The sequence below is a fragment of the Rutilus rutilus genome, assembly GCF_951802725.1.
Source record: "Rutilus rutilus genome assembly, chromosome: 8".
Classification (NCBI taxonomy): domain Eukaryota; kingdom Metazoa; phylum Chordata; class Actinopteri; order Cypriniformes; family Leuciscidae; genus Rutilus; species Rutilus rutilus.
In genome coordinates this window covers 9616131-9688219 of record NC_140222.1, presented here as the reverse complement: position 1 = coordinate 9688219, position 72089 = coordinate 9616131, and the positions used below count along the sequence as shown (strand labels likewise).

At 37.1% G+C, this 72089-nt stretch overlaps 5 protein-coding genes and 1 long non-coding RNA gene across 15 annotated transcripts; 3 read left to right on the top strand and 3 right to left on the bottom strand.

Annotated features, from left to right (window-relative positions):
* Positions 1 to 9685: 9685 nt before the first annotated feature.
* Positions 9686 to 14337, top strand: LOC311294945. The gene is made up of 3 exons (XR_014628149.1): positions 9686 to 9789; positions 13271 to 13320; positions 13747 to 14337. It is a non-coding gene; the product is annotated as an uncharacterized lncRNA (long non-coding RNA).
* Positions 14338 to 28810: 14473 nt separating this feature from the next.
* On the bottom strand, positions 28811 to 31444 carry LOC311294835 (uncharacterized protein). Its single transcript, XM_084415869.1, has 4 exons — positions 30924 to 31444; positions 30388 to 30481; positions 30104 to 30201; positions 28811 to 29965 (listed from the first exon to the last, which is right to left on the bottom strand). The coding sequence occupies exons 1-4, from the start codon at positions 31111 to 31113 to the stop codon at positions 29724 to 29726; spliced, it is 624 nt and encodes a 207-aa protein (XP_084271995.1). The 5' UTR covers positions 31114 to 31444; the 3' UTR covers positions 28811 to 29723.
* Positions 31235 to 41062, top strand: LOC311294836 (uncharacterized protein). Of its 8 annotated transcripts, none has more exons than XM_084415873.1 (7): positions 31235 to 31541; positions 32584 to 32675; positions 35527 to 35937; positions 36391 to 36429; positions 36842 to 36962; positions 37112 to 37152; positions 39891 to 41062. In XM_084415873.1, exons 2-6 carry the CDS (start codon positions 32630 to 32632, stop codon positions 37113 to 37115), a joined length of 621 nt encoding a protein of 206 aa, XP_084271999.1. In that variant the 5' UTR covers positions 31235 to 31541; positions 32584 to 32629; the 3' UTR covers positions 37116 to 37152; positions 39891 to 41062. The 8 variants fall into 8 exon arrangements, with proteins under 8 accessions (XP_084271999.1, XP_084272000.1, XP_084271997.1 ...); XM_084415874.1 differs by having other exon boundaries at positions 31298 to 31526; XM_084415871.1 differs by having other exon boundaries at positions 31416 to 31526; positions 37109 to 37152; positions 39891 to 41061.
* Positions 41063 to 48631: 7569 nt separating this feature from the next.
* LOC311295590 (uncharacterized protein) lies at positions 48632 to 54136 on the top strand (the record flags this gene model as incomplete). Its single annotated transcript, XM_084417055.1, has 6 exons — positions 48632 to 48965; positions 51513 to 52369; positions 53271 to 53364; positions 53632 to 53719; positions 53849 to 54019; positions 54131 to 54136. The coding sequence occupies exons 2-6, from the start codon at positions 52336 to 52338 to the stop codon at positions 54134 to 54136; spliced, it is 393 nt and encodes a 130-aa protein (XP_084273181.1). The 5' UTR covers positions 48632 to 48965; positions 51513 to 52335.
* A 516-nt stretch (positions 54137 to 54652) lies between these two features.
* Positions 54653 to 56849, bottom strand: LOC311296231 (putative nuclease HARBI1). The gene is made up of 2 exons (XM_084417906.1): positions 56406 to 56849; positions 54653 to 55844 (listed from the first exon to the last, which is right to left on the bottom strand). Exons 1-2 carry the CDS (start codon positions 56604 to 56606, stop codon positions 54813 to 54815), a joined length of 1233 nt encoding a protein of 410 aa, XP_084274032.1. The 5' UTR covers positions 56607 to 56849; the 3' UTR covers positions 54653 to 54812.
* A 760-nt stretch (positions 56850 to 57609) lies between these two features.
* Positions 57610 to 65108, bottom strand: LOC311295294 (calcium-responsive transcription factor-like). 3 transcript variants are annotated; one of them, XM_084416602.1, is made up of 13 exons: positions 65029 to 65108; positions 64731 to 64779; positions 64489 to 64621; positions 64243 to 64393; positions 64039 to 64148; positions 62651 to 63576; positions 61638 to 61733; positions 60737 to 60818; positions 60579 to 60641; positions 60141 to 60278; positions 59492 to 59640; positions 58365 to 58482; positions 57610 to 58249 (listed from the first exon to the last, which is right to left on the bottom strand). In XM_084416602.1, exons 2-7 carry the CDS (start codon positions 64756 to 64758, stop codon positions 61699 to 61701), a joined length of 1383 nt encoding a protein of 460 aa, XP_084272728.1. In that variant the 5' UTR covers positions 64759 to 64779; positions 65029 to 65108; the 3' UTR covers positions 57610 to 58249; positions 58365 to 58482; positions 59492 to 59640; positions 60141 to 60278; positions 60579 to 60641; positions 60737 to 60818; positions 61638 to 61698. The 3 variants fall into 3 exon arrangements, with proteins under 3 accessions (XP_084272728.1, XP_084272727.1, XP_084272729.1); XM_084416601.1 differs by having other exon boundaries at positions 60737 to 61733; XM_084416603.1 differs by having other exon boundaries at positions 60777 to 61733.
* Between the last annotated feature and the right edge of the window lie 6981 nt (positions 65109 to 72089).

The window sequence follows — 72089 nt, the reverse complement described above, 5'->3', positions numbered from 1 at the left end:
AATGAACTACATCTCTCGTCTCGCACTATGTACGTCACAAGATCCGTTGCTCGTATGTGTATTCTGGCCATAGACAGTAAAAGAAATGGACACAGCGACCCCATTGGAACTCAATTGAGACAAGTGAAGCCCATTTTTAGCGATTTCTTAGCACTTCCTTTCCTGACGCGCAGACTCAAACCAAGCAAAGCTTTACAGGGACCACGTGAGCAACCCGTCTGTCTTCTAGTAGCTGTGCCAAGAGAAATCTGAATCATTCCCTTCCGAATCTTGCAGAGACGGAGAGTGTGAGTAGGAGCTGTACATGAGCTAGGAGCATGAGCAACTTTTGCTAGGTATTCTGATTAATTATATTGTAATTTTGCCTCCACGTCCCCCCGATTGCCCGCGAGCTTCTCCTCCCGTCCATACGGTAATCTCTCTACTGTGCGACAGAGAGTCGCGTGGTTATGACGCAATCGTTAGCCTACTTTTACAAAAACTGCTTCTACGGGGCCATAACATAAGCTACAAGGTAATGGAGCATTTTATACATTGTCGTGTTTCTTTAGAAATAAATAATGGACACATGGAGTCTTTAAACGCCTCAGATGTAAAGTTATTCGCTGTCAAAGTGACGCCAAAATGAATGGGAGTCAATGGGATGCTAACTGCAGGTGAAGTTCTGCTACAAGATGGCGGCACGCGGCCGACTTCAACTTCCGGTCGACTTCCTTCCCCCCTGATTCTGGCTCAAAACACTCAGGCATGACGGCGTAACGTTACGATTAATGTAAGACTATAGAAAAAATGACAGACGTTAGCTTCAGTAAAGTTAGCTTCATTCATTGAGAGAAAAGGTAGACGTCGCATGTGCGCCTTCTGGGTTTGTAGTCTTTGTAATTACGTATTTTCACAGTTTTATACCTCAGCAGTTTTACACCAAGCTGCAACTTTCTTCACTTTAAAATGTATCTTTTAAATTGACAAACATCATATAAATCAGGGCACAATTCAAACGAGATCAAAATATTTGTTGTCTCTCGCAATTGACTACCATACAATATTTTTCCGAAATAAGGTCCCATGGTGGTCGACCGGAAGGAGAGGGACTTAGGCTCTCTGAGTCACGATTTAACACAATGTGAATACGCATTAATACTAATTCCTGGCATCAGACTCTCAAGGAGCGCTTACCCTATGTCAAGTGAAAGTAAGAAATATGATATATTTCTAATTATTGTGAACAGCATGATTTTATTTATTTTTTGTAAGATAAAATCAGAGATTGATTTTTGTAAATATGGATGATGCTCAAAGACTGAGCTGGCTGTTCACATGTGAAACATAAATTAGCCAATTATCTTGAGAAAGCCTGGGAGAAGAGGAAAAAAGCTCTTTATTGAGATGATCTGTAGATGATGATTTGTTTGTATGCTGTGTATATGTGTATGTCAGAGTTTCCGCTAGAAAAAAATGGTGCCGTCAAAGTGACCGGCAGAGGTTTCGTTTTCCGGACATTTTGATAATATGCCGGTCAAATATCGCCTCTTAATTAGTCAAGTTGAGGAAAACTGGAGGCAGGCTATGTAACTTAAACAAGTAATAAAAACTCAGTGAGTGTTTTAGCTCAATTTTCGGACGTCATGGGATCACAACACTAAGAGATAGTAAATCTTTTTTGTGCGTTCCCGAGATTAGACCTTCCTTAACATAATGCCGAAAACCCGAAGTCTCAAGGTGGTCTGGTTGAGGAGTAGATAGAAGTGCAAGATTGGTGCGCACAGACAGAACAGAAATCATGAGTTAACAATCGCAATTTTGTCTGGTGGAAAATTGCGCTAAAAATGACATAATCAGGCCGAATGCAACATGTTTATTAGCCTAACTTTCAAATACGAAAAAAAAAACCATTAACGTCCGATTGGCGTCAATCAACGCCAATTGCTTTTACTATGGTTTCACATTCATAGTTTAACAAACCATTTTCTACTATGGTTTTGTACGTTTCTTCATTCGGATCTATTTGCAATCCATTCCATTCTAAAAAACAACGCAGTTTATATGGTTCGTCCTTCTTTCATTATTCATTAAGATAATAATTAATAAATGCACGCATAATTATCAGTGAACTTGATAAATGTTGCAGATATGTTTTGCTATGCATGCACAAACAAATGCCTTTCAACTTAGTGTGCAAAATTGAGAATAAAATGAATGTGCAGCAATTTGTACAAATAGAGAGTCTAGGTCTACTATAACCAAAGTGTTGTAGCCATTAAATAAGCTCATTTAGTTTAATATTTGTTAAAATATTATAATGTTATTTTTTAATTTATGTTGATTATGAAAAGTGAACCGCATGAGTAAGATAGGATGCGCAATATATCGAGAGACATGGAGTGGGTCAGACATGATTTTGACCACTTAATTAAGTTTGGTTTTGTAGAAAGACTTTTTTGAAGTGAATTTCGTTTTGTATAAATTGTATCTTAATTTTAATATTTTTTTTATCAACTAATATAAGCAGCAAATATAGCAGACAATAGGCCTAATCATGCAGGCGCCCGTGCGGTCACTTGCATTGCTCGTGAACTGGAGCGCATCTCATCCTAATTTAACGAAACTCAGCGTATACCTCACAGACATGAAATATATTTTAAGAAAGCTTGAAATGTATTTTTAACAATTTTAAACGAAAAGAAATAGGCTACTCTCTGATTATGTAATCCATGATGTGCATTTCTCTAGGCGCGTTCACTGTACGGAGAAGGCAATCGTCAACTTCATCTTTCGAAACGGAGATGAAGGGGAACCCGTTTTTATTTTTTATTTTATTTTTTGGCTTATTTTAACTGGCCCATCCAGTTTTCTGGAGGCCCACCTACAATCAAAATCCTGGTGCTGCTAGTGCTTCGCAGCGGTCTGATATCAAGAAATAACAGACCGCATTCCACATTGGAATTCAACCAAGCCTGTTTAATAACTTTCAAACGGTAGAGACTGTTCCTTTATAACATAGCCAAAGGTCGGTGTATTTTTGCTTTATACATTTTAGGCTTATTCTCAAATTTAGATTGTGTTAGGGGGGCGGGATTATAAGGCAATTTTAATCGGACAATTTGACCGGAGAGATTTAATTTTGTCGGACATTTCATTTTTTTTCCGGTCAATGTCCGGGAATTACCGGACAACGGAAACCCTGGTGTATGTATATATTTGTATTTATGTATTTCTCCGGATGATTTGTATATGTGACCGGAAAATGTTTGTGGTGTCTTGTAATCCCATGTGGGATGGGCCAAATGTTTAGCATGCAATTTAACTAACTATATATGGTGTGTTTAAAACACTGGCTTATTTGATGTTTGTTGTCAACCTTTGTTAGATGTACAAGTATTTATCCACGTATTGAATGATTATTGACACCATTGTTTTCGCTTGTCAATTCAGTCTCCCCTGAATTGACCTTTGCTTGGAATTTTTTATTTATTTTTGAGGTGAGTAATCCTGTGTAATTTCTTTCACAGAATCATGTCAAATGCTTTAATGGCGATTTTTACTATGAGTGGTGGCCAAATTCAAAAGAAGTCATTCAACGCTACATGGATGCTTTGTACGATGTAATTCAAGGTAATTTTGGCCTTATGACCTTAATATTAGACAAGGAACAAGAGATTTTTTTAATGTAATTTTTATTGTTAACTTTTATCTATTAAGGGGACATTCTTTAAAAGACCACCTGTCTTTATCAGAAATGTCCTTTTCACTTTTACAGTTACACACCTAGTGAAGGGTCTTTCTTAAGGGCTTAGTATTGAAGAGGGCAAATGCTGTGTTTTTTTTTTTTTTCACTATTCGAACACATTAAATGCAGAACATATTTTATTGGCATAAGATTATTATGCAGTAAAATAACATGGATATTTTCTGACATTTTCACAAAAAAGTACATCATTTACCTAGAAATTAGCCTTTTTCTTTTTTTTTAAACCACATTCTCTTTCCTCAGATGCTGTGATGAGGTGGAGCCCAAATGCTACAGACTCAGACATTGATGCAGCAGTGGAGGAACACCTGAAGAATGCTCCAGGAACAGCTGGGGGTGGTGGATTTAAAAAAATGAGCCATAAACAAAACAAAAACCATAAAGCCATAAACTTCATAGACTCTAAAAACTTTTATATATGGCTGTTTAACAGTAATACAAGACTGTTAGTAACTGAAACTTAGTACTGCCACAGCTCTGACTTCTATTCATCAATGATGGAATATTATAGAAAGACTCTAAAAATAGAATGCGTTGACTGTTCCTGTACTTTTGTTATATTCTGGTTTGATTAATGTCTGCTTAACCTTAACCCTCTGGGGTCTGAGGTGTTTTTGGGGTCCTTGAGATGTTCTGACATGCCCTGACATTTGTGCTTTTTTCAGTTGCTTATAAACATAGTAATGGCAAAAAAAAATTACACACTATTTAGCACAAACAGGGCTACCATAATATGTGAGCAACAAGAATGTACATGTCTGCATTTTTGAGAGAATAATGTTTATGCGTGGTTATTGAAAAAACTAAAAACTAAAGTTTCTGAAATAAGACCACAAAACACACACTAAATATGTGCCAATAAGACTTTTGTCTAATGGATGTCATCGCCTAGTGTTTTTTTCTTCAAAATTATGTGAAAATCACCCTGCCTAATCCTTCACATAACACAATACATTGATTTGAATTTTGCAAAGCACTTTCTGTTTGGAAAGGCAATATTCGAGTGGGCGTCGACGATCATGCATATTTAGTGGTTCACACCTGAGGACCGCATACTTAATGAGCCATTCATTCAGGTGAGTCACTGAGCCACAAGAATGCAAGAGCAACAGTTGGAAGCATCTCAATTCTTTTTTATTTTTCCACATATTGTGCTTGCAAATTGGCCTATAATAGCCAAGGAAAACATGTAATTGTGCAGTTAATTCTCATACTGTATTTTCAGTTTTGGAATATTTATCCTCTCCCCAAATTTGTCACTAATAAAACACAATAAAAATTATTTAAAGAAAAGGCTTATATTTACCTTTTAATAGTTTGTTTACATCTACCTTGTAAATATTTAAATAAACAACAATTCAAGTGTAATCTTTCTTTGTACAAACTAAAGTATACATTTTATCATACATATTTCAAAGTTAAGGATTTGATTGATTATTTGATTATTTTTGACAAAAAAATTGGCAAATAAAAGCTTATTTGAGGTGGCAGATATTTTACAGTAAAAATGTATAATCTATCCAAAACTAATCAACGAAATGTTGTCTTTCATATGTCTGTAACATAGGTCTTTCATTTTTATTATAAGGAATATAAATGCTAATTTGCAGTTTAATACGTTCGTTGCTTATACAAATATATATATATATATATATATATATATATATATATATATATATATATATATATATATATGTGCATACACACACACATATATATATGTGTATATATTTATACACAAAAATAAATTTTATTTATATTTTTTATATACATTTTTTTTTCCACAAATTGTGCTTGCAAATTGTATAATATCCAAGGTAAACATGTCTAGTAATTGTGCAGTAAATTCTCATACTGTATTTTCAGTTTTGGAATATTTATCTTCTCCCCAAATTTGTTACTAATAAAACACAATAAAAAATATTTAAAGAAAAAAAAATTATATTTACCTTTTAATAGTTTGTTTACATCTACCTTTTGAAGGACATTTTCCATTATTATTATTATTCCTCACAGCGCTGCGAGACGGTGTAAACAAGTAATGATCTGAATAAACTTGTGTTTTCTCGAGCTGATATGGGGCTCGATAAAACACAGCCCCCCACAGGTTTGCGCCGTGGATTCCCGCGAGTCAGACGCGGATACTGTGTTTGTTTTAGGCTCGCGCAGTCTTCACTCGGACGTGCGCTTCAATCCGTTGTGGAGACTCTCTTTTCGTTCCAGTGAAATTACAAAAAATACACACACACATGTCTCTGCCTGATATACAACCACTGATAAACATAATCTGATTTGACAAAAAAAAAAACTATATGAGTGCGGATTCGAACTCAGAACCTCTGACACGCTAGGCAAATGTTCTACCACTAGACCACTTGAGTTCACGTATTTACTCACGTGAAAACTCGGTGTTTACTCGGCGTGATCAATTCGCTCTTGAACATGCTGCCATTCGTCTGAGTTACAATCTTCCTCTGAGGAAAAGCCAAGGTGAGTTATTCCTCGCTGTCCAGGATCATCTGAAGGGCGTCTTTACCGGAGAAACGTGCCATCCTCTCTAAACGCGATGAACTATCAGTGAATCTGATCTGATGAAACTTCGTGTTTTCAAGGCATTGATCGGGGGGCGGGTGCGAAGCATAGATTACCTAAACTATTTACCATGTCAATAGCGCCGGGGGCGGGGCGGCCTCAGTTCATTATAGAGATAATTAGGCAGAAGGAAAAAACGGTACCTCTCCTTGCTTTCAAACGGATTACATGAGTTGAAAACATTTGTTTTTTTTATTAATTACTTCATTTAAAAGAAGAGATTTCAAGCTTCATAAAGACATATATCACGTGCCTGTGTGAGAAGTATTCGCTGAGTTATGATTCATTTTCGGACGCGTTTCAGAATGGACTACACGGACAGAGAGAAGGCAGAACTCGCTCCGTGATTATTTTTCTTAATTTGGCGAAAAGCACAAAACTTTGTTTTTATTGTGAGTATACAGAAAAATAATACACATTTAACAGAATCGATTGATGTATGAAACTGCTATGGAAAATCAAAGTCAACAGAGTATTTATGAGTTTCTTTTACACTGATAAAAAAAAAGCGAGCTGGTATCGCCGGCGATACTGCTGACCTCAGGGGGTTAATGTGAAACTGTTAAAGGAACACTCCACCGTTTTTTGAAAGAGGGCTTATTCACCTTCTTTCCTACATTTAGATTGGTGGGCAAATGCATTTTTGTCTCAGTGCATGCATTGTTTTAGTTTGACAGGGTCGGCGCTAGCTTAGCTTAGCATAATGAATGGAATCCTTTGTTGCCAGCTAGCATGTCCTGAGTAAAAGTGATATAAAACATTTAAAAAACCCACGTAATTACTTCTTGTGGCCTGCGTATTCACAACAAGTACAAATAGTGATGCAGATTAACACTAGGCGATTTCCTAGGGAGATATTGACTTGGGGCTATATTAGGGGAAAGCACAGGCGAAGCACTGCTACTTGGGCGCAGAGATATCACGCACAAGTAGCAGTGATTCGCCTGTGCTTCCCCCTAATATGGTCCTTAATATATCAGTCAATATCTGCCTAGGAAATCGCCTAGTGTTAATCTGCATCACTATTTGTACTTGTTGTGAATACGTGTGGTGGTTATAAAAGTATATAAGCATTTGTAAATAAATAAGTAAATAGTAGTAAATATGTTATATGTAAGATATATGGATGACAAGAGAATTTATTCCTTAAATGTGTTTATTCCGTTGATTAATGTTCCCTGCTCAATCGTTCTATGATTTGATTGCTTTCACCTTTTGGGAGTGTTCGCCTGCTTGGGGAGGGGGTGGGGCGCGCGCGTGCTCAAACAATACAGACTCTGAGAAGTGAAGCAGCGACAGCTCCGTGTCCTGTGTTAATATATACATATATCTCCCCTCATCAGGTATGAATTACATAAAAGCAATGAGAGTATGTTTTTTTTGACATGTAAGAGTTTAAGAAATGTTAACTACATTGTTTAAAGTGTTTAAGTTTACTGTTATTACGGACATGTAAAAGTTCGCTTCAAGTCACGTCTGTATGCTGCGTCACGCGTGCTAGTTACACATTTTCATGCTAGTGATGGAGACCATGCGGTCTCAGAGAAAATACGGAATATTAGAGTAAAGTCCACAAATAACACGTGTTTTGGTGAAATAATACAATGAGTAAGTTGTAAGTGCCAAATAACTGTGAAAATGAGTGTCTGTACTAAAAAGTGTATCAGAAAGAATAACTCTGGCAAACATGAACATTTTTTTAGGATTTATTCACATGGAAAATGTCATAAATGTTATCAGTGAATATTTCATAGTACATAATGCTTAATCTGTAGACACAGCAGTAAAGGGAAAATACTGTATGTACTGTATGTAATTCTGTTCTATATTTTGTGATTACTATTGAAGTGATGCACTGTCATTGATTGACATAAGAGTGATTGAACTGTTTTACATTGTATAAAAAAACAATACAGACTCTGAGAAGTGAAGCAGCGACAGCTCCGTGTCCTGTGTTAATATATACATATATCTCCCCTCATCAGGCGGTGAGGGTACTACATACGCAGGCCACAAGAAGTAATTACGTGGGTTTTTTAAATGTTTTATATCACTTTTACTCAGGACATGCTAGCTGGCAACAAAGGATTCCATTCATTATGCTAAGCTAAGCTAGCGCCGACCCTGTCAAACTAAAACAATGCATGCACTGAGACAAAAATGCATTTGCCCACCTATCTAAATGTAGGAAAGAAAGTGAATAAGCCCTATTTTAAAAAACGGTGGAGTGTTCCTTTAAGAGAAAATGCCATTACCACAGAATTTACCACATTGTGCTATTTCTAACAACTGGAAGAAATTTCTAATGTAATATTCACAATAAAATGTTGTGCTAAATTATAGCACTATTTTTTGCTTCAGTCCACAAATAATGTGTTGATGTACACGTGATTAAACGGTTTTATATAGACGTTCAGGTCTGACCGGACCGATTTTGGACCTTTGTCATGTTTAGCTGTGAAACGTTTAGATCGCCGGTCACGATTTAACACAATGCGTGTATGATTATTTTATATGCATGCTTATATGCCTACACTTGTGCAGAAACACACCTTATAAACATCCAGAAGAAGACTAATTCTGACGTCCATGGACGCGCAGAAAAGACGTGGAATTCACGGCCAGAAAAGACGTCGGTTCAACTTCCATTTTGGAACTATTTTTCAACTATGACGGGACGTCTCTGTCGGACGTCTTTTCAACGGTCATTAAACGTCCAAATGTTTGGTAGGACGGCATAAATCGGTAAAAATATGTAACACAGAACATTTCCTAAAAATGCATTCAGATACATTTGTACACGTCTACAGTTATCTGGGGTTGCATGTATAGTTGTTATTTTGACTTTTAGCTACGTGCAGTTCAATATCTACCCTAGTTGTGTATCGGTTGTGAGAGGACGTCACCTGGCGACGTCTTTTACACGTGCGTTTATAGTCCATCATGACCCTCTATGAAATCCGTGTTGAAATATGCAAAAAAAAATGCTTAATCCTTGCATGATTAATACTGCAATAACCCAGCACACATTGGTCCGACTGCACGTACGTCGTGTCCCTGCAAAAACAGTCGCAAGTGGACGTCCACTAGGTGACGTCCTTTACACGTGCATTTAGTCCATCATGACCCTCTATGAAATCCTATGAAATATGCTAAAGCAATTATGCATACACCTTGGTCAACACTACAGTAATTAATTTAAGTGCCCCAAGTAGTTTTTAAGAGGTTCTGAAAAGACGTACACTGACGTCAAAACTGCTGCCGAGATGTTGTAACAAATCTCGCGATATTGCAAAATCCCGCGATAGGATGTAGTGTATTATCTCGCGATTTGGGGCGTTTTCTTTTTGAACAACCACCGTACCACCACGAGGCGAGCAGGACTTGAGGGTGCATCGTGTGTTGCAGAATTACAGAAAGTCGACGAATTACAAAAAATCTGCTTTTGGGTAAGTACATTTTGTGTTATTTTATAAATGTGATTGAGTTTTACTTGTTTTACTCGAAGGAACCAAAATAAATGATTCACACATTGTCAACTGAGATGTAGTTTGAGTTTGGATAAAATTAGCTAGTAGGCTAAAAGTTAATCGGGTTAAAGGCAGGGTTCTATACATTTTGCGACTATTTTTCCTGCTGGTGTGACCAAATTGTGTTATATGTCGCGCTGGCGCGACCGCAACGTTGCCCAGCAGCGAATGGTAAACAAAATGAAAGCGGAACGAACGTACGCTACTCGTTTGTGCTTCACGGACAGTTTATTGGTTCGGACCAATAATAGTCCACAAATCATTTAAACTTGTAGGCAAACATAAATACATATATATATATACAGTGCTATGCATAAGTTTAGACACCCATACTAAAGTTGACTAAAAAGAGGAATAAAAAATCATCTTTTGGAAACTGAACTTAATGCCTTAATTTAAAAAATTAGGAAAAATCCAACCTTTAAGGACACCAATTTTCTTTGTGAATGAATAATGCATCGCAAATAAATAAATGTTCTTCCTTAAAATATAGGGTGCATAAGTTTGGACACCCCTATGTTAAATTCCCATAGAGGCAGGCAGATTTTTATTTTTAAAGGCCAGTTACTTCATGGATCCAGGATACTATGCATCCTGATAAAGTTCCCTTGGCCTTTGGAATTAAAATAGCCCCACATCATCACATAGCCTTCACCATACCTAGAGATTGGCATGGTTTTATTTCAGTTAGCCTAATAGCTAGTTTGATTTGCACTGAGAGATGATCTTATGGAAAGTACCCCATGCCAATCTCTAGGTATGGTGAAGGCTATGTGATGATGTGGGGCTATTTTAATTCCAAAGGCCAAGGGAACTTTATCAGGATGCATAATATCCTAAATAGGGGTGGGACGATACAGGTACCTCACGATTCAATTCTGTGGCGATATGTGGTCCACGATATGATAATATCACGATTCGCGATATCTACGATATTCAATATATTGGAAGAAATTTCATCAACGATATATCACGATATATGTGACTGAAAAGAAAAAGAAGGAATAAGGAAATTTTATGCATTTATTAATGCCAACATTTCCAACATTGTGCAAAGAAATATGCATTTGCATAATAACTCACTGCCTCCTGGTCTTAAATGTAAACACTGTACATCTAGACATAAAAGTGCATGAACATTACAAAACAACATGAACATTAACATGTGTAAACCATAATACTGAAACGTCAGTAGCGAACGAGGTGCATTTGCAGATTCGTATGTTGCTGTTATATTTTATCTTTGCAAAGCAGTTCTTGCAGATTGCATAGTCTTTATCCAGTGCCTTTCCGTCGACTGTCTCGCAAAAACCCTTTAGAGTGGAAACTAGCAGGTGGGTCTTTGATTAGTTTTTAGCGCAATTTTCCACCGGACAAAATTGCGATTGTTAACTCATGATTTCTGTTCTGTGCGTCTGTGCGCACCAATCTTGCACTTCTATCTACTCCTCAACCAGACCACCTAGAGACTTCGGGTTTTTGGCATAATGTTAAGGAAGGTCTAATCTCGGGAACGCACAAAAAAAATCCAGGAAAAGATTTACTATCTCTTAGTGTTGTGATCCCATGACGTGAGAAAATTGCGCTAAAACACTCACTGAGTTTTTATTACTTGTTTATTGTTTTCCGCCATTCTTCTCGCTTCTCTTTTTTTCTGCAATTCTCTGTTGTTGTTAGTTAACTTGTGTTCTTCACCGGCCGCTGTTTGCGCCACTTTACCCCTATTTACTCGAACAGCGCCCCCCGCAAACAGAATGGTAGATATTGGGTAGTGACAGTGACACTGACAACGGGTAAATTAATCATTATGTGTTGTAATAAAATATCGATATTGGGCGTTAGTGTATCGATTATTTATTGCGACAGAGAGCACAACAATATATTGCAATATCGATTTTTTTCCCACCCCTAATCCTAAACAAAAAATAAAAATAAATACTTAAAAATAAAAATCTGCCTGCCTCTATGGGAATTTAACATAGGGGTGTCCAAACTTATGCACCCTGTATTTTAAGGAAGAACATTTATTTATTTACGATACATTATTCATTCACAAAGAAAATTGGTGTCCTTAAAGGTTGGATTTTTCCTAATTTTTTAAATTAAGGCATTAAGTTCAATTTCCAAAACATGATTTTTTATTCCTCTTTTTAGTCAACTTTAGCATGGGTGTCTAAACTTATGCATAGCACTGTATATATATATATATATATATATATATATATATATATATATATATATATATATATATACATACATATATATACATATATATATATATACATACATATATATATATATATATATATATATATATATATATATATATATATACCGGTGTGTATATATATATATATATATATATATATATATATACACCAGTCAAAAGTTTGGAAACATTACTATTTTTAATGTTTTTGAAAGAAGTCTCTTATGCTCATCAAGCCTGCAGTTAAAAAAAAAAAAAAAAAAAAAAAAAAAAAAACAGTAATATTATGAAATATTATTACAATTTAAAATAATGGTTCTCTTTTTTTAATATATTTTAAAATGCAATTTATTTTTGTGATGCAAAGCTGAATTTTCATCAGCAAGTACTCCAGTCTTTGGTGTCTTATGATCCTTCAGAAATCATTCTAATATGATGATTTGATACTCAGTTATTATCAATGATGGAAACAGTTGTGCTGTTTAATATATTTTTTTGGAATACTTTTTTCAGGATTCATTGATGAGTAAAACGTTAACAGCATTTATTCATAAAAACAGCATTTATTCAAAATAAAAACATTTCTAACAATATAAATCGTTACCATCACCTTTTATCAATTTAACGCATCCTTGTTGAATTAAAGTACTAACTAAAAAATAGTTATTGTTCCCAAACTTTTGAACGGTAGTGTATATTGTTACAAAAGATTTCTATTCTAAATAAATACAGTTCTTTTTAACTTTTTATTCATCAAATAATCCTGAAAAAAGTATCTCAGGTTATAAAAAAAATATTAAGCAGCACAGCTGTTTCCAACATTGATCATAAATCAGCATATTAGAATGATTTCTGAAGGATCATAAGACACCAAAGACTGGAGTACTTGCTGATGAAAATGCAGCTTTGCATCACAAAAATAAATTACATTTTAAAGTATATTAAAAAAGAGAACCATTATTTTAAATTGTAATAATATTTCATAATATTACTGTTTTTTGTTTTTGTTTTTTAACTGCAGGCTTGATGAGCATAAGAGACTTCTTTCAAAAACATTAAAAATAGTAATGTTTCCAAACTTTTGACTGGTACTGTATATATATATATATATATATATATATATGCTCTTTTTAAAATATATTAACTTACATTATTGGTTGTGACATATTTTGATTGTGGTGTCACATTTAGATTCAGCAGCTGTCCAGAGTTGGTGGATCTGTAAACAAAGTCATGAACAGGTCTGTTTTTACCTTTAATTGTTTGAGTGTATTGCTGCATACTATTTATGGTGAAAAATGTGTATGTGTGAATCATGTAAAATGCCTTAATCGCAAATTTCAATATGAGGGGTTGTGGTCAAAAGAAGCCATTCAAAGCTACACCTTTGTATGATGTAATTTTGGCCTTATGACATTAAAAAAAAATCTTTGTATAATATTAATGTAATTTTTATTAACTTGTATCTATTCAGGGGACATTCTTTAAAAGACCACCTGTCTTTATCAGAAATGTCCTTTTCACATTACACAGTTGCAAACCTAGTTAAGGGTCTCTCTTAAGGGCACCACAGTATTGAAGAGGGCTTTTTTTTTTAAGTTCATGTCATTTACCTCAAAATTAACCTTTTTGTTTGTTTGTTGTTTAACCATATTCTCTTCCCTCAGATGCTGTGAAGATGAGGAGCCCAAATGCTAGACTCAGACATTGATGCAGCAATGGCAGAACACCTGAAGCACACTCCAAGAAGAGTTGGGGGTGGTGGATATAAAAAATGAGCCATAAACAAAACCATAAAGCCATAAACCAATTTCATAGACTCTAAAAACTTTTATTTATGGCTGTTTAACAGTAATGCAAGACTGCTAGTAACTGGAAGTTAATACTGCCAAGGCTCTGACACAGTGATGGAATATTATAGAAAGACTGTAACGTATAATGTGTTGACTGTTCCTGTACTTTTGTTATATTCTAGTTTGATTACATGACTGCTTAACCTTAATGTAAAACTGTTAGAGAAATGCCATTGCCACAGAATTTACCACATTGAACTATTTTTAGTATCTTTCTTTTAATCCTGGCTGTTTAACAACTGGGAGACAATTTCAAGTGTAATATTCACAATAAAATGTTGTGCTACATTACGACATTCTTTTTGTTTGCTTTAGTCCACAAATAATGTGTTGATGTACACGTGTTAAAACCGTTCTATAGACGTCCAGGTCTGACCGGACCGATTTTGGACCTTTTTAGAACCTTTGTCAAGTTCAGATGTGTAAAACCAGTATAGGTGCGATTTATTTTATTTGTAGGCTTATATATACACCTACATTTGGCAGCAACGCACCTTATAAACATCCAGAAGAAGACTAATTCTGACGTCCAAGGACGCGCTGAAGAGACGTGGAATTCACGGCCAGATGACGTCAAAGACGTCGGTTCAACTTTCATTTTGGAACAATTTTTTCAACCATGACGGGACGTGTCGGACGGACGTCTTTTCAACGGTCATTACACGTCCAAATGTTTGCTGGGATGTTGCATTGTTATATTATAATACGATCATATTCTGTGTTGGCGATTAGCTAACTGAGCTGTTAATAGAAAAGCCTGACAATATAACAGCTAAATACCTTTACGTATTGTCTATTCCGCCATGTTAATCACTGACACGCCCCCAACTCGTAAAGATCGGAGCTAAGAGAAAATCCCGAGCTCCCCACTGTTATTTACCACATTGTGGTGGCGTTCAAGTGCGTTCAACTCGTAAATACGATCTATACGAGATGACTTAACGCACCATCAGTTCGGAAAATTCCTTGGCTGAAGCGATTTCGACCAATCAGCGTCTGGTTGCTATGCCACATACTCAATGCATCAACCAATCATGAATGAAACAGTAATTTGACCTATCACTGCACGTGAGAACAATTACATTTTTTTTTTTTTTTCAATTGCTAACACACAATTTTGCAAACTATTTTTTTCCTGGTTTTATTAAAATACTTAACACTATTTACAAAACCACACACCCAAACTGCAAAATACCTAATATATCATGCAAAATGAAGCACTGCAACCAATATGTAGTGTTGTAGTGTGTGCCATCACAAAATGGCACACACACTTCATTCATATCACCAGATTTTTGTCTAACCAATATACTGTTGGGCATAAAATCGCTTTAGTACGCTTTGCCATAATACTAAAATTGTTCAAATTGTAGAAAATTCTTCAGATTGTTCATATACATGTTCAGATACATGTATGATGTTGAAACATTATTTTTATTTTTTTTATTTTTTCACCAAACAAGTCAGTGCAACATATGCACAGCAGATATATTTATATTGGACTGAACAAAAACATGCTCACAAAAAAAAAAAAAAAAACGTACACTGAAAACCATAGTTACTACAAAAAAAAACATGGTTAATTTTCGTAAGGGTGGTCTATTTCTAAATGTAATCTCGTGAATCTCTAATACTGTGTGTGTGTTGTAAAAAAAACTTCGATTAAACACACTCGCAACAGACACACCCCAAAGCGGAGGCGTTATAGCGTTGCCAGCGGCACTGAGCGGACTTCTGCCGCTGGACACGCACCGTCACCCTCAAATCACTCGCGCGTATCTCGCCAGACGCTCAATTCGGCTCATTCACGCGTCCGCGTCGCGCTAAACGCCCCATTCGCGCCTCAGGACCTCCAGATGAGCGTAAACGCGTCTTTACATTGACTTGACATGAAAATCACTTGCGCCAGACGCTCTATTCGCGTTTGGTGTGAACGCCACTCACTCACTCACCACTCACACAAGGTCATGTCGTGATTTGTTTTATGTAAAGCGGACAATGGTTCTACTTTTTATGGGTTCGACACTTTACTGAATGCCAATGTATTTATTACTGACTGACTTGCCTTTTTTTTTTTAGAAAAACTTTTTTTTATGAAAAAAAAAGGATTTTAATATTGAAATTACGTAGGCTGGAATGCATGTCCCGGACCACATTCAATGCTGTCGCGGACCACCAAGGGGCCACGGACCACCAGTTGAAAACCCCTGCTCTAAGACTAATGGTAAAAAAAATTGTCAAAGGAGTTATCACAGGGATTCCGCTAAACGTCTCAGTAGAAGATGTGAAAGCAAATATAAAAAATGCAAATGTGAGTGAAGTAAGACGTCTGAAAATAAACAGGAATGGAAGTACAACTGATAAGGTGCGTTCCATTCGACCGTAAGTGGACTGCGAAGTGGACTTCACAGGGTATTCCGCCATCTTAAGGGAGATTCCAATCCGAAGGGAGCGAACATGTTCAGTTCGAAGGGCACTGTGCATGGCATAGGGAATAAGGGAACATCGATACATCACTTCACAGGAAGTGGAGAGCGATGATCACCCAACTGTCATTGCACGCACCACGTCGTCACCAGTAACGGTCATAACTAATGATGGAGGAGTTTACGTGTGTGTAAATATTCAAACATTTCACCATTGTTATACAAATGACAGTATTTTTAACGGTTATTCTTGTGAATATTACATATACTATCTTTGATAATTATAAGTTACCTCAGTGAATGCAGCCAGCTTAGCTAGTTTGTGAAGTAAAGTGATATTTTAAATGTGATAGTAAATAAAAAATTAAAATATGAATGTAGTCCTATATATTTATGTTATATCATAATCTGCGCGACCCCGTCGTTGACTTTCTTTGATGACGTTTGCAGGGCATTCCAAATGAGCGGTTATTGTCAGTGAAGTCCACTTCAACTGATATACCTTGCTCAGGGAGTAGGGAGCAGTGAACACAGCGTAGGGACCCTGTCGAATGGAACGCACCTTTAGTCTTTCAATCATGATCACTTGTGATGAGGAGAAACTCCCGAATAAGGTCTACATTGGATATATGTGTTACGATGTGAGGCTATACCCCCACCACTTAGATGTTTTAATTGTCAGAGATTTGGACATGTGGCGGCAGTGTGTAAGGGAAAACAGAGATGTGGTAAATGCAGTGGCGATCATGAGTATGGCAAGTGTGAAGAGGGTGCAAAGTTGAAGTGCTGTAATTGTGGAGGGGAACATAGTTCAGCTTACAGAGGATGTGAGGCTGAAGTGCAACGAGTCAAGGTTGTTCAAGGAATCAGTTATGCAGAAGCCGCAAAGACAGTGTCAGGAATTAGGACCATGGCTAAACAAAATGAAATTAAGAACAAAAACATTGATACGTGTCAGAAATGTGATAAATTGAAAGAGGAAACTTTGATAGTGAGTAAAAATTATTTTGTATTATTTATGGCAGAGATAATAAATTGTTCAGCACAAACAAAAAGCAGAAACGAAAGGATCAAAATAATTGTTAAATCAGCAGAGAAGTATCTAGATGTGAAAGGGCTGCTCTGGGAAACAGTTAGAGACATCCTAAATGAAGAGACAAAATCCTCTCAGACATGGGTTGGATCATCTTAATGATGTTGATCATTCTACAGTGGAATGCAAGGAGTTTAATTGCTAATGGTCAAGAATTTAAGAAGTATATTGATAACTTGATAGAGAAACCTCATATAATATGTATACAGGAGACATGGTTAAAACCACAATTGGATTTCATAATAAAGGGATATAATGTAATAAGGAATGACAGAGAATACGGCAGAGGAGGAGGAATAGCAACATTTATACAGAATGGGATGAAATATAAGGTAGTACAAATAAATACAGATTATGAATCAATTATAAATAAAATATGGACTGAAAGAGGTTGTATAGAAATAATTAATTATTATAACCCATGGAAAAAATTGAGTCAGAACATTTTAGAGGATGTAGTAGGACCAATACAAGACAGTGTTATAAGGTGTGGTGATTTTAATTCACAAAATTCATTATGGGGGGGTAATAGTACTGATGCAAATGGCCTACTTATTGAAGAATTCATTGATATTAAGTATTTGGTGTGCATTAATAATGGAGAAGGAACACGATTTAATAGCATAAACAACACAGAAACGGCACTTGACCTGACATTTGTATCCAGTTCAATAGCAGGGGTTATCACATGGAGTGTGATCAAACATACAACAGTAGGGCGTGACCATTACCCGGTAATGACTATAATTGGCACAAAGATATGCTATGAAAAGGAAAAGAGAATTCCTAGATGGAAACTAGAGAAAGTAAACTGGGAAGTTTTTCAAGAAATTTGTGAAAAAAGATGTTTGACATGTCTTACCCACTCCATGTCATATCTTTCTCGGCGACCAGCGCCGTTGCTCGGAGGGCGCCAGCGCCTCTGCTCGCGAGTGGATGATAGCCCTGAAGACGCCTTTAGTGGTAGCATACCTTTAGTTAAGTTATACCTTAAGAGTCTTCGTAGCGCACTAAGAGACAACGCCAGGTATGATGCGTAATGGAGATTCCAAAGCGCTCTTCTTTGGTCAGAACCATGGAGAGCGATCGCGAATAGTTCCGTCTTATGCACCGAAACTTTTTACAATGCAACAAAATATTCAAAGAGCATCAAGCTATTAAAATCTATATTATGTATACTCGCAGATAATATAACAGTATATTAGTCAGTAATTTTTATTAGGTTAAACAGTGATTGGATAACGTTTTTAATTTAAGGCCCACCCACAATTGGTCTGGCCCATCCAAAACTGGAATCCTGGCGCCGTGCCTGAGCCCAGCACTTCTGAAAATGCACTTCCGAATGCGTCTCTGTCCCCAGCACATTTCAAACCAAACTGACGCCCATTCAGCACTAAATAATAGCGCTCCTTGTTAACATTTACACTCAAATGTGTCTTATATATGTGTAAATATTTTTGTATTTATATTTTCCCAATAAAAAAAAAACTTTATCCTAAAAAAAAAAACTTTATTTATGGAGGAGGAGGGGTTGGGGGTCTTATTATATATTATTCTCAGATATTGCTTTGCTAATAAAATGTGTAAATACTAGGATTTTCAGTCTGGCTCATAAATGGCCAACATCCTAGCCTGGTTGACACCAGCATAGATATCATATAAAGGCTAGATGTCTCGTCCGCGCTGCTGGCCAATGGAGCTCGACATCCGCACACGGCGGCCATCTTACGACAGGGTGCTCGCTCACTCATAACATGCTGCATGTACTTTTAAATAACCATAACTTGCTCAATTTTCTACCGATTTTCAAACGGTTTGGTTTGTTATAAACGTCAGATATGTAGCTATTATACTGTATACATATGAATAATTATGTTCAAAATGTTTAAGCATTCAGAATTATAGCCACGTTAATAACGTTTGTAAGAAACCAAACCGTTTGTAAATCCGTCAAGAATTCAGCAAGTTACGAGCATTTTAGTTGGCGTATGTCACTCACCTTCCGTCCACAGCAGCAGGGAGCAGCAGCGCAGTCTCCTGACCTAAGATGGCCGCCAAGTGACGACACAGCTGACTCCGCCTTGAGCCATCTAGCCTTTCTATACATGTCTATGGACACCAGACCCTCTCTCAGTTGTAACTGAGAATGGGTCTGGGGAAGGTTCATTCAGAGCCCATTTCCAAAGGGGCGTCACCAACGGACGTCGCTCAAATGCCTCCGGGCGCAATTGCATAGACCTAAAACCAATCAGAGAGATTGTCATCGTTTAAAGCCCGCCTCAACGTGTGTGATTGGTGCCTCAATTTGGAAAAAATTTAAATATCCTTGAATGGACCCTGAATGTTCATGTTCTACTGCTTCAGTAAACCCTGCTGCTTTTCAATTTACTGCATGTCATTAATCCCTATGCTTTATTTTTTATTAATCCGAAAATATTGTTAGTTTTTATTAATCCCTAATATGGTTTGTTTTTAGGATGAACTGGACACTGTTGTAAATATGTGGAATAACCACCGAATCCGACGTAGCAATGGTCGTGACTTACAACATGGAAAACCCTTCCTCATGTACAACTTACCAGAACTTTATCAATCAAAAGACTACTTGAATCCTGTAGATGCTGAAAAATTGGATGTGATTATCCATGAAAATGTCTGCCTGTGGAAATCAGACATACCCTGTGACCATGACTTCTATGACCTCTGCATTCTTGTTATGGAGGAGAATAATCTACAGCCAAGTGCAGCAGCCACAGAGGCATTAAGACTCTACAAAAACATTCGGCCTCTGGTTAGAGAACTTTTAGGTTTATAGATGTCACAATCTATAAAATATGCCATAATTGTAAAAAAATATTTTTTGTGTGTAAACATGAAATGCCATTTTTTTCTAGGTTGCAGGTTATATTTGTATACCCTTTAGTTTTATAATTTAATGTTTTATTTATTTATTTTTTAATTTTGTCACCTAATGGAAACAGAAACAAAGTACATCAAAGGATGAGTCAAATAACTTTGTTTAATATGACAGCAATAGAAATATCCATTCAACTGTGTAGAAAAATAAATGCATCAGTTGATGCAAATAAAACTATTTAAGTGCAACTCCATGCTTCAACAACAGATTATTTAGATTAAATGTTGGATTTATAGATAAAATAATCATGGAAGAAAAACCTAATGGGAAAACAAAACTGTCCCATATAAATCAGCCCACTAAACTTCTATTAAAAATAATGCAAAATTGTAAAACCAATAGGCAACCATTCTATTCACAATAGTTTTTTAAATGACTCCCATTTTAACTTCATGAACTGGATGTAATGTATAATATGAAAACATTACTTTCAATTTATAATGATAATGTAGTACACTATTGTTTACAAAAATATATTAATCAGTTGATGCAAATAAAACAATTCACGTGCAACAATATTGCTTCAACCATAGATTTAGATTTTGTGTTGGATGTATAAATGGGAAAAAGTGTAAACATGGAATAAAAACCTAACAGGAGAAACTGTCCCATTCAAACTAACTAAATTTATAATAAATTGACAACCACTCTAACCATTCATACCCAGTACTTTTTAAAATTACTCCTATTTCAACTTCATGAACGGCATATAACATGTAAACATTAAAACATTACCTTGAGTTTATAATGATAATTTAACAACTCATGGACATCTTTTTCTTTTATGCAGGCACTTCAACTTTAACATTCATGTCTATGACATATCTATTACCCACACTCCACTGTTTAACACAGAGCAAAACTCTGCCCTAAATTCTGCATAGGTGCTGTAGTCGCTTGCCAGTTCCAGGTGCTGTGTACAGGTGTGGGCAATGGGCCTTCTTGAGAACTCACTCATTTCTTTAAATGTTACTTCAATTGTCTTAGAGAGAAATAAATCGGACCCTGTGCAGTATCTGAGAAAAAGACCAAGCTCCTTCTGGTTAGCGATAGCCTATGTGCGAGATGGCGTCTTTGATTTTAAAATCAGATTTCGTATGAATCACAGAAGAGATGGATTTTATAACTGCTCTGAGAGAGAGAGGTGTCCCAGAGGAGAACCTGGCAAAAATGGAGGAAGATAAGGTATGTCACTTCCTAGATAACATGTGGTTTGTGCTATTGTAACTTCTGTTAATGGTTATTGAAATGGTCGCCTTGATAGCACCTGTTTTGAAAAATAATATAGGCCCCATGCCTTATTAGCGGGACGAATACAACACGTATCCATGTCGGATTTGCGAATCAATTGAGTTTCTTCAAGTTAAGTCATCTTTATGTAAGTTAGTCACGGCTGAAGATTATGTTTTATTTATTTTAATCGGGTTTGTTAAAAGTGTGCTTGAATGAGGTTAGTTCATTTGCACTACCATCTATTTGCTATAACAATGAAAATATTATATTATATTAAGTAATGATGCAATCCTTTAAATCTTAACTTTTGAGTGTAGCAGAATTAAATGGATGTAACATTATTACTATGTCACATGTGACATTGCATTCAATGTGACAGAAAAAAAGACAGTAACACCAGTGACACAATCAAGTTTATCTATAAATGGAAGTCACTGGTGTTACTGGTGTTACCCATAAGAAAGGTGACACCAGTGACAGTAACACCAGTGACAATTTTCATGAAAAATGTATTTTACAAAATGGCTGCTGCAAGGTAACAAACCACATGTTGTCAATCATAGTATACTAACTAAATTAAGTAGTTTAATCCATTTGTATTCTAGTTTTTTTACAATTACCTAACAGTAAAGTAGGTCATACCAGTGACTTCAACTAAAAGCTTCATATGAAATAATGAGATAAATGAGAAGATTTCTGATAACTGAAAAGAGCCAGTGGATCAACCACTTTTCATCATAGATATTCAGGAAATTGGAAGAAGGAAGTCGAGTGATGTCATCAGTGTGATTTTTATTTCAAAATAAGAGATTTTTGTTTAATGGTAACACCAGTGACACAACTCCAGGGGACCACTACTTTCATTATAAATTTTATAATATTTATTCTGCATTTTTTTATATATATCATTTACATAATATATTTGATAGATATTGTTGTGGGACAATTCATCTTCTCTTTGTATTTTATTTTCAACGATTTAACAAACGAATGCCATGCGTTCTTTGGCTGTATTTTGAGTTTCTTTTATGATATTGATACAGCTGCAGGGTGTGTGTGTGTGTGAGATTTCAGAGATAAGGAGATTCCCGTGCTGGGGAGGGGTCAAGGGGGGTCCCTTTTGTTCCTTGTGCTGTGAAGGGTGACAAGAGATAACACTATAAAAATGCTGGCCAACCTCTGCTCTGGTTCTCACTCCGCCTGCAGCTGGACTGTGGATGGACTGGGAACATTCTTGCAAGAATAAATATCTTTTAAGGACAATTTGAATCCTGATGTCTCTTATGCCTGATGCTATTTTGTTAGTTACTTGTTTTTGCCTCAACAATATGTATACATTATTGTATTTTAAATGGTGTAAAAATCTGTTATTGACCCCAAAATAAAGCATTTTCCCTCTGTACATGACTGTGGGGACGGGCACTTCTGTGGTGCTTGGAATTCTAGGCTATATTATTAATATAAATCAAATATTGCCACATTGATGGCTCAAGAAGGTGTAATTGTTCAAATAACATATTGTTTTATTTTAAAATGCAAAGAAATTGTAATCTTAACGTGTTTTTAATTGTAATATTTCTGTAAAGGCTAGGGACAGAAAAATGGACATTTTCATAGAATGACCCGTTTAGTGTACGCTGATGACCGAACGCACGTGGAGCACCAGCACCCGTCATTTTTAAAACAGCTAGAATGTAAACACACAGATTATATCTTATATATTTACTCCATAAACTAACTATACAAACATGGAAAACAGTGATAGATGGGTCTCTAAACCTTTATGCTGAAGAGAAAATCCAACGCAACTTTGAGGGGACCAAGCCAAACATGATTATGTTTATCTGTCCAGCTAGCAACACTGGACATCAACCACACGGCATAAGCTAATAACCTTTTTTCATATACTGTCTTTCTATAACAGTTATATCTAATAAGATATTAAACGGTACTGTTAGACAGATCGCTAACTAATAAACACAGAGAATGCGAGCATTGTTTTGCTCTGGCGTTCTCAGCGCCGCCAAAATAAAGGTCACCGTGCTTGCGTCACTCCCTTACCCCTCTTCCAGTTCCTATGGCCACCTGGCCAGTGCGAACGCAAACAGCGAAACTGAGTTTGGGGGAGAGTAGTTCTTAGAACTGTTTAGAAGTGGACAGTTCCTAGAACTAAGTTCCTATAACTACTATAAGATAGCTACTCATCACTAGAAAGTATACAGTCTGGCAGGTCATTATTAGGGTGGATATTATCAATGAAATATTCAGTAAAATGTATAATATGGAAGTTATGGGTATTTCTACACGTTTCATTTGGGTTCCTGCTCATGTTGGTGTGGAAGGAAATGAGAAGGTGGATATACTGGCTAAACAAACTTTAAGAACAAAGCAAATAGATTTTCAGGTCCCATTAAGTAAAGCAGAAGCAAAAGTACTCATAAGAACATATGTACAATCAGTATGGCAGGTATATTGGGATGATAATGAAACAGGTAGACATTTATACAACATACAAAAACAAGTTGGTGCTGGGAGGAGGGAGAGTAGGAATCGAAGAGAAGGAAGTATCATAACTCGGATGAGAAGAATAGGTCATACTGGACTTAACAGTACACTATATAAAATTGGAAAACACCCAACTGGGGAATGCATACACTGTAGCCAACAAGAAACAGTTGAGCATGTATTAATCCATTGTAGGAATTAGGAAATATAATAATGAGAGATGTCACCTTATTCAAGCATTGAAGAAAGTAAAACATCATGACTTTACTTTATCAGGTTTATTAAGGGAAACAGATAGTAAGTTGTATGATGAAATCATTAAATTTGTGAAAGAAAGTAATTTATATAATAGAATATAGCGGTTTTGTTTTTTGTTTATTTGTTATGTTTTATTTCCAGTTTGTTTATTTGTTTTGCTTGGTTGTTATGTTTATTTATTTTGTATAAAAGCAAATAACTAGATCCATATTCCATTCCAGTTGGTGGCGGTAATGCACCAATAAGCTAGGTTGCCAACCGCCAACTGACTGCCACTGACTGCCACGTAGTGATGGCAAAATGAGGCTTCCTGAACCACTGAGACCTCGCAGCCTATTGCTTCAGCTAAAGGTTCATTACTCGAAGCTTCATTCATCATTGCTCACTAGTGACACCTAGCTACTGTGCAAAGAAATAGCAGACAAACAATTAATTCATTCTGAACCAGTGTCGCGCCCTCCCTCCCTAATTTTATTTAAAAAAAAAAAATATATATATATATATATATATATATAAATTATTTTATAATAATGCTTTTATAAATACAAATATTTATTTGTAATGTAAATATATTTTTTATTTAAATGTATATTTTCTAAAAATATTTTTATAAATAAAAAATATTTATTTATTTATTTTGTACTCACTGTTGATGTTTGTAAGCTTTCATTTGCAATAATAAAAAGACATGATCAGACATTTGTCCATTACTGTGTATAATATAAAATATGTATCTTTCTCTGTCTGAATTTACTTGTCCAGAGTAACACACACAGTTCATTAATTATTCATAAATTGTTTGGATAGGGACAGTATGAACAACAACAGTGACACTGTTGAGTGCAGTGCTTATGTTAGAGGGAGTGTAATAAAGTACATTTATTAATTTAACAGATTATAGATAACAGATTAAAGTAAACTGCAACAGAATAGTCCGGAAGGAAGGAAAATAAAAATAGATTTTTTTATTGAGAAACAGAATTATTTCAAGTGTGTTGGGGTTTAGATGATTCCTCTTCTTGGACAAAATCTCTCTAGCCTTTGAAAAGATCCTTTCACAAGGAACAGAGGATGCAGGGGAACGTAAAAATGCCAGTGGTACAAATGAGGACACTGCTTCTGTTGAGCCCAGACAGGGGAGGATTCCCTCTTTCTTGCTGGCTCCATTACCAGGAAAAAGGAAGAGTCACAAAAAGCAAACAAATCCAAAAGGGCAATCCAAATCAAAAAGCAGTCCAGTCCAGATCCAAAAATCCAGAGCAATCCAAATAATCTTATCTAATTAATATAACAAGACTATAATATAGGCCTACTATAATAATAATATACTATAACTATTCTAACCTGATAATGTAATAATATACAGCCCTCACATAATGACACAATACAAGGATAGTTTTCTAACTCTCTGACTCTCTGACACTATTACAACTGCTTCTACTACTGCTGACAACACCCACAAGGAGGCGCGAGTTTCGAATCGGCTTTAATCCGGAAGCGACACTCAGACCGAACCGATGACGTTGCCACACAAACCGAGGCCTCGTTTGTCATTAGTCACGTGATTTTCACGTTAACAACACAAGCCTCGAATCGCGGCTTCATCTGGCACGCCCACTTTTTCTCGAGACACGCTCCGACGCCTCGATACTATGGAACGCCGTTGGGGACAATACCTATTATATGCAACGCGTGAAATTTGGACGCATTAACACGCACAGTTTGTACGCGTCTTTTTGGTCCGTGTAAACGCGAACGTTTTGTACGTCTAAACGCGAAGTTTTTTGTCATGTTATTTAAAGACACGATTGTTTGTATCGCCTTAACGCAACATTTATGGCCGTGTATTTTTTGTTACGTGTTTCTAGACGAACGTTTTCGTCGTGTAAACATGACATTTTTGAACGTGTAATATTTCTGAGTCTTATTTGATGTGCCTGGGTTGTGATCAACAAGCGCGAAGGCTACATCCATACTGCAAATTGCACCTGCATGGCAGGGTAACGTTAAGTATTTATCATTGGAGACGGATGCACTGTAGACTGATTTCCTTGACTTGATGGTTTTATTTCCCTAGAAAACTGTCACGACTACTAATCACTTATACCCTGCATCCGTCACCTTTCCTACTGCTAAACTAAACGTGTGTCTGTCACTTTCACCAGTTAGCGCGGAGAAGCGTGGAAATCGCGTCAGTGCGTGATGAGGTCAAAAAAAAAAAAAAAAAAAACTCTGTCATGTGATTAAGACACATAGCACACGGTTAGAACAGGCATACATAGTAGCCAACTTAAAAAAAGATCATAGTAGGCATGTTAGTAGTATTTAGTATTTAGTTTGTAGCTATGTCTTACCTGCAGACTCATTTGCTGAGAGCAAGTGGTAATTTCAAGACCCACTCATGAAGGATAGTGGTTTGACATGTAAATTATATGTGATTTAATTTCAGGCTTGGGTCATGCTGCAGTCATGCAGCGGCAATTTTATTCAAAATCAAAATCTGTGTTAGAATGGGATGGACAGAGAAACCAGCAGTCACTTCTGGAGAGTGCAAGTGGAAAGACTTAAGCAGGAAAGAAGTCGAACCAGCCCCATTAAAGAAAATCAGCTTCCACAAACCAAAGAGGACAGGCAGGCTAGACAGGCAGCTTCCAGAAACGGGTCAGGAGTAGATCTAGTGCTACCGCCAGAGCCACAGGCATGTACTAGTTGACAGAGTATAGATAAGATTCCTTTTGCAAAAAGTTCATTTAGTTTATTTTCATTACTCCTCCCAAGTTAGTAAAAATGATATATTATTATACAAACTGAGGGAGTGTTAGATACACAAAAAAATTGTTGTTGAAATGTGACAATACTGTTGTAAATGTTCTATAGTGTTATAATTGTCTAGTTCTCCTTCCCCAGTGTTGACAGATGATGACATCAAAGAGTTGCAGATTATAGCCCCTGGTGCTGCTGTACTGACAAGTCTAGAAAATAGTGATACAGACACAGCATCCGATACTGATACAGAGGAACACTCAAACTTACCCGAGCCCTTGACTGCTTTATTTGATGAAACACTCAGGGAGCTCTCACCACAAGAATTGCAGGTGAAAAGTGAGGACACATTTCACAGGCTGAAGAATAAACTACAACCTCATCAGTGTGAAAGGCTGGAATTTGTCACACGACAACAGTCAAGCTCAAAGGATTGGCAAACTTACAGGGCTGGTCGAATTACAAGTACTAGGTTTTATCGTGTGGCTACAGCTGACAATATCAGCAACACCTACCTAAGTGAGATAATGCAGTACAACCACACACAGCTAAATGTCCCATCTGTTCTCTGGGGTACGTCCATGGAAGAAACTGCAAGACAAGCCTACACGTCCCTTATGGTCGAAAACCATCAAGACTTCAGTGTAAGTTCCTGTGGCCTAGTTGTGCGGCCTTCTGAGCCACACCTCGGATCATCACCAGATGGCATGGTAAGATGTACCTGTTGTGGCAAAGGTTTGGTAGAAATTAAGTGTCCTTACAAATACCGTGATGGTCTTCAGGGAAGCGCAGAGGACAGGCAGTTTTGCCTGGACAAGTCTTTCAAATTGAAGAATTCACACCCATACTACTATCAAACCCAACTACATATGTTTGTAAGTGACGTCAGCTACTGTGACTTCGTGTTGTGGACGAGAAATGAGGTTATAGTGGAACGCATCCTTAAAAACGCAAAGTTTCTGCAGGAGAATTTGTCAAAGGCTCAACATGCCTTCATTTCAACTGTGTTGCCTGAGATCTTAACAAGAAGACATGACCCTTCCTTGTGGGCACAATCAGTCTGCAAAATCTGTGAAAGGCCAGATTTCAGCAACCTGGTTATGTGGAGAATGTCAAAACAACTGACTGTTTTCTTTGTCAATGCCGGAAGCCAAGTGTTGACTAATGAACTACACTTATGTGTTTGTTGTATTTCTTGAATGTATTTAGTTGTTTGTATACAGATGCACTTGTTATTGTTTGTATACAGATGCACTTGTTATTGTTTGTATACAGATGCACTTGTTATTGTTACTTGTTTGTATGCAGATGCACTTGTTATTGTTTGTATACAGATGCACTTGGTATTGTTACTTGTTTGTATACAGATGCACTTGTTATTGTTATTGTTTGTATACAGATGCACTTGTTATTGTTACTTGTTTGTATGCAGATGCACTTGTTATTGTTATTGTTTGTATACAGATGCACTTGTTATTGTTACTTGTTTGTATGCAGATGCACTTGTTATTGTTATTGTTTGTATACAGATGCACTTGTTATTGTTACTTGTTTGTATGCAGATGCACTTGTTATTGTTTGTATACAGATGCACTTGTTACTTGTATGCAGATGCACAATTTAAGACATGTACAATTCCCATGTCATTATCCAGTAGCTTAAATAAACAAGTGACAGTAAATTATTATGTAATATATGATCTTCTTTATTGGAACATGTCCAGAAACAATGTTACATATTTTGACAAAATACAAAAAAGTATAAATTGTAAAATAGCATTACTCATTACATATTTCAAATTAATGACTTATTTTGGAACCACACTTTTACAGAGGTTTGTTAGAGCACCGCACACAATCACTACATCATCCAGCATATCAACCTGAGACACAGGAATAACAGTTTGTAAAATCTTGAAGTTTTTCCACCGACCAATGACTCGTTCAACATGAATCCTAACCCGAGACAGTTGTCTGGATGTGTCTACTTCCAATGCAGACAGTTGCTTTTTGCCTTTAGTAAAATGAGGAATACGAAGAGTGGCACCGCAAGCTGCAAGCTCATCTCGTATTAAAAATCCCCTATCAGCTAAAACCTCGTCCATAGGCTCCAACAGTTTCAGGAAACCCGACTCTTTGGTGATCTGTTTATCAGAAACCCGCCCACCCCACCCTGGAGACAAAAATGAAATTGCCCCAGCAGGTGTGATGGCAATCAAATATTTTAACGTATTGTGGTGTTTGTAATTAGACCAGGTCTGGGCCCTTGCAGTCAAATTGCTAGGTCGAGCTATAAATATTTCTGTGCAGTCTATTATGCAGCGGCATTTTTTGAAGTGACGTTTGAATGTTTTGGGCATATTTTTAAGTATAGCTCCCTTATTTGGCCATTTAATTAATGGCTTGAGGACGACAGACATAACAGAGATCCAGCTCCGATAAATATTTGATATGGTGCTTGTTGTTACATGAAATCTATATGCCAGGTCAGTGTTACTGAGGCCCATCCTTAATTTCATCAAGACCATCAACAATTGGTCCTCTAGAGGAAGGGCTTGGTGACTTATCTCAATACTGCCATCTAATTTTTTTAGGAGTCATTCGAAGATTACAGAGGTCAGTCCAGTGAAAAACAGTAATTGCCCAATGCTCCTTTTAATATTGCTGTACGAAAATTTGGATTTATGTAATTCATTCCTAAGTTCTTCATTCTCATTGCGTAATTTAAAACAGTCCTGCTGCAGGTTGATGTAGTCTTCCTGCAGTTGATGATGTGTAAAGCAAAGATCGTCATGTTCCTGTCTCGACACTGGGCGCTCCCCTTCAGCTTCCTCCTCATCTTGAACAGAAAACAAACAGACATACAGAAGTTCAGTGAAAAATTATGACAACTTTGGAGGGTGTAGCTTGTGGGACCACAGGGCTGGTGTATTAGACTGCATTGGTTTTAGCTTTACGTTTAAGAGATTATTCATACCACTGCAATGATCAATGGTACAGTCTTGCTCCTTCTCAGCCATGGAAGAAGCAGGTGTCATGTCAGGGCGTTCATCTCTCTTCCTTTTCCTCTGATACCTAAAGGAAAACAAAAGGAACAATTAGTGCTGTGTGAAACCATTTAATCATTGGCCTGCACAATATTGCTTTAATTAAATTACATTTAAATTTAATTAATAATGATTTACATGAACAAGGAATTAAAATGCTGTTGCAAGAGAGAAACAGTCAAGCCTTATAGATAGATACTTTTTTTATTCATACCTTTCCATTTTTGTCTTAGGTGTCTGGCTTTGTTTTTTGTACACAAACAAGGAGGGCACAAAGTCAGGACTACTGGAGTCAAGTGATGCCTCTCCTACAAAAAAGAAAAAAAGAATTGCACACATTCATTACAACGCGATCTACTGTTGTCATAGTGAAAGCGCTAATGTAAAGCTAGTCTGCGAAGTCTGTAGCATGACACAGGTCACAATTAATGCCAGATACCAAATTTCACTAACTATTAAATCAGTCTACAGTTTACAGAAAACAGTTATTTACTTACTATGGCTAGAGTTAAGCCATGGTAAGTAACAGTTAAACAAATGTTGTTGTCACAAAGTTGGCGCTAGCCTGCGGCTAACTGCTAGCAGCTGGCTGCGTCTGTAGCATGACACAGCAGGCCCATGACATTTATAAAATAAAATAAATTAACCAGAATAGCTTAACGTTATAGGCTAGTGTACAAAAAAACTGTTCATGCAATCCAGGCTTTCGAGTTTAATCTAATAGAAAGGGGTGATAAAGGATGACTTTACCTGATATGAAGTGAGCACTACAAACACGAGCCTCGTTGATCGTAGCATTGTCCCAGTCTGCCCGTTTAATAGCTTGCAGCCACAGATGTCGTCTATTTTTTTGAAAAGGATGAGATCCTGCAGGAATCCTGAAAAACTTGACTCCACAACTGGTACGATTTGCACAGTCCACGACACAACAAGAAGGCATTTTGACGAGAAATTATCTGGTTAACACCATAGACTGTTAACACACGATGGAACGTTCTGACCCCGACATGCGCACAACGCACTTCGAATTTTCCTGTGACGTAGACCGTGAAGGGGTCTATACAGCAACGTGCCATCGCATCACAAATGCAAATGAAATCCTAAATAGAGCAACGCTATTGGCTGTTGTGCGGTCTGACGCGACAGCCGAACATATTAGTATTTACGCGTACAAACTGTGCGTGTTAATGCGTCCAAATTTCACGCGTTGCATATAATAAGTATTGTCCCCAACGGCGTTCCATACGGTTCAAATGTCACATCACTACTGCCACGTGTACACACCGGTAACCAGACACAACGAAGAGAGAGCAGTGACAGCGGGAGCTTCTGGTTTTGGTCATATACATCTAAGTAAGGTTCGGTGAGGTAAATGTATATTCTTATGCCAGTGAACAAAATGTGTAAATGTTATAATATTGGCGTATTACATATGTGTGTTCAATGGAAAATGTTTTAAAGTCTTTTACGGACTCCTGTGAGTGTATTTGTGAGCTGGATCTGGTTTGATCACACGTGGGACACGTGCAAAGAGGTGTTGTAATAAATGTTAATTCAGTTTTGTTCACCTTATTCAAAGTCCAGTGTGAATGTTTATTTGCATTGTGCATGTTAAAAACAGTGGGTTCTTGAGACATTTAATATCTGGTTAAGAGCTATTGAAGTTTATTGAATGCTGTTTGAACAGTGTAATTCATTTCTCTTTAATTAAAGTGTATGCAGATAACTGTGAAGTTTGATGGTAGACTAATGTACTGTCTTTCATTTGACTATTAGCCCCTACCGTATTTCATTGCCGTTATTTTGTACTATACTCAATTGGAGCATTTCATTCTTCCAATGTGTTTCATTTTGATTTCATTCAATTTGTTTTACCAATTGTCTTTAATACCAAATAAGTACACCAAAGACATCAGAAAGATTTAGTAGTTTTGTTTTATATTTCTTCTAAATATTTGCTCCTTTCGATCGCTGTTCTGTATAGAGGCAGCAGCCAGAATAAAGCCCCAAGAGTAATTTTTGTATCCTGTGCTGTTTCATTCAACCACTGGTTATAGAAATGAAGACTGCATAATATCACGTCTCAGAATTGGGCACTCTGCTCTTAACCAGTCACTACATATGATTGGAAAACATGAATCCGATGTTGTGTCAGGTGTGATCTTTCTGAAACAGTCAAGCATGTTTTAATAAAGTGTAAAGGTTGACTATGAAAGACTGCAACTTATAGAAGCACTTAGATATAAGAGTTTAATCAGTTTTCACTGCAGAATTTGTTAAACAAGGTGCAACTGTTAGTGTTCAATATTCTATTTAAATATCTAAAAGACACAGAGGTAATGGACAGGATTTAAGATGTATATGTCATTTTGTAATGTTTGTTTTATTTTTTTTTTTTTATGTTTTGTAGGTTTTAACGTCAATGCTCCAGACGCCGTCCCAGAAGGTGGTGGAATATGCCATTCCTGCTTACAACGGTGCTCCTTGCCCTCTCCCTTCACTGTAAGTAAACGGTGACGAATGTCTGCCAATCTTTTTTATATATATTTATATTGTTACCTAAGGCTTTGTTTTTAAAATACATTTTAAAAGGGACATTAGTTCCCTTGCAAAATAGTAAAATCAACATGAAAAAGAATCGTGATAAAATTGTGAATCGTGATTTTCCTGAAAAAAATTGTGATATGATATTTTTGCCATATCGCCCACCCCTACTCCTCTCTGAGAAAAGGTTTAAAAAAAAGAACTGCCAAATAACCAATGGATCATTATAGAACCTGTAACTTCAATTGTAAACTTTTTTGATAGTTGAAAGTTCATATTTGCACGGATGAGTTAGGCAAGGATGCTGACATCTCAGGGCATTTGTTTCCCAAAAGCATCTTAAAGGCCTCGTTTACACTGCAGGGGCCTCATTTATAAAACTTTGCGTAGGATTTGCGTCAGAAGTGGCGTACGGATGAAACATAGGACGTGCGTACGCACAGAAATATTCGGATTTATAAAACCGTGCGCACGCACATCCTACGCAGTTTTCCCTTAATAAATCACAATCAATTCTAAATGTAGCGCAGCTTTTGCGGCTTCATGTCACGTCCATAGTTGCCCATAAATAGACCGTGAAACGCCCACAAGTTAATATTCATCGATTGCGAAATCATGGCAAACACCAAGAAACGTAACTTCACTCACACGCAAGCGTGAAGCGCATGATCAGCCACTGTGCGTCATTACGCATTGTGATGGCATCATGGCATTTTATTACCATCCATTTGATTGCATCTGACAAGCTACAGATTTGTTATGAGGATGAATTGCATAACATGCTAATATTATTGCAGAACATATTTATATCTTTTTGCAAATATGTGTTAAATTGCATTTCCGTTGTAATCTTCGTTTGATTTTGTTTGTTTTACACTGCAGATCGATCAAACGGGTGTTTGTGTAGGCTGTTAATTGTAAGACTTGCTTTGTGAAGTCTTCATGTTACTTATGAGAGGCAGTATTGCCATTTCTTTACACAACGATCTACAGTTTCACACACTTTCACGTGTTTCTTCCATCTGCCGACGGTGTCGCCATTTCTCATTTCACCCGTTTTTGTGCGTACGCCTGGGTCAGAGCTAGTGTTGCACGGTGTACCGATACTTCAAAAGTATCGCGATACTCGGAAATTAAAAACGTCACGATACCTAAATGTATCAGTATCGATACTTAAAAAACAAAAAACAAAAAAAACGCCTCCCTATGGACGTCTGTGTTTTTTTCCTGACATGTTTTCCGAATACATATTAATAAATGACATTTTGATGTTTGAAAGTTTTGACATAAATACAATATAAATGTAATTTAAAAAAATATTATCGTCTTTTATACATATTATTGTCTTTGCTGCTATATATTTATGTTTAACATGAAGTATAGGCCTTCCACAACTCTCTCCCCACATGTCAAATATATCACCAATGAGGCTTATCATATGTTACCAATATTAAACATTGTTTAATATAGCTGTTCATATTTTTATTCAAAGTTCAGAATCAAGATAAAGCTCTTATTTTTCTTATGATAACTGAGATAATGCTGCTAAATTTATATATTGTTTTACCTTTGCTCTAATTTATTTTTTATATTTTTATATTTCATATTTTGTTCAAATGTTTAATATATCTGCTGTTCATATGTTCATTTATTAGTGTGTTATATGATTAGAATGTTGTCCTGGTTTTAAAATAAAGCAAAGCAATGATATTTGAGAGTGTTTCTCCCTTTTCAGGAAAAGTATCGAAAAAGTATCGAAATCGCAATACTTGACTTGGTATCGGTATCGAAACAATAATTTTGGTATCGTGACAACACTAGTCAGAGCTTGCGTGAAGGACCGCACATTTTCCCGTCAAGTTTGCTTTTTATAAATACCAATTATTGCGTAGAGAGCGGCGTACGCCTTCTTTTGTGCGTCCGCAACGTTTATAAATGAGGCCCCAGGTCTTGATGCCCAATTCTGATTTTTTTTGACTGTCTGTTTACACGTTCTTTAAATTGTGACCCATATCTGATTCATGTGTTTACACTTGCCATAGGCTATACTATCTGAAACATATCGCGCATGCTTTAAGGGTTCAATTCTCTTGCACAGATGGACGAACACGAAATATGCTTCATGCTCTGTGATATGCTTTGCTATGATACTATGATGCTCTGTGATAGAGTTGCCAAACACCACTTTTGAATAAGAAACAATGTCTATAAAACTTGTTAAAACTCCACGAATCAAAAGCATATCGGTGAGAACACTCGTTAAAACAGCATACAGCAAAACCGCCGTTAAACCGCGGAGACGTTGCCTAATCCCTCAAAAAATTCGATCTGCCTGTTTACATGAAAAACCCCTGAAACCTGTCACAACTGCTTGGAAACAGGAACTAATGTTTGGTCGGAAACAAAGTTTACAGGACTGCGTTCTCTGGAATCTTCTCAAGCGGTGCACTTCTACATTCCAATTGGTTGCCGCCGAACCGCATCATAGCTCATTACCATAAAGTTGACCTGACTTCAACTTTCCTCGATGCCCACACAGTGTTTGATTATTGTTGAGAAGATGATCTAGTTTGATGGACACCTTGAACGTATTTTACAAATGTGTCTTGGATTACAGTACAGAACTGTGTATTCTGTTCTAGCCTATATTCTGAACTCTGATAAAGAATAATTCTTTATAATACTTTCAGTAGGATCTTTGTATATTTAGGTTTTCAATATATAAAAGAAAGCTGTGAAAGAACTGTTCTGTCATTTGTGTCTACCAGTTTTGTCAAACTCTAAGGCATTTCTGAATTTGTGTCTGCAGGTGTGTCTGGTGTTACAGAGGAAGAGAAGTCAGTGTCAGTGCCAGTGAAGGAGGGAGGTTCAGTCACTCTGAACACTAGTGTTAGCAAACAACATCATGACACAGTGCGGTGGTATTTTAATGACATCCTCATAGCTCAGATCAACGGAGATGCCAGTACTAGTTGTCTGTATGATGGAGAAGACGGGAGATTCAGAGACAGAGTAGAGGTGGACTATGACACCGGATCTCTGACCATCACAAACATCAGATCTGAACATGCTGAACGTTATGAAGCACATTTCATCCAAAGCAAGAGCTCAGGAACCAGCCAAAGCTTGAACCGAACCAGGAAGTGTGACAGCACAAAAATCATCTATAAAAACAGCAACATGGGCGACACCATACAAACATTCAGCGTGACTGTCAGTGGTGAGTCAATCAATGTCATTAACTCTGAAGTATTTTGCAGATTGAATACTGTAAATTAATTATTTTTCATTTTGGACCGTTTTAAGAGGGACTGTCAGATCTGTTTACTCTCTTTCCCTGTATGTTATTGCTCATATGTACATAACCGGTTTTACTGTACTGTACAATCAGATTTCTGTCACAGTATACAACATTCAACAGATAATCAACTTTCATTGCCATGTGTTCGTTTAATTGCAACATCTATAGTTAAAAACTGTATTTCTATTCTGGTCAAAAATAAACTGACACTCTTAAGTTATATTTAGGAGAAATATTCTGTAAATACTTTAACATACAATGTTTTTGAAAATATAATATGAGTAATTGTTTCTTTAAGAACCTTTTTCTGAAAGCTTAACATTTTTAATTATAACTGATCATTCTGACTTGATGTTTCTTTATCTTCTTCAGATTCCAATAAGGACATAAAAGATTCAGAGACTGACAAGAGTATGTTTCATCATTTTTTGTAATTTATATTCATCCTTTGTCCCAATTTAAAATAAATTGAAAAAAAAAATTGTTCTTAAGGCAAGGCAAGTTTATTTATAGACCATTTTATACACAAGATAATTAAAAGTTTTTACATACAACTTTTTTTTTTAAATAGTAATCAAAAAGATTCATGGCTAAAAATAAAATATTAAAGAAAGAAGATAAAAGAATGTTAAAATAAGGAGGTATACATTATTCAAATTAATTGGAGGAAAAAAGGCTTAAAATAAACTACAGTAGAAAATAAGTGTTTAATTAATGCACTGTTACGTTTTCAATCTGGACTTAAAAGTAGCTTTGAATGGTATTTCCAGGGATAATAAACACAGTCAGACTCACTCACACTAATGTCTCTATTTGTGTGTAGCTGTTTCAGGTTCAGATCTGTCTGCTGGTGCTGTTGCAGGAATAGTTTTTGCTGTTCTGCTGGTGTGTGTAGCTGCAGCTGCTGGTGTGATTTACTATCGACACAGGAGCTCTAGAAACAGGTTTGTAGTTGTAACTGCTGTTGGTGTAATTTAATATCGCCTCAGGAGAACTAGGAACGGCAAGTATCACCTACAGATACTGTATTGAGAGGAAAATTTTTTTTAATGTTGCAAAATTGATGTTTATTTGTGTTTATTTGTCAAAGCAGATGAGGAGGGAAGAAATCAAGAGGTTCTGTAGATAATCCAGGTATGAGGTAAAATACTGCACTACTGTATGTATCGATCTGTGTTTATTTCACATACCCTGAAAAACTCATCCCAATAGGGAAATAAACATTTCAAATAGGATCTCATTCACTGATTGATTGACAGATATGCTGATTTTCTGTAGCTGTAAACAGCACCGTTCATTTAATTTTTTTTTTAACCATCTGTGATTTGTTGCTTTCTTTGACGGACAAAGACACATGATCTGAGAGGATCGCAACAGCTTCTGCAACATTATTCCCATTGAATTAAATCAGCTAAAACAAACGTATAATATTCCTCTAAAAATCATTTATGGGAAAATGAGCTGAAACATGATGAAATGCTTTGCAGGTTTCTTATTAATGATAAAGCACTTACTGTTGCCTGTTATGACACTGTTCAGAACTTTCACTTTCTCTTCATTTTCTCCATAGGGAAATGGATTTTTAATCATTCTGTATAAACCTTTAATTAAGACTTAAGGTGATACACAGGGCAACTTTTTGAGCAATGTTGATGGGCAATCTTGCCGAGCGTTTGTTGCTTGGGCACTTTCCCATTGAAAATGGGTAATACATTTCTCTCTGGATCATTTAGATCGGTTGTGGGCCCTGTGTCTCATCTGGTTGCCCGTTGATGGCAACATTGCCCAAAAAGTTGCCCTGTTTATAATCACCTTTACTGTGATGTCTCAAGTTAAGGTATATGGATCTGCTGAAGCCTTGAGTCACTATTCAACATAAGTAACCAAATGTATTTCATTGATAAATTACACAATAGAAATTGTATTATCCATGATCAGAATCGTGGCAAATGTTCAATCGTGGAATTGAAGTTCATTATATTTAGAACACAGTCTTAAAACCTTATTTTCATACACAGTTCTGATTCCTATTAATGGTTGGTGGTTTGGTGAATGGTTTATAACTCTTTTATAACGAATTCTGCATGGAGAAAGTAAATAGGAAAAAAAATGCATCATGAAATAACAATGACAATTAAAGTAACAACATGTAGTTTTTCGACCTTCATAATATATTTCCAAGACCCTTGTGATTGTACATCGACTTACAATAGGTTGAATGACACGTCTGCCAGAGCCTGACGGGGTCTGTATCGCTTTTACTGGCACTATGTAACTTCGGGGTGCGGGTAGTAACCAGAGCTCAAAAAGAACTACAAAATTCGACTGCTTTACGGCATACGTCACTTCGCCAATCACTTCCTCAAATTCGGCCGTGACAGGCCAACCAGCGCGTTTGTTTTCGTGCGTGTGTTTTCGTCATGGCTGAAGCAGCAGCGAAACGTAAGAAGTCCAAGGTTTTGTCGGAGTAGAGTCGGAAGAGGAAAAGGGAGAGTGATAAACTGAAAGGCAGGACGAGGATCAATATTGGTCGAGCGTTTGCTTGCTGGCGTGAGCTTATCGTCAGACCGATTCTGACTTGGCCGTCATGCTGTTGAACTAGTAAGTAAATTGCTTGCATACTATCTTTAGTTTTTCTAATCTGTTGTCTGCCTGGCTACGTTACGGAAACTATCTGGTCCTCCATTTATCTTCATGAATCAGCTAACGTTAGTCGATGAGCGAATTATCAATCTGGTAGCTAGTAAACACTAACATGCTAGTTTTAGATGGTTAGGATGCTATCGCTATCATTCTCGTTCAGATTTGAGCATTGCAATCGACATGCAAATCGCAAATGTTTGAGTTAAAATGTTTAGTCTACTAAACATGTATAAATTATGAAAGGAGGAAGATTAATAATATTATCATTGCCCATATGAAAAAAACCTGCATGCTTCATATACAGTAACAGCCCGTTCTCATCCCAAGTCGTCATATACTGACGCTTTCAAAATTTCTTCAATATCTGACGCACAAAGCACCCTTTAGCGTCCATATGAGACGCATAACCCTACCACAGACCTAAACCTACCCATAACCGAAGCGTCTCATATTGACGCTAAGGGTGCTTTGTGCGTCGGATATTGAAGAATGTTTGAAAGTGACGATTTGGGGATGAGAATGCATTGACAGTAACCGTAAATCATTTTACGACAGCGGTAATGGACAATTCCGCTTCCAACCTGTAGGGCGACCGCAGAGGAAAAGTTCCATGTTGTTGCTCTAAGACTTGGGGCCCGTTCTTTGTACGTCGCTAACTCACTTAGCTGGATTTGATTGTTGGCGATTTGGCATGATCTTGGATTGTTTGGTTCTTCGACGCTCATCCTGGACTTGCTGCCATAGTAACAGGTCCATAAGCTTAAACCTGCTCGCGAGCAGGCTTATTTCATGTTCACAGGATTAGATCCAGGCTTTATAAGCGGAGGTGATACGGGAAGTCTTTCTCAGCCATGTCTTGTCCGTTTTCGAATTAATTGCATATTGCAAAAGAGGCAGGATCCTTTAGCGTAGCGCGATATTCAAGTTATTGAGAGATATTGTTTTTTTCTCGTGAGGGTGTCATATACATCAATCATTTGTTGGAACCACATGTTAAATGTTCGACGTGTGTGTAATCAAAGTATGCAGTTGACTGACTAAAACATATCTTAGATGGTGTGTGACTCCATGTCCTATATTACAAATGTGGAAGCAAAATGGCCTGGATCTGTGCATGACTCCAGAATTTTCAGTCACATTTATGCACATTATTTGAACGTTAAGGGAAAAAAATTGTATTACATAAATTTATTCTGAGCCTAACAAAACTGCATTTTTCCATTATACAGGTGCTTACGACGGGATTTGCAGCCAGTATTTCATGACGCCATTCCCTGACCCAAACCCTGGACCACAAACCTGTTTCAATGCAGCTCTAGCCAGAACAAGGGCACGCATTGAAATGACCTTTGGGCAGCTATAGCGAAGATTTCAGTGTCTGAAAAGTCTGAGTGTTGTGAAATTATTACTGTATGTGCCAAACTCCACAACATTGCCACCATCATAAAGGAGAGGACCACTGTGGTGGGTGTGTAGCCTGATGTTGATCTCCAGTGCACTTGGACCAACCTAGTGGCAAAGCTGCACAGACAGAATTGTGGAACACTAATTTATTTATTTAGGTACTGCACTGCCCACCTCAGAGTGCCTACTGTGAACGCAAAAACAACCACTGATTATTTATTGACTTTAGTTCAGCATTCAACACTGTCACCCCAACCAAGTTAATTGCCAAACTTGGAGACCTGGGTATTAACACCTCTATGTGCAACTGGATTTTGGACTTCCTGTCCAACAGACCTCAGAATGTTCAATCAGGCTTCACGTCCATCACACTTAACACTGGTATACCACAGGGCTGTGTGCTAAGCCTGTTGCTCTACCCCTTCACCTCCGACTGCAAACCTGTGTACTGTGTACAAACCTTGTGAGATCAAGCACCTGGCCACATGGTGCACTGAAAATAATCAGCTCCTCAACACCACCAAAACAAAGGAGCTCATCGTGGACTTCAGGAAAGAGTCAAGAGGCACTCACAATAGTGATGGCAAAATGAGGCTTCCTGAACCACTGAGACCTCGCAGCCCATTGCTTCAGCCAAAGGTTCAAAAGAATCAGCATTATACTTCGCATAATTCCACTACGCTTTTATTTGGACAGTTTCTGTCCATACTTCATATACACTATTTAAATCCATTGTTATATTGCTCATCTTAGCCTACATTATCATTGTGTATATCTATCTGAAAAATTGCTGCTGTTGCACTTGCTGATATTGCACTTCTGACTCTCTGAATGTTTCTTATGCTTTGATGCTGTTTGTTATTTATTGTTTTTGACATAACAATAAAGTTGAATCTAATCTATTGTGTAAAACTGCAAAAAAGAGGAAAACACAATGGCATCACAATGAGCTACTCTAGGAAAAAATTTGCAAATAAATGCAAAATATTTTTACATTAACTTCAGTTTTCACGTAGCCTGGTTAAAAATATGTTATCTTTCCCTACCCCCTCGAAACTACTTCTCTTCTCTTCCTGTCATGTGCTATGGTGCGAGGGAGTGGCAACTCCCCTCAAACCGTTAAAGGTCCCATGACATGAAATTTTCACTTTCTGAGGTTTTTTAACATTAAAGGTCCACTATGTAAATATTTTTGACCACAAGAGGGCGCAGTTTCCAACAATAACAAAGGCGAAGCTTGATGACGCTATGGGAGATGTCGTTTTTAATGCGTTTTCACCATCTAGCGATGTACCTAAATGGAATTAATGAATCATGATCACGGATGAGGTCATTTATTCGTTTTTGTATTACGTCTGATCATATTATTTTTTGTCATCATAATTAATGAACTGCAAGGAACGTGAAGTTACGCTATATTATTACAGGCATGTGGTGTAATTCATATCTATTAAAATTACACACTTAAATGTTTATAAAGGTATATGGCTCAAATGTGTGACAAGTATTCGCTGAGTTTTGTTTCAGTTTATAGACGTGCTCAAGAAAAAAAAGTTCACCGCGACGGAGAGGCAGAACGCACCCTGTGTATTTTCTTTAATTTAAAAAAGCACAATGTTTTGATTTGATTGTAAGTGGACACATACAAAAGTAGAAATATCACATATTCTTTTTTATATTTCTTTTTTTCTGTATGACCATAAATGAGTAATTTAAGTTTATAGTGCTAATGTGGAGAAAATCCAGCAAAACGCGCCCGCGCGTTTGCCGACTTCAGAGGATTAAAATCATTTTTACTGTAACTATTATGTTACTGGTACAATAAAAAATAATTGATTTGCTTACCTGTCTATCAATACACTCGCGAGAGCAGAGTCTCTGTCTGTCAAGTCCAAGATTGTCGCGCAGCTCTCTCCATCTCGAAAACGCCTGGCCGATATTTATCCGGTTTTATTCCTCCGTTTGTCACAGTCTGATCCGAATAGGGACGCTTTCGCTTTGTTGGCACTTCAATACTCGCCAAAGAGTAATCGTGATCCATAACAGCTATAACCATACAGTATGGATAACGCTATAACCACCACTTCCGCATTTGACCATGTGATATTCCGGTGTGGTGGAACATCACATCAGAGAATAGGCTTGTTTGAGATGCGCCTTGCCTCGCCTGAAATGTAGGCGAGAGTAGGCGGCTGCAGTGAGAGGCAATAGTATCCAGCTGCAGACTCGCAGCACCACCAGTTTCAGAACACCAGTTTCAGAACCCCAGCGCCAGAACCGGCATTTGACCATGTGATATTCCGGTGTGGTGGAACATCAAATCAGAGAATAGGCTTGTTTGAGATGCGCCTTGCCTCGCCTGAAATGTAGGCGAGAGTAGGCGGCTGCAGTGAGAGGCAATAGTATCCAGCTGCAGACTCGCAGCACCACCAGTTTCAGAACACCAGTTTCAGAACCCCAGCGCCAGAACCGGAAGGGAGGGCGGAGTTTACCGCGAGTAGCGCCTAGGTTTTGGAGTATAATTAGCTTTTATTACACACGAAACGTCATTCTTTATACGTTTTATAATGATACATTAAGGTACAGTTACAGTAAAATAAGCAGTTTAAAACATTAATCTTGTGTAATATAATTAATTCTTTATACGTTTTATAATGATACATTAAGGTACAGTTACAGTAAAATAAGCAGTTTAAAACATTAATCTTGTGTAATATAATTATGTTTCATTGTATTATGAGAGTTACTTCCTGATCACGATGTGATCAAAAATAATGCTTGAAACTTATGGGCAATTTACATAAAATATCCTTTATTTCACAAGAACATGTGACACTTTGTTGTGATGAGGCAAAGACAGTGGCATCCATTTGCAGCTTTATTAGAGTAGTCAAGACAGGCAGGGTCAAACACAGCAGACAGGGCAAAGCAGGCTAGGCAGAGACAAACCAGGTGTACAGGCAAGGGTCGAGGCAGGCAGCAAGAATCAGGAATCAATAAACAGTCCAGGTCAGGGCAGGCAGCAGAGAATCAGAAACGATAAACAATCCAAGGTCAAGAACAGAAATCAAACACGGGAATAAATGCTCAGAAATGATGGCTGGGGCAGAATCAAGACTTCATGTTGGATGTGTGTGTGTGTGGAAGTGGTTTATATGAGTGTGTGTAAATGAGATGCAAGTGTGTAACGCAATCAGTCCCAGGTAAGCGGTGTAAACTTCAAAATCTATCAAATGAGGAATTCACTCTGAGGCCCATTTTGTCCTTACATTCTTGCAAAAAAAACTCCATGTCATCCCTGAGCACAAAACGGAATACAAAGGGCTCTCTGGAAGCTTCTGACTGTTCCCGGAGATTGTTGAGGGCCTTTTCCTTATCTTCTTCGTCCATTCGAATGAAAAGAGGCTCCTCCACTGGACCCTTGAGCAGATGGCTGTTGGAATGGAGCCATTCCACAGCTTCTTTCTTGTGCCAGATTATTGGGAGCTCCTTCATTACAGAATATTAAAGGAAAATGTGACTTTAATATTTCTTATAAATGTATGTTAAGATATATTATTATTTTAAATATAATTATATAAACATATACACACTGCCTCACTGCTGCTAAGCATAGCTTGTTCTCGTTCGACTCTTGTAGGGGTTTCTGCACTGGAATATACATATCTTGGTTAATTTAAAATTGATCAGAAGAGGGTAAAAATGTAACAGTGGGCTGGAGTAAATGTCCAGTATCTACCTTTCAGAGAAAACCCCAAAATTTTCCAGAAGAATAAGAGCCCACCATCTCCGTATGTTCGGAAAGTCGCACTGGAAGACAAAAAATAGAGAAATCTTGATATTTCAACTGCTACAACATCATAAAGGTCAATTATTTGACCTGGTAAATTACTTACAGATGTAAAATCAAAGGGTGCTCCCGTGACAAGATGTAGAGCGTACTGGAAAACAGGAAAAGTTAAGTTAAAAGTTAATTATCGTCAAATAAAAAAAAAATGTTTCCATGTTCATTATTTACCAACTTAAATTATTATTTTTTTTTTTTAAAACACACTAATCATTGATTTAGATCAAAACATAATTATCTCACCATCAACATGAAGACTCCACAGTCTACACCACCAATCTGTTGTAGGATATCCTAAAAAAAAAAAAAAAGCATTAGGTTATTAAGGGTTTGAAACTTCAGTCCCAACTTTAGCCGACTTCTTTATAACCAACCTTGTTTTTCAGTAGCACCCATTTGCCAGGTGAAATTTTTGCTGTCAGTTTACTGCAACAAAAATACACAAATAATAAAACAGATTTGTTAATATGAAGTTGCATTGTGCAGCAAATACAGTTTGAAGCTCTGAATATATTTTTTAGAAAAAACTGTCACAGCATACAGAATCAGAACATCATGCAAGTAACCATTAAGCAAGTTTATTACATGGCTAGGTTTAATTTTAATGTAGAATGTGGTCTGTTATTTCTTGATAACAGACCACTGCGAAGTATAACACACCGTTGCCATGCAAAGCAGAGAGTTGCTTTGGACGCAGGATTCTAACTGAGACGGAACAGACTGTTTTCCTTAGCGGAAGCAATACAATAGGCTCTATGTCGAACGTCGCATGACGAAACCGGAAACCTGGTCTCATCGCATCCGCTTGTCATAGAAAGTGTTAACAGCCGTATGAACCGATGCCGATATCTATGGAATTTTAAGGTAATCAGCTAACCTACCTATCTCACTTTGTTATTGGCGTTTTATTTTATTTAAATATCTAAACGTTAGTGTGAAGATTTTTTTTTTTTTTTACTTTTAAATATCGATCTTCACATGCGAGGGACATTGGTCATGATCATCTTTGCTCGCTCCTTTTAAGTTATCTTGAGTAAAACAGTAAAAAAATGCATGAAGCACATACAAAAGACCTGAACCGGAACTGCGTTGTTTTCTGGTTTCGTAATGCGACGTTCGACATATAGCCTATCGTTTTTAAATCAATATTTTGTGTCAAATTATTGATTATTTGGTAGGTAGCCATGTAATAAGCATGATAACGTAGAGTGAGGCGGTTGTTATAGCGAAAACAACCCCTTCAGGCTGATTAAAGATCCCTCCGCTTCGCGTCAGGGTCCTGATCAGCCTGTCGGGGTTGTAATCGCTATAACAACCGTCTCGCTCTACATTATCCCTTACTTAATAAACTCTTGAACGGGACACTCTGAATGGCAAAACTTTCAACACACTCATTGAACTTGGAACACACATTGAACTTGGAACACACATTGAACTTGGAACACATATTGAACTTGGAACACATATTGAACTTGGAACACATATTGAACTTGGAACACATATTGAACAGTGAACCTTGAAAAGTAAATCTTGAACTGAGAACCTTGAACATTTTCTATATTTATTTTTGTAACCTGAAAACTTTCACATATCTCTCATCACCCAACCCATATGGATTGGTTGAATCTAGGAAGTACATGTGCCTATCTTTTGGCTTCATGACCTGCAAAAAAATAGTGTTAGTACTTCTGAATCATGAAATGGTATTTCTGAATTGTGATGAGACAAAAGCAGGCAATTTTCAGACAACACTGCAAAGTTACATTAAATAGCCAGATTACAAATAACTTACACACAACATCCAGTGTGCTGGCTTCCAAGCAGGGAAGACAATGCAGTCTTTCAGTGCAATGCAATCCTATAGATGATTAAAAAAATCCATTCAGTTGGTTTAAAATAAAATTGGTCACTGCTGTGAATGTTATGTAACTTTGTGGCCTCACTGGAAATGACAAGGATGGGTCCGACTCCAAATTATTTGGAGGCAACCAGGTCACCACAACATATGCGTTGGCTGTCCACACATCCATTCCCTACAACATAACATACCAATTAAAGACTGACACAAGCTATGTCTCTGACTTAGGGCTGGGCAATATATAGCGTGACATTGCTATGCGCATCTCGTTCAAGCTCGTCTCTGACAAGCTGAGCCATATCGCATTAATTATCATGGACGTATCGCCAGTTAACTACAGTTCTGTGTAGTAAATGCAGCTCTTATGGCAATTCACTACTAATCAAGGAATCGGATTTACTGATGAGATGCGCATAACAATGTCATGATATATATCGCCCAGCCCTACTCTTGACTATTTGAGATTTGCAGCTTTACAAAAACTTACTCGTTCCTTAGCCACCAATGTGATTACCTCAAGACAGCTGTTTGCAATCTGCAATATTAAAAAGAGAACTGTTAACGGTCAAACATTTCTTATTGTTATTGTATGTTATTGTATGTCAACTCACTGTTGCCTCCAACAGCTCATTGAGACCAAGAGTACAGAAATCTTTCCTTTTCGGAACCAAGTTTCCAACTTTGGCAACTGTCTCATTTGGGTTGTCTGTCCCCAAAGCCCATTCAAGCTTAAACACAAATGAGAGAAGAAATTGCCCTTTTCACAAGATGTAAAATATATCTATGATGTCCCCAGAGTGTGTGTGTGAAGTTTTAGTGCAAAATACCCCACAGATATTTTTGTATAGCAAGTTAAAGTTGTCACTTTTTGAGGGTTTGCAAAAACGCACCGTTTTGTGCCTGGTCCTTTAAACTTTGCAGATGTTGTTTATGCGCAAACAGCAACATTACACACTAACTAAAGTTAGAAAAGTGAAATCACACTCAACCACCCCTTTAACACTTACTACTGGCTGGGACCATCATTGAGGTCGAGATTGTGTCTTCCATCTCAATGTCTATGTCCTCCATCTCAGTGTCTATGTCCTCCATCTCAGTGTCTATGTCCTCCATCTCAATGTCTATGTCCTCCATCTCACTGTCTATGTCCTCCATCTCAATGTCTATGTCCTCCATCTCAGTGTCTATGTCCTCCATCTCAGTGTCTATGGGGACTGGCTCCTCAGTGGAGATGTCAGAATTTTCTATAACAATACAAACAGCCAACAAGAGCTATTTCCTTTAAACACACACACTGAATGGTGGTCTATGCATTTCCACTAATTCATTCATACATGCATGCATACATACATACATATATAAATAAAGATATTTTAATTTACCCAGCACAGCCTGTCCAAGCATATTCTTCACCAACTTTGATCCAAAAGTCTTCATTAATCTAGTTCTCACTTTGTTGTTCTTGTTTTCGTTATAGTGGTGAATTATTGTCCTCATTTGAAACAGATGTGTTGATGGCTGAGACATGTTCAAAAAGTAGTTATTTTTTCTCATTTTTGCAAACAGTTGCTCTGCAACCTGGCTATTTATTTTGCCAGCTAGTTGAGGCACAATAGTGATCTTCCTCAGAACATCTCTACTGTCTTTGGTATTGCTCTCGTGAAAACGGTCAGACAATACGTAATGATCCGAAGATCCTGTCACTGGGTGTCCTTGAGGATTGCTCACACTCATTTTTTCTTCCAGCCAAGGGAAGGACACTTTCAGATTTCCAGATTTGGCAAGTTTAATGTTTTCTTCATTGGGTTCTGCTAAGCGTCCTTCATATGGACGAATAGGTATGCTTTCTGGTGCCCTTAGATTGGCATGTGTTGCTAAACCACGTGCAAAGTCATAAATAATGATGTTCGGCAGATGCTTCCATGAGAACAGAAGATCTCTTAAGGTTATACGATAGGTCATGCTGTTCTTTGTCCCTGAGAAGCCAAAAGGCCTTCATTTACAATCTAAATGACCTCCTGCTTTCCTCAGGAGGGGGCCTGGGACCCTACTATATGACATATGACATTCTTTCTCGTGCCTAGGTGTTTGTTATCTCCCCGGGCTATCTGGTTTATTACATCTGCTCTTTCCTACCCCCAATTCAGCTGTTAGAAATGCTTTTACACACACTCAAATGAAATCAACAAGTTTTAAATGAATGGACACAAGAACAATGAATTTTTCATTAACATTACCAACCCACAACGTCGTCAGTACGTCCTCCTAAGGTTATAAGATAACCAACAACGTTCCAGATACGTACTCTATTCGTAATAACTTGGTAATTTCATGACTTACTGGCAACGTAACTGCAACGTCACGGGACCGTAATTTCATTACCATCTTATCAGACTGCATTTCTATGAAATAGTTTATTTGTTTCAATTGTTTGTTTAGTATTCCGTACTTTTGAAAGACGTTCATTTTATTCAAGTAATTAAGGTTATAATTACAGATGTTTATGTTTGTAAATGTTGCGTGGCTTTGACGTTTTAATGGGCGTGCGCGTGAACCTTCGAGTCGCCCTCAAACACTGGAGCAGAGATGAGTTGCCATGGAAACGGCGCGTCACCGACCGACCGCCCCACTGATTGCAACTGACAAAGCAGCTGAACTCCCTCTCTCGCTGTTGTTTTCAGGTGAGTTTAGTCTCTAAAACCACACAGATAATACACACAACTGTTCTTGACACTTCTCTTACTTGTAATTGACACGCTTCTGTTGAATATTTGCTTTATATAAATGGTTTAGTGTCTTCGGAAAAAGTCCGTTAGCATCTCAACCGTTTTCAGAAGAGGTAACGTTAACGTTATGCTAACTTCATAGCTTGAGCTTTTGATATGAACGTTTAGGCTTTTAATCACATCTTATGGGTAGATGAGAGGTTTTGATAGTTTTGTAAAAAAATAAGTTAGTTTGTAAGTGAGCTCATTTATTTAACAAACGTATTTATTTAACATAAACGTAACTTACTCGATGACGTCACTTACATGGAGTGTGAAAATTGGCTGAGACTAACTCAATGTTTAACACAAATTGATAAAAATAGTTCTGTGATTTCAGCAGCAACAAAATAATCCTTCTACAACAGAGGGGAAGCTACACGACTTGAACATTTCTGAAGAAAGCTGCTGCCAGAGAAGTTGGAAACAGGTGAAGTGAAGCTCATTAAATAACTTAATATCCATTTTCTCACAATATTTTGTCACTTACTGTATATCACCATGCATCTGTTATTTTCTTATTTTTTAAATTATCATATTTGCATTTACATTTATTTGTTTAATTTATTTTACGAAAGTTTTGACATCCAAAAGTAAGTGACACTGTATGAGCAATATGAATAAGTGCGTAAGTAAAACTAAAACCATAGATGAAACATTTATGATTATTATCAGTGTTGAAAACCGTTGTGCTGCTTCATATTTGTGTTTTTCAGGGTTATTTGATGAATGAAAGAAAAAAAAGCAGCATTTATTTGAAACAGAAATCTTTACTCTCTCTTCTGGTCAATTTAATGCATCCTTGCTGAATAAAGTATGATTTTTTTATGTTTTTGTTTTTACTCTATTGAACCCAAACTTTTGAACAGTAGTGTAAACTACTTTTTATATATGTTGGGTCTATTTAACAATGAATCCTGGAGAGAGAAAAAAGAAAATGGATTAAACTCTTACATTGGTTTACACAAAAAGATTAATCAGCACAACTGTTTTCAACATTGATAATACTCAGAAATGTTTAGGATGTTTGCATTGTAAGAATGTATAGTATTCAAATGCTGACTCGTTAGGCCATGTTTTCTCATTAAAGTCAGATGATTTCCTATTAATTCAATAGAATGTAAGGTGTTTCCCACAGATTCGAAAGCAATTCGTGGTGGTGGTGGCGGCGGGGCGAAGTGTGTGTGGGGTGGGTGGGTGGGGGTGTTCCTTCATTAATAATTCATTAAACAGAACTTTATTATATTAATATTAATAAAAAATTATTCACACCTTCACAAAATCCAAACATTCAATATAAGAGTAAAAAAAATTACACAACATTATTTATAGCAAGTTTATTTGATTCACAGCTTATTAGAGTTTTGACCTCGACAACCCAACTGCATTTACCCTGAACAGTCTAAACTAAAAGATTTTAGTAATTTGGTAATTGTTCTACACATTGTCATATAGATAACCTGTAAATACAGTAGTTTATTAAGGTTAAATCTTGCTAACCACTCTTACTGAAAAAATGGGGTAAGCACACTTACATTCTCATTTTAAGAGGTGTTAAATGTGGTTTGATTTGTTTACATTAATGTATTAGGCTAACTAACATGAACCACGAGCAATACATTTGTTACTGTATTTATTAATCTTTGTTAATCTTAGTTGAACAAACAATGACCATCTATATTTTTATTGTTACTTCACACAGTGCATTAGGCTAACTAGTGTTAACAAATAGCCTACAACTTTTGATTTAAATAATCTAAGCTACTAGTAAATGGTGAAATTAACATTAATAAAGATTAATAAATGCTGTAGAAGTGCAGTTTATTAATAGTTAATGTTAACTAATGTAGTTAACTAGAGTTTAATAAATGGAACCTTATTGTAAAGTGTTACCGATTTGTTATACACCAATTCAGTGTTGGACTGATCAGTTGTTTTAACCATTCATTAAAGTGAATCGGTTCAAAGGAGTCATTAGTTTGCGAATCGGACGTGTCAACGTGACACGTTGTGTGATTATCCCGGCAGTTTTAGGACATCGCACAAGATTTGTCAACACAGATTTGTCAACATTTCATCATTGGATAGGTTTTGTTTTGTTTATTGAAAGTGTTTTTTAATGTCAGCTGAATGGGCGGAACGCTTTTCAGAGAAGATAAGGCAACGTTTTTTTTAGCACAATTCACACCCAGCGGTAATTCAGGAAAAATCTCCGAATGCTCCACGTGAAACTTCGGTCTTCCGATCTTTTACCATCGTGTCAATTCTCAATTGATTTGGATTAATATGGGCGAGGGAGCGAGAGAGAGCAAGACAGTTTGAAGATGCGCACGCGCGACCGGGCCTCTCTCTCTGCTTGTTCTTTCAGTAACATACCCTATCGCAAGCTATTATCGCTATTGTGCTTTCTGAACACTGAACAACGGTCCGTGTGAAATCAGATCCCTGCGCGTATAGTGCGTGTCATAGGAATTTAATGAGGCTTCGAGGCAGAGTTTTTGCCTCGAGGAATTTTTGTAATCGAGTAAATCGAGTAACTCGATGAATCGTTGCAGCCGTACTTGTGAGAGAGACGCGTGAGTGACAGAGAGACGGAGGGAGAGCAGGGAAAGGAAATGCAGCTGAATGAATACGCTGCGTGTTTTAAATGGCGTACAAAATGTTTTATAATGAAACGCAATATGTGGCGGCCGGTGTTGATTCTGTGGCGCACTGCCACGAATTTGTCTATGTGTGGGAAACACTGGAATAACTCTAGAATAACCTTCCTGATAATGTCTGGGTCCCAGAAACACTATTCTAATTTAAATCTAGATTAAAGACACATCTCTTTAGCCAAGCATTCATTTAACACATCTCATAATCTTGCACTATGTGATGAAATAGTAAAAAGTGCACATGACCATCTTTTGCCTGAAATAATATGAACAGCAGCAATGCTAATCTTTCTCCTGTTGTCTCCTTGTTTCTATCTCAGGATGCTCAGCATATTTTACTAGAGATTACAGCAGCTCCAGTTCGGATCCAGCCTCACTTGGGAAGACTTCAATGACATCAACACTCTTGAAGACAATGTGTTTAAACAATTTTCAGATGTTAAATGATATTTTAAAGCGTTTAAACTAATTTAAGTTTTTATGTCAGGTGGTACAACAAAAATATTATGTATTGTAGTTGTACCACCTGACATGAAAAGTGTCCCACCAACCTACCCATACTTCAAATTAGCAGTTTTTATCAGTATTTGAGAGAGCTCTACAAACTTTTTCACTCTGCCAAAGAGATCAGTTAGGCTCCTCTGGATGATGCATTATCATGTTTACTGTTATTACCTTGCAAATTCATAATAACATTTGAGAATATACAAATTGCTGGACAAAAGTTTCTCAATTACCTCAACAGCTTTAAAACTACTGATATTTATAAAAAACAATTATATGAAAGGCTTCAAACCTAAAATGATGGCATAGTTTTTATTTTTTTATTATTAAGACACCATTTTAAATTGTTTTCTTAGTCTGTTCATTTGTTCGGACAGTTGCACCACCACCTGACATTTTGGGGGTTTAAGGCTCAATCCCAATTCACCCCTTGGCCCTACCCCTTGGCCCTACCCCTCCGTTTTGCGCGTTCCCGTGAAGGGGTAGGGTTGTCTCGATTCTCTTTAGGTTGGAGGGGTAGGGGTAAGGGGAAGGGCTACATAGCCCTCGAAACGGAGATTTTTCAGAAGCACACTCCGAACGGAGGGCTACGAGAAAGTTCGAGAAAGTTCCCAGAATGCACAGCGAATCACCGGCGAGATGGCTTCACAACCGGCAAAAGAAAGTCACAAATGTAAGTATTTTCTTCATAAAATGTACGATAACCATGGTTGTAATGCTATGGTCGTTGTAGCTGAAGGTCTCCACCTTCGGCTACAACGTAGCCTAATATGGTGATTTTCTTCAAACAATCATAAAAGAGATCGTTAATTCAGCCGCTAGCATGTTGTCTAGGTAGCCAGCGCTACTAATATTATTAGTTATCTGGTAACGTTAATGAAGCTATGTTTTTAATTTTTAATCGGTGGGTTGTTAAAATAGTTTGATGTGTGATTTAAGTTTAATGTAAATGTAAAGTCCTAGGTTTACATCACTGGCAATAGCAGGAAAAATTGTTCTCACTCGTCAAAGAAGTCAGTCAAAAATCCGTAAACAAGTGCGAGTTTTGATTTCACTTGTTAAACCTTTAAATTGTGTTACCTTAAACGTTTAAACACGAGTTTTATCCATAATTGACAGACCAAACGGTAAGAAAACTGTTTCTCCTTTTTTCTGTGCACGAACTTTTTCAAGCTCAATATTCCGCACCCCAGTGGGCGTAACCATTAAAGAAACAGAACAGAAATTATACATCAGAAAACACAGGAAATATCAGAATTCAAAGAAAGATATATGATACCTTCAGTTAGTGCTTGCAAACACATTAGTATTGTTTGTTTGGAGTGTTGATTTTGCAAGCACTAACTGAAGGTATCATATTTGTATCTTTCTTTGAATTCTGATATTTCCTGTGTTTTCTGATGTATAATTTCTGTAATTTAATATTTCAATAATTTGTATATTAGATTGAGCCTAATATACAAATTATTGAAATATTAAAGTGGCTCTTACAGTAACCATTATTGTCACAGTATGGAGAAAAGACAAGCACTGGCAACCGTTATTCTCAACAGTGTCTACTTCCAATCATGCAGGGACTCCACAGGAAACCAGACGGATCATCCGTTTCAGAGCAGAAAATGAGAACCGCTTTATGAAGTCTAAAAGTTCTGCAAAACAACTTTGGGAGTAAGTAATTTGATCAGTATGCTTGACTGTATAAAACATATACATATTATTGTTTTAATTCTGTTAAAATTACTCATTCATATCATCTTCTGTTACAATATTACACACACCAGGTCCCACCGTCTGTACATTGACCCGGTGTTGCAGTGTGATTTTAATATTTTATTCATTTCTCTTTTGTCTAGTGATTCCGCGCTATTTCATTTTACCTGTACTACTGTGGTATGTGTGGTAAATGACAATAATATCTTATTTGTTATGATACAGGACATTGATCAAAGAACTTGGCCTGCAGGGATATGTCACTACCCAACAGGTCTCCAAGAAGTGGGAAAATCTGAAAAAAAAATATAAGGTAAGCAGAGACCAGTGTGGTTCCAGCTTGGTTTATATGGAGGGATTCCAAATGGTCAAGGAAATCCATAAACGTTTAATGTAATCTTTTAAATGTAATGTAGACACTGTTTGTTTATATTCACTTCAGGACCTAAAAACCCCCAGAACAGGATCTGGAACGGATGCTGGCGAGGTAACAGCTGCCACATGGCAGTTTTTTGCGGACATGCACGAGGTGTTGGGTGCCAGGCCTTCAATGGACCCTCCTGTTGTGGTTGCATCTTTTAGTCCTGATGCTGATCCGATAACAATTCTTATGGTAAGGTTAGCTGCAATTGCATTTGTAATTATTTTAACAACACTATGTAGCTTGAAGTGTTATTGCTTATTGATCACTTGATATGAGAATTTTAATGTACATGTACATCAGGGATAGACAACTCCGGTCCTGGAGGGCCACTGTCCTGCAGAGTTTAGCTTCAGCCCTGATAAAAACTCACCTGGCTGTATCTATTTAGTAATCCTGAAAACACTGATTGCCTTGTTCAGGTGTGTTTAATTAGGGTTGGAGCTAAACTCTGCAGGACAGTGGCCCTCCAGGACCGGAGTTGTCTATCCCTGCTGTACATAGTAATGTGATATTGTTATTAATGATACACCATTACCTTATTTCTTTGGTAGCACTCTATAATAAGGGAATGCTGAACTAATGTTATTCATTGCAGGAATTATTATGAAGTGTTTCCTATAATATTATTTATTATTATTTATTATTTATTATATGTTATTTATATACATTTTCAAAGTATACAAAGTATTTATTTTATATACAATTGTTATATATATATATATATATTTATTTATGTATTTATTTATTTATTTATATTTATATTGTAACAAAGTGCAATATTGTCAATAAAAAAGATTGTGTAAATAAATAACATGCAACTATCTGTGCTATTAGTATAAAAATAATTAGTAAAAAACATTGTAAAATCACATATTCACATCCATGAGATGCTATAGCCTAAGCAGCATCAACAACAAACAATACAATGGCAAATAGCCATTTTTCACATAGCTAACAAACTATATACATAGTACAGACATCCTTAAGGGTCTTGTACATGGCCTGAGACCAGGGCAGCCAGTCTGTCCCTTGTAGCATTCCCAGAGCTCTCGTTAACCGCTAGGGGCTCACGGGGTGGTTGGGGTTCAAGGATGTCCAAATCTGCATCTTCATCTGGCTCCAGCAAGTCCTCATTATCTAGACACACATTGTGTAGAAATGCACAGGACGCAATAACCAGAGGTGCAAATGTGGGTTTAACCTCCAAGGCTCTGAAAAGCGTAGACCTCCATCTGGTTTTCATCATCCCAAAAGCTCTTTCGATTATGCTGCGGGCCCTGGCATGATAATAGTTGAAGCGCCCTTGTATTTGCCCATTAACTGGCTCCTTGTAAGGTGTGATTAGGCAGACAGGTGTGTCCAAACAGGGATAGCCACCATCACCCAGAAGGATGTATCCTGTGGAAGGATACTGTCTTGCCCTGTAAAAGCTGCTGTTCTTCATGATGCGTGTATCATGAACTGATCCTGGGTAACCGACAAAGATATCTAGAAACCTGCCATTAGAATCACATATTGCTTGCATATTAAGTGAATAGAATCCTTTGTAATTCAGGTAGTCTAATCTGTACTGTTGAGGAGGTTTAATTCTGACATGGCTGCCATCTATTGCTCCCACAACATTGCTGAATGCAGGGCTTCCTGATAGCTGGACAAATCCTTGACCAACTGCATGAAGCTCTCCTGCCAGTGGGAAAGAAATTGCTCGCTTCAGGTTGGTCATTATATTTTGTGCAACTCTGTGGATGATGCGATGGACTGTAGACTTGGGCACATTGAAAACCCGGGATACAACTGAGTAGGACAGTCCATGAGCCAGCCAGTAAACATAGATCAGGACTTCCAGCTGGTTACCCCAGCCATGGTCCTGTTCCCTCTGTAGGAGCCTCTGCAGACCATGCATGGCTCTTCTGCTGAGGCGAAAGTCCTGCTTCAGCTCAGCCTCTACATTAAACCACAAACGCAGGATGGGCATGTTGTTGTTGAGTCTGCAGTATGGCCTAGGATGACCAGTCTGAAAAAAAGGAATTAAGTTCACGTCATTAGTTTTAAAAGAATGAGCTCTACTAGTTAAAACTGCAGGGAAACTTGCAATTTGGCATCTCAAAATATCAAAACTGATATTGAGAATTGTGAAACCATGATATATATTGTAACTGTGAAGTAAAATTTAATTTTTGGGTCATATTTGCTAGATAGCAGAAAAGGTTCCCACAGTTTTACATACAGTATGAATTTTACATTGTAGCCTGGTCAGAAATAAGTATATAAATGACTGCTATTTTGCACAAGTTTATTTGTAATGGCCAGCAATAGGCCTAACGTTATATGTAACGTTAGTTTCTTCATTCACTGTGATCTGTACCTGCACTGGATGGCCAATTTCACATGTATTTAGTGTATTTTCAAAATACAAAACACTGTGTTTGTATTTAAATAAATTTTTCCCACACAGTATTTTGTATTTTAAATAAATGTATTAATGCCCATCTCTGTTCACGGTATTCCATCTTATCAGACCAGCACACATATCACACAATCTAGCTAGGCATATGTTAATATGTTTGCTACATACCACAGACGCATCCATCAGCATTCGCAGGCGTTGAACATGTCTCCGTTTTCTTGTCCGAGTTGCGGTAGACAAGTGCAGAAAGATGTTTACAGCCCACACGACAGAGACTGTCACAGCGGAGGACGGCTGGCACGAAATACTTGGGGTTTCGAGTCTGACGACAACACGAGGGCGTGGTTTGTTCGCAAGGTCATGGAGCATGCGCAGTCTACTTGCTCCGGGAATACCGCGAACCTAAAACTTAAAATCGCGCAGAAGCCCTCGTTGCTTAAGTTTCATTTTCACTCAGTTCAAGCACGAATGATATCATAATATTAAACGTAAAAAAAAAATGTAAAAATTTTTTTTCCCGCGTATTGGCAATAATCTAACTAAGATCAAAACACCTGACACTGTTGCTTGGTGTCAAGGCCCACGTTGTATACGTTTTATGTTTCTCACACACACACACACACACACACACACACACACACACACACGCGCAGCCATTCAAAGGTTTTGGGATCGGTAAGATTTGTAATCATTCTAATGCTAATTTGATGCTCAAAAACAGTACTTCTTATCAATCTTGAAAACTTGTGTACGATTTATTTATTTTTATTGATTGATGAATAGAAAGTTTAATTTATTTTAAATAGAATCTTTTGTAACATTATAAATGTCTCTACTGTAACTTGATAATTGTAATGCATCTTTGCTGAATAAAAGTATTGGTTTATTTGATTTACTCACCTTCAAGTTGTTCTAAACTTGTTCTTCTGTTTAACAAGAATGTTGGTAGACATTGACTTCAACACAGCTTACATTTTTCAGTGTAATTTGAGATGAAATTATATTTCACTGGTGTGATGTCAGACCTATTTTAGTGATATTGTAATAAAATTAGTAATAAATTTAACTATATTAACATTGTATTCCCATTTAGCTACATTAAAAGTACTGTTCATGCAAAAGTAAAGTTTCTAGAGAGCAGTTTAAAAATAGAAATGACTCAATCACATCTGTTGGCTTAGATAAAAACATACAAAAACACCTGTCATTACCAGGTTAGGTGTACAAAGCAAGGACACATTTTTTAACTGAATTGCAAACAAACGATTTATTTACAATATGCAAGGGAACCAACATATTTAAGGGAAAAATATGTTTACAATAAATAAATAAATAAATAAAATATACGATTTACAAAAAAATTGTGCTGGGCAATAAATAAGCGCATCCAAAATAATGTGTGCACTATGTATAATTATTTTGTATATATAAATACACAACATACATGCATATATTTAAGAAAAGTGTTATTTATAAAATATTTATATTTACCGGTATATATAATATACCTCCGAGCAAATGAAAAGGTAGACAACACAATAAAAAGAACAAAGCACATAGCACACAACTCTGTTTGGCAGAGACATACACAAGAACTCGAATCACTACAGAAAACTCATTCCGCTACAAAGAGCTCAGTTCACTACAGAAAACTCATTGCGCTACAAAGAGCTCAGTTCACTACAGAAAACTCATTGCGCTACAAAGAGCTCAGTTCACTACAGAAAACTCATTGCGCTACAAAGAGCTCAGTTCACTACAGAAAACTCATTGCGCTACAAAGAGCTCAGTTCACTACAGAGAGTTCAAATCCGCTCCGGAGAGAAAGCATGAATGAACACGCCATCCTTTTAAACCAGCAAAAGGTAGGAAAAGCACTCGGGGAAAGAAGAGTACAAATATTAGCATAACGCATTTTGCTTGAGTTTGTGGCACACAAACTTCCTCATTTCCACTGCATGGCGTTGTGTCAGTTGGCTGGGACTGATACCTCTGGTCAGGGCAAGAGCATTCTGGACAGATAAATTAAAAATATTGAATGTCACATAAAAGGAGTCATTTTTATGTATTAAAAAAAAATTCTTACAAAAAGAAAAGCTCTGGCTATGAAGCTTTGTAATGCCTTACCAGTAGTACAAAGGCTCCACAATTGTTTCCATCTTTTTGTGATGAAGAGCAGAGACCACCATTTCTCCAGAATCCTCCCAATTCTTTCGTCTTTGTGTACCTCACAGCCATATACTTCCTGAGTAAATAAGTGGAATACATTCAATTATTTACAAGGTAAAAATGAGTATTTCTAATGTGGTCTAGTTCAACTTAAAGGGGACCTATTATGCCCCTTTTTAGGAGATGTTAAATAAGTCTCTGATATCCCCAGAGTGTGTAAATGAAGTTTTAGCACAAATTAGTTTTTTTGCAAAAAAATTAGCTTGCTGTTTCTGTGTTTATCCCTTTAAAACTTTCAAGAAGAGGGCGGGGCTTCAAGAGTTCATACTCCTCAGTCAGGAGGACGCACTGAAAATATCAGAAACTCTCAGTAGCGGTGTTCAGTTTGAACCGGAGTCGGACAACCCTCCTCAGACTCGACGCTCAGTTTGAGCCAGTTTAAGGACTTAAATTTCATTTAAGTTTTTTTCAATGAAAAATTGGTAATGTGATATCAGTCATAAAAAGGGTATCGAACCAGAGACTACCTGTAGGAGGTGGTCTGAGTTTGGTAGCAATGGAACTGTGGCATGATTCACGGGAATGTGAAAGCAACTACTTGGTGCACACTTGTTCAGGAAGTAAAGTAACTGGAAGTTAAGTGACAACGTCAAAACACATGTTCATGATACTGGCGATGATTTTCACAGTGTGTGCAATCAGAGTGGCAAATGAATGGCTTGCAATTAGCCATCTCTATAAAAGAGTCTGTTTGCAAGTAGCAGAAAGCTGCCTTCACACAACCTATAGATCCACGTGTCATTCACTCTGCTGTGCATAATAGCGCCAAAATAATAAAAAAGTATATATTGCACTTCTGTTTTCCATCATGATGCACTGTGATGATACGATATACGCGGGGCGCGCCGGGAACACTCGCACATGAACCTCAACAAATGTGCCCAATATGAAGATCAATATGATGGCCGATAAGCAAGCAGAACTTAGTTCTGTTGGAATGAAAATATGTACAGTATGACACTACACTATGATTAAAAAAACATGTACAGTAACATTACTCAATTTGTAAAAATCCTTTATCTTACCTCCACATATCAACATATGTGACATTGTTCCCTGACAATGAGTCCAGTACTGATACTTCCATATTTGGAACATCTGCTACCAGAAGTATCCAGTGATTGCCCCTCACATGGATTGGAAGGAAAATCCACTTCATTCGGGAGAATGCCATCTTGGAACGAATTTTAAAACGGTTAGTTCCAGTCCAATATTTGTATTGTGTGGCAGAAATCATCAATCAAAAGCTGGGTCACCATTCATAGCCATCTCAGAACAGGCACCATGTAACCATTTTATAAAAGCAATAAGGTCCTCGAGTCTAGTGCTGTATTGTGAATAAGTCAAGGCTGAAGGACGTTGTTAGGCGCGAAGAGTTCACAATACAGCACAGCCTCATGTACCTTATTGCTTACAGACATCAAGAAAAAAAAACTGCGAAATGTTTGCAATTCACTTTCATTCAAAAAAAAAAAAAAAAGAAAGTCACTGACTACAGTCAGTAGATACCAACATTATTAAAAATATCATCTTTTGTGTCCAACAAAAGAAAGATACGCAAACAGGTTTGGAACAACATATGGGTGAGTAAATTACAATTTTCATTTTTGGGTGAATTATCCTTTTAACATAGCAAAATATATATATTGTAAGATTTACACTAGTCATAATCACCTTTTCAAACATCCAGGCATCAAATCTGTCACGTTCCCAGAGCACAGGCATGTATGTAGAAATATTGAAACAGCGGTAGCCAGTGTTGGCTTCGATGCTGTTTTCGAGCGTCAACGTGTCCAAATATGCATTTATCACCTGTGACAAACAGTAAAGAAACTTAGTTTTGAAGATTTCAACCTTATTCTTTCCTTTTGACCTATCATGATACTTAATTCTACCTTATCATTTAACCAGTGAGGATGTTTCAGAGATTCAAAATCACTGCTCTCTAACACCTGTCCACAGACGGACAATCTAACTCCACTGTCTACCTCAATCTCATGCTTGCTCAGCTCTGCCAGAAGTGTCTCAGTCTCTGTCAAATAATACCATATTTTATCTTTCAAAATTGCAATTGCAAAATGTAAATTGCAATAACTTTAACATACTACTCACCTGTCAAATCTATTACATCAAAGTCTGTCAACAAGTTCTCCTTCAAAAAACCAGACTGGTCCCCTGTGTCACGTACAACATAAAAAAAAAAAAAAGTTACATTGAATGATGCATGTTAACATGGATGCAGACAGCAGTCCTTCCCATAGTAACCTTACCACTGTTTCTTTTCTCAATTCTACTTTTTTTGCCTTTCACCTTTCCTTTTCTTTTCCGGGTTGGAAGTACACGCAGTTTCAGCTTGTCATCTTGCTTACTTAGAAGAGGTAGTGAGTCTTCTTTTGGGACAAAGAATTTCATTTTTCCTGTAATTTCATGAATGACTGCAGTTGCATTTAGCAACAACTCATGATCCACACATATGTATGATAGATCCTGGAGAATTTTTTATTTCTCTCGCAGGGCACACTGTGCAGTGGAAACTCCATTTGCCTCTGTGTCTGTCTTCGTACACTGAATGTCATGACAGTCTATGGCAACAGGATGTTCAGTATTGTCCTCGTCATTACATGTCGATGTGGTGCCCACGAGGCTATTGGCGCAGACAGTATCGTCCTTGTCAATCACTTCTTTCACCTTCAAATTTTTATGACTTGACACAACATCCGAGTCAAGAGTGACATATGGACTGCTGATGTAATCTGGACACAACGAGTACCATGAGTTGTCAGTGTGTTTGAAAACAGCAAAAAAATGCTTGCAGGGTAAAAAAGTGGACTTAAAAGATCTGCATTCACATGACGGAAAGCGGTCTTTGTCTCCGAGATCCACAGAGTACCATTCACATGATTGCTCACTCTGGACTTTATAAAGCCCCTTACTCTGCTCTTGAACTTGTTGGGAGGTATAACAACAAGCTGCCTCTAGGTTTTTCAGGCAATGTTGCACAAAGGTTCTTGGACGGTCCCAGAGGAACTCAGGAACATTAGCACTGTAGACCTTGTGTTCACTGCTGTACATGTAATTAAGTTTAGCGTATGAGAGGAGCTGTTCAGGGATGAACTCGGTAACTATTATTTCAACCAAAGATGATACTGTTTTAGTACCCGAAATCTTCAGGTAAAAGCTCTTCAATGAGTTGTTCATTGCTTCAGTGCCATTGTTTGTGGTTACAGACACATTAAATCCATGTGGAGAAAATCCTCTGCACCACCTCTGAAAATAAGAAAAAAGTAATTTAACACGAAGTAAAAGAAAAAAAACTTTCTGATCTCCCTTTACTGTCAATGTACATAAATGCATTACAATTAATTATAAACAATGAAACAAACCATCAAACAAAAATATTCTCAAGGTGGCACTGTTGTAACCCCTACCTCTTTAATATTGAGCCATCTTTTCTCAACATAGTTCTGAACTTCTGTATTACTCTTATACAAGACACTGTCCCTGAGCTTACTTATTGCTGCCTCACATGTTTCTCTATCATGTGCAGAAGCTACACTACGAAGGAGGCCAAGAAGTTCACTGCGATCTTGATCAGACAGATGGTTCTTGCCTGCAACAGGTGCATTACAATGCCTAATTAGTAATTTCTTCAAAATGTTACAACTATTACTATTTAACACACATGTAATTTCTAGCTTTGCCAAGTTCAATAAACTAACATTACATTTTTTTTCATATTATTTCTCTAATAATAAACATTTATTTGTAGGCGAAGTTCCTCAACATATAGCAGCTGAAGTTATAGGGAAAAAATTAACGATTATGACAAATATAATTGTTTATCATTTCCCTTAATATTTTGTTTAATATCAATTACTGCAATGTTAATTAAAATACTAATTTTGTGTGGGGCAATTACATATAATTCTTAATGTAGACACATTTGAAATGAGCTGAGATTTGATTTCTGTATTATTGCAGTGCCCAAACAGTGAAATCTGCACTTAGCCGCACGGAAAACAAAATTATTACTCATATTAAATTGTCTGAGTTAAATGAAAAAAAAAAAAAAACTGAGTTATGATACTGATTTGATCGTAGAGAAAAAAGGTTTAATAAGACAACTGCTAGACATTCCTGGTCCATCACCACATACATTTTGCGAGAGAGAGAAGAATACTTACTTTCCCTTGTCCAGCGAATCCAGGCTTGCTCTCGATGGAAAGAACACAGGTATTTGTGAGTATTTGGGAAGACCAATTGAAGTGCCTGGTATTCTTGTTCACAATAATCAGTCATGAAATAATTTGGATTCCAGGCATCATTCCATTTTTTAATTAAAGACAAGGCCTCAGAGATCGCCATGGTGGACTCATTTTCACAAATGAACTCTGCAACAGGTTTGTAGCCAACATTTGTCCTGACAACAACTAAAAAAAGTGGCAAGGCATATTTTGTTGTTCTGTATGTGGCATCCAGGAGAACCATGTCTCCATACCGTTTAAGAAGTCTCTGCTGTTCTTGGGACTGATGTACAAACAAAAATGTGTTCTGCATGGTGGACTCCTTTTCTTCACTATTCACAACATCACCATCTTGGGATTTATCATCTATGATTTGGGCCTCTGAGCATTTTCTGAAGTAAAAATGTGCAGCAGGATCATCTTCTTTCCATTTATTCAGCTTTATTTCCAAATTAAGCTGATCAAGACCAGAGTACCTTCCCGCTACTAAAGCCAAATGCACATGGTTTTGAATGGTATGGCTAGTTGGAAAGTAGCACTGATCATGTGACTTTGGGAGGACACAATCCGAAACTGAGAGTTCAGTGTTCACAAACTGCCGAAGCACTTTTTTAAGGAAAGGCACAGATGTAATTCCCAATGACACATACTCTTGAATTTTTTTCTTCACAAGAGGGTGGATATTTCTTGTGTATCCACTTTCTGTCGAAATCTTGTGGTGTTGGTGAGCTGTCTCAAATGGTAAGATGATGTGAATTATTTCAGATGACTCTGCTTCATTTTTCTGTAGAGCTGCTTTCAGAGTGTCCATGACGACTTGTTTTCTCACTTTTGAAGCTCCTTTCTCAATGCTGAATTTGTTGAATCTAGGGGAAAAAAAAATGCTTTGTAAGAATATAATTGATTGAAAGAGTTGCTAAACGAACAAAAAATCCTAATGGTTTGATGTATTTTATAAGAGAATATTCTCTGTAAACCCACTTGGAAATGATATTTATTCAAAAAAATGCTACATAAATATATTGTAGGGCTGCCCCGACTAAAGATATTTCTAGTCAACTAGTAGTTATTCATTTAAGTCATTAGTCAACTTAGCCTCTTCCTGTTGACTAACCTTTGTTTGTATATTTGTTGGCATCCCAAAATAAATTTGAATTCAATGCATTTATTTTCAGGTTATACATTAAAACCATCAGTAGGTTAAAAAAAATGGTGTTAACTTAATACAGAATATGTATTTTGTGTTTTAAAATATTTCTAGACAAATCCAATTTGGCTATTGAAGTTAAAGTTTCCCAACACTTTTGTACAGAAGCAATGTAGCTTACCTTCTAATATACCTAATAAAAAGTTTGGCTGTGCAGCCAACTTTTTTGGTTGTTTGAATGTACATTCTCTTCCTTTTGCCAGAATATATATGCTCATCCTCTGAAAAGAGCTGAAATATATGCAAAAGTGTTAACAGAAAAGTATGCTTTTGAAAATTGTGCATTAGTTACCCTAAATGAAAAAAGAAATCCCCTGAATCTTACCTCCTGAGTTTTGCAATTCTTTCGTGGATTTCCATACTGACAGCAATGAATTACTCTGTTTGTGACAGCAAGAGGTACATCCTCAGAAAAATCTTCCACCTGCCAAACCAGACGATGCGGCCCCTTTTCTTTCTTTCTTTTATCATCAGACCTACAAATAAAAGCAAGCACTTAAAGACAAGAAATTGTAATAATAATCTTCAGTTCTCTAAAAGCAACCAAAACATCTCTTATTCTCATCCTTACCAAGCGATGAAAGACGTCAGAGTCTCTCTCTTGTGGCATTCTAGCACAGTGTTGAGGTCAGCTTTGTTGGTGATGAAGCCAGACACATGGGTTTTTGAAATGTTCAGTACATTAAAACAATCAGGGAGCCATTCTGTGGCAAAAAATTTAGTAAGGTAATCTGTAAATAAGGACTAGGGAGAACATGGTGCATTTGAAGAAACTTTTGAACTTGAAATAGCATATTCTATGGTAATTCTTACCTGGAGTAATTATGGTCTGGTCTGCCATAATGCACACAAAACAGAAGGCCTAAAAAACATAACAATGTGATAACAGATTCTTACCATAGCATAGCCTAACGTTACATTATATGTGCTCTTTAATTGAGTCTTCAATAATTCTACTATAAAGACTATATTAACAATAATATACGAGACAAGCATCTTGAAAGAGACACCTATCATAGTATAAAACATTATTCCCAATTGTCAATATGTAATAACGTTTCAGTCTACAATTATTCTATTAATTATTATAAAAGAGAATATTTAAACAAACCGTTAAGCATTAAAGTAGTAAAGTCATTCCGTCATTGGCAGTTAAATTAAATTTCGCGGTATTCCCGGAGCAAACCATAGACAGTAAAAGGAAGGAGCAAACAAAGTAGACTGCGCATGCTCCATGACCTTGCGAACAAACCACGCCCTCGTGTTGTCGTCAGACTCGAAACCCCAAGTATTTAGTCTGAGCCGCGGAGGACGGCATATTGGTATTGTTGTCAGTCGTTGTCATGGAGACATCCTGTAAAAACTCGTCGCTTCCGTAACGTCAGAGCCATCGCCGACGACTGATGACGTATCGGGTGCACGAAGGGTTGTTCCATTTCGTAGGGTAATTTTTCAACCCCTTGGCCATAACACTCTGTTTTAAGGGCCAAGGGGTACACTCGAAAACAAGGGGTAGGGCCAAGGGGTAGGGCCAAGGGGTGAATTGGGATTGAGCCTAATGCTGCCTTCAGGAATAATCATAAATAGGCCTAGTTTCCTAGTTTAAAAAAATGGACATCGTAATCACGACTTCAGAAAAAGAAAAACAAAATAATATGTATTAAATGTACAAAAAAAAAAAAAGATTTCAAACTAAGGTTTTATAGAATATAGTGATACATGTCATGAAGTTATCAAATTATTTGAAAAGGAAATAATGCACTTGCCACAACATAACTTTGTGACAATGTTTAGAAAAATATATGAACGATTTTAAACAAAACTGTCAGCTTATACAGATTCTATCTTTCAGTGCTAATTGCTTTGTGTATTTAAATGTTAAATGGGAAAACACTCAACTGGTCTTTTTTCTTGCATTTTTCTTTTCTTATTCTTGCTTTGTTATTAGGGCCACCAAAATGAAGATGTGTAGGAGTAGTTCGATGTTCAAGCTTTTGGGGAAAACCTTGTTCATTTAAATGTATAACCTGTTTGCATACTGTTTCTGCTGTTTGTGCTTTGTTCTATAGTAAATGAACTAAATGAACCAAATTCTGAGTCTGTATCATTCATATGTCGTTGAAAAAGTCTAAAATAGTTTTGGGCCAATGAGGACAAGTTAAATTAGACCACTGCATGTCCGCCCATATTATTAAAAACTAAAATGACCAACTGGTTACCAATACACGACTGTCGATCCACAACGTTGCCACGACGTCGCCGTTACTAACTGACAACGTTACAAAGTTACGTCGTGGCAACGGATCCAGGAATTTCACTTTTCCGGTTGCCACGACGTAACTAGTTACGTCGCCACGACGAAAGTTTGGTCACCAGATTACGTTGCAGTTACGTAACAGTCACGTATTTGTGTTAGCTGGGCGTTCATATTTTTGATATTCAGTCATTGTTTTTAATTCAACACAATCAAAAAATTCATTTTAAAATATAATACTATATAATGTTTACTTCATCCCAATTACAAGCAATATAAACAGCATATATGGTTAATACTTTCTCTTTACCTTTGTTAGTTCACATTTAAGAATTGCAAGTTGCAACTTTGTGCGGGAACGGCAGGGGTAAAATCACTCTTGCACTCATACTCTCTCACACTTAGACAAAATCTCTCTCTCACACGCACGCACGCGCACGCACACACCGTTTAGTATGTATTTTTAAAGCAGTTTGGTTTATGAGGACACAGATGTCCTCATAAACCATGTTTACGTTGTAACGTAATACCGATGTGATTACACACATTTGTGTCCTCATAAACCATATGAACACAAACACAAAACATCCTGTGTGTAATGTGAAGGGCGTGGTCATTGAAAATGTTTTCTGATATAACTTATATTCTTGACAGAAAATAAACCAAGGCCAATGAGTCTGTGTATGAAAAAATAATATCGTATAATTTTTCTTCTGATAAAAAATGAAAACACCATACAAGGGTTAAACCGTCACCGCAAAGCACGCCATTTACAACACGCAAAAAATAATCGAACCATCCGTGGAAAAAAAGTTGAATACAATAAAGTATGACAACATATTCAAGCTTCAATAAGATAAAACCAAGCACAAATTAAATATTTATCAGATAAACGCTGAACTTAATTATATATGCGATAATTTTTCACCACAAGATGTCAAAAACATTAGACAACTCCTCACCGTGCTTTCCGCCATTGTGTCGTCGTTGTCAATTATAACTCCGCCCACACACTTCCGGTTCTGGCGCTGGGGTTCTGGCGCTTGTGTCCTGAAACTGGTGGTGCTGCGGGTCTGCAGCTGGATACGTCTCGTGAGAGGAGGAGTGAAAAAAGCGCAGGCAAGCCGGTGTTACAGTAGCTGTGTCCCAAAGTGAAGGCTGCGTCCTTCGAAGGCCGTATTTGAAGGCCGATTGCGTCACCGCGGCGCGACGAAGGACGTCCCAATTCAAAGGCTGCATCCTTGGGAGGTCGCATTTGAAGGCCGATTGCGTCACCGCGGCGCGATGAAGGCTGTCCCAATTCAATTCTCCATCCTTCGAAGGCCGTATTCGAAGGCCGGTTGCGTCATCGCGCCGCGACGAAGGCTTCCCTGATTCAAAAGCGACGCCAAATGCGCCCTTCGTTTCCCCGTGAAAAGAAGGATACATAAATGGACACTTAGCGGCCTATAGGCCTATGTCACGAAAAAATTGAAGACCGGAAGTACGTCTTTTAGTAGGGATACGGCTCTTCCGGTTAGCTTTTTACAATGGCGGAGTCCGATAGATACCGCTGGACCAAATATCTCCGCAACCTGCCTGAAGTCACATATGACGATGTGGTTCGGATGGTAAATGAAAACTTTCAAGTGGAAAAGCGTGAAAGCTGAGGAATGGCTGTCTATGTCCTGACGCAGAGCAACCCGGTACACTACAACAACAGCGGCGGGCTGTTCGTCAGTAAGGTAAACGTTTCTATGGTAACAGGGAGTTGAAACAATCAGCAGACGTTGCTGCTACGCTTAGGATTGTGGGTAGTGTAGTTTTTTTTCATACGATCGCGGATAAAACATGTTTTTCTTAAAACAGGGTTGATTTCATATGAACTTATAGCTTCTACAGGAGCAAAAACATTCGTTTCACAACCTCATAGCTCGTGGTCAGTCTACCTCGGATGGTTTAGACATTATGGCTGATAATATAAATCCTTATGGAGAAATACTGTTGACCGGAAGTTCTGAATCCCTACTCCGCGTTCCGGAAGCAGGAAGTGTGACATAGGCCTATTCTACCCCATAAGTCATTGCGCGCCGTTGACGACAGCATTTATTTATTTATTTTTAAAGGCGGCCGAGACTAGAGATCGGTGGTGGACAGCAAATTCACATTTAAATGTAAGTATTATGTTTTCATTTAGGCCTACTCAAATAGCTAGCGAAACCAGAGTTAAATTTTCTTATAAACTTATTAACTCCTTCGTCAGGTAGTTTTAGGCAAACCTTGTGGTAATAACGTTATTAGTTTAACGACCTATTTGTAATATTTGCACTTGTGTATTATAAGAAATATCACTCACCCAATAAAGCCCAAAACAATAAGAAAAGCAGTAGATAAGGCAATGGGGTTTCACTTTTATGTGTTTTTGTAGTGCTGTCATGCAAGCTATGTGGTTTTAACCAAATTTTAGTATACAGAAATATGATTTCTTAAGTATTTTGTATGCATGTCTTGATGTGTCATATTTTGCACTGTTAACAATACACTTAAGATTGCTCCTCTGTGTTAAGTACCCTTTTCTGCTTTTTTAGAACAATTCAGGAAAAAATGGGTCTATATAAAGAACAGTAATACACACATCTTTGCTGAAATGTATTGTCCTGTTGTTGTTAACAAGCCATGGTTCATTTGCTCTGCCTTTAGGATTGCAAGTGTCCTGAGACAGGAGAGGGTGTGAGTGGGAAACCCACTGCTGCAACTTGGCCCTGGTTTGTCCTTATGGATGAGGTGTTGGGACAGATGCATTGCACCAACCCCCCGTCCTCATCGCCTCAATCCCTGAGGACACACCAGGGCCGAGTTCAGTAGTGGGTGCCCACGGTGAGGAGGAGCCAGGGGCAGCAGCACCAGCACAAAGGCGGTGAGACAGGATGAGTTTTTGGACTTGATCAGAGAAGAAATGCAACTATAGAGGGAGGCAGAGGCGAGGAGTGCACAGGAAAGAAGGAAGAGGATGGACAGGCTGTTTTCTCTTCTTGAGAGAATGATTGAATATATATATATATTTTCTACATATTCTTGTTTAACATTTTTCACTTTTATTTTTTAAAAGAAAAATTATGTACATTTATTTTTATGCAACTTTAATTGTGTAAATAAAAGAGAATGAATTGTTCTGGACATTATTTATTTTTGTAATGACAGTAATACTTTCTGCATGAAACAAATTCTATACCTTTTTATTTTTTCAAATAAAATTGGTAAATGAAAATCATTTGTTCTTTAGGCTACATTAAAGTACTTTTTCCAACTATTTACAAAATACGTTAAACATATCAAAATCAACATAAACATTTAATTTTACAATACATAAAATAAGAAAAAATTGATGTAGACTCTATTGAGCTGAGCTGCTGGACCGGGATGGGCTGCCCCTGGTAAGGCCTCCTGCTGGTGGGACATCATCTGGGATGGTCTCCAGAGTGTTTGAGTGCATATTTCCACTATCCACTAAGTTGTCTACCAACAGGTTTGCAGGGCTGATTCAATCGACGGCTTTCTGAAAAAAGTACTTTTAATAACTACTGCATTTATATTAGGCTACTACTGCATTACTGCGTAGGCTATGTTGCATTTTACTTCTGTATATTTTCAATATACAGTCATATCTGGTTGTTACATTATATACTTTTGTGTAGTGTAATGTAATCACATTGTGATGTGAGGGAAAAAAGTACTTCAGGTTACTTCACATTTGTAAGTGGATACGAAAACGAAATATGCAGTTCCGAAAATTAAAGTAACAAAATGTAGGCTTATTGTCACAATATTGACAAATTGTTGCTAACTACAGCAGCGTCCCATATCAAAGGGCGCATCTGAAGCGCTCGGACCGGTCTAGCCTAGGATTGTTCTTGTCGCCTGGCAACCGTGACAGCTGCAGATGACGAGCGCGAGAAATACTGGACTTTTTATATTAAATTGGGTTTTGTATTCAAACAGGGCTAAACCGAAAATACATGATCCGGCAGCGCCGGGGCACACAATGACCTCCAGTAAAATATAAAACATAAAAATGACAATAGCCAATTCTGGCTCCATAGCTGTTTACTCAGTTATCAAAATGAATGATCAGGATAGCAGCATTCCTCTCGCACCGTTGCTTGGCGCCAGGAGCGGTAATCGGGAGCACCTGGTTGCACAATTAGGAAATCCTAGGAAGGCTACATGGTGCGTCCTTCAGAGGACGCATAGGCTGCATCCTTGAAGTCTGCGTCCTTCAAAGGATGCAGCCTTCAACATTGGGACACAGCTCCTATATTCGGTTCCTGAAATATTTGGTTCCAATGGGTGGAGCTACCATGAATATTTACGAGACCATAGCGTGGGCGGGGCGACAAATACAAGCGAGTGGAACGGAAATTATTAGCGTGAGCGCCTGCTCGTTTTGTTTTATGGATTATTTATTTCAAACAGGTAATAAATTTGAACGAAGTTAATCTTAAACTAGTCGTATATATTTTATAAATAATTCATCGTTTTGTAGCATGTGTTAGTGTTTCAGTAGCCTACTCTGAGTTTACCTGAACTGAACTAATCCTGTAGGAAGCGTTGCAAGACCAACATTAAAGGCATATTTCTCCAAATTTTCCCAGATTAGTTGTTGCTGACATTATAGAACTGTTGGTTTCTCATGAGTGACTGAGATTAGGATTTTTAAAGGTGTGTGATTGCTGTTTAATTAAATATTTACAAATATATGCTTGTGTCTTTATTCTGTCTCCCAAAGTTGTCTGCATATTATTAAAATAGCCTTTAAAATTATAGGCTGATAGCTCAAGACGAAATAAGAACTTGGAGTTGCATGTTGCATGCTTTGTACTGCTTTATACTGACTCAACTGAAAATGTTTTTGATACACAACCTTTACTTTATCAAAGGTTATCATAAATGTTAAGCTTCAGATGCATTAACAGTTGTTTTCTCTATATGCTTTAGAACAGTGGTCAAATTAACTGATAATAATGACTAACCATTAATGATAAAAATTAGGCCTACATCTTATCAGTTTAGTAATGTTATCATTCTTATGTAATCTTTTTGTAAACAAGTGAACAGAAAAAGGCAGGGGTATACCAAAATATTAAGGAAAGGTATATTTACAAATACATATTTGAATAATATAGTAAATATTTTATTAGTCCTGCTGTATTCATTTTGTCCTTGATCCCATTTTTTTCTCTTGTCTAACATTCTTGTTTTTACAGCTGAATATGAATAAAATATGTAATTTTAAGACACTGTATCTTACTATAAAAATAATTTCGAGTTAATGAATGAATGCTTTAAAAAAACAGAGGTTTTGTTTATCAGTTTTAAACAGTCTAGAATAGATCATATTTAGGTATATAACTTTATGCATATAGATTTATATTATAAAAATTATATGTATTATATTCTTTAAATGAGAATACTTTTTAATTATATGTCCATATCCCACCACACCTGAGAAACTGACCTCTATTTCTGACCTCTATGTCTGTGCAATTTACTATTGTACACAGCTTTGGCCAATAAATAATTGGTTCAGTACATAATAGTTTGTGAAGCATTCAACATCCAATTAGCTATGGTGTTTTAAAATAATAACGAGTCTCAACCACAATTCATATAAATAAACCTACCCATCTTTGTTGAATTTGTCACTTGGGCTGTCAATATAGATAAGGAAATGTTTAAAACCTTGTATGAATTGAAAAAATCTGGAAAGGTTCCTCATGGTGTTTCTAAAAGAAATTAAAAATATGTCCTTCTTAGAAGGGCACAGAACTTCACAATGAGAGGTGAGTTAAGTAACACCATACTACTTTTAGATGAGGTTTTATACTATATTATACAGTGAGGTTTTTATTTGCCCTAGATGCAAACACCCTTAATTTTGT

What these genes read in the sequence shown, in the direction of transcription:
- LOC311294836 (XM_084415871.1), top strand. Translation starts at nt 32,630, where the DNA reads ATGCCATTCCTGCTTACAACGGTGCTCCTTGCCCTCTCCCTTCACT. An exon ending in CCTTGCCCTCTCCCTTCACT is followed by an intron (nt 32,676 to 35,526) that starts GTAAGTAAACGG and finishes TTGTGTCTGCAG; the next exon opens with GTGTGTCTGGTGTTACAGAG. An exon ending in AGATTCAGAGACTGACAAGA is followed by an intron (nt 36,430 to 36,841) that starts GTATGTTTCATC and finishes ATTTGTGTGTAG; the next exon opens with CTGTTTCAGGTTCAGATCTG.
- LOC311296231 (XM_084417906.1), bottom strand. Translation starts at nt 56,606, where the DNA reads ATGCTCCATGACCTTGCGAACAAACCACGCCCTCGTGTTGTCGTCAGA. An exon ending in TGCTGATGGATGCGTCTGTG is followed by an intron (nt 55,845 to 56,405) that starts GTATGTAGCAAA and finishes CCTTTTTTTCAG; the next exon opens with ACTGGTCATCCTAGGCCATA.
- LOC311295294 (XM_084416601.1), bottom strand. Translation starts at nt 64,758, where the DNA reads ATGGCAGACCAGACCATAATTACTCCAG. An exon ending in CCAGACCATAATTACTCCAG is followed by an intron (nt 64,622 to 64,730) that starts GTAAGAATTACC and finishes TTTTTGCCACAG; the next exon opens with AATGGCTCCCTGATTGTTTT. An exon ending in TTTATTAGGTATATTAGAAG is followed by an intron (nt 63,577 to 64,038) that starts GTAAGCTACATT and finishes TTTTTCCCCTAG; the next exon opens with ATTCAACAAATTCAGCATTG.
- LOC311294835 (XM_084415869.1), bottom strand. Translation starts at nt 31,113, where the DNA reads ATGCCTTCTTGTTGTGTCGTGGACTGTGCAAATCGTACCAGTTGTGGA. An exon ending in TAGTGCTCACTTCATATCAG is followed by an intron (nt 30,482 to 30,923) that starts GTAAAGTCATCC and finishes TCTTTTTTGTAG; the next exon opens with GAGAGGCATCACTTGACTCC. An exon ending in CCTAAGACAAAAATGGAAAG is followed by an intron (nt 30,202 to 30,387) that starts GTATGAATAAAA and finishes GTTTTCCTTTAG; the next exon opens with GTATCAGAGGAAAAGGAAGA.